At 36.0% G+C, this 72,089-nt stretch overlaps 1 protein-coding gene and 2 non-coding genes across 3 annotated transcripts; 1 reads left to right on the top strand and 2 right to left on the bottom strand.

The window, feature by feature from the left end:
* Positions 1–25,742: 25,742 nt before the first annotated feature.
* On the bottom strand, positions 25,743–27,015 carry LOC112083098. The gene is made up of 2 exons (XM_024150829.1): positions 26,113–27,015; positions 25,743–25,787 (listed from the first exon to the last, which is right to left on the bottom strand). Exons 1-2 carry the CDS (start codon positions 27,013–27,015, stop codon positions 25,743–25,745), a joined length of 948 nt encoding a protein of 315 aa, XP_024006597.1.
* Positions 27,016–52,114: 25,099 nt separating this feature from the next.
* LOC112083156 lies at positions 52,115–52,221 on the top strand. Its single transcript, XR_002897455.1, has one exon. It is a non-coding gene; the product is annotated as a small nucleolar RNA R71 (small nucleolar RNA).
* Positions 52,222–71,252: 19,031 nt separating this feature from the next.
* LOC112083208 lies at positions 71,253–71,359 on the bottom strand. The gene has a single exon (XR_002897505.1). It is a non-coding gene; the product is annotated as a small nucleolar RNA R71 (small nucleolar RNA).
* Positions 71,360–72,089: the final 730 nt, after the last annotated feature.

The following is a 72,089-nucleotide window of genomic DNA, read 5'->3' as shown; positions in this document are numbered from 1 at the left end:
CGACAAGGACATCTTCTATGAAGCTACACCACTTAAGAGCAAGAGAGGAGAGCAAATAGCCCAGGCATTTGAACCAGAAGAACTCTGGAGTGATGAAGAACCTGCTAGACAGAACAGGAGGATTTCGAAAAGGACTTGTCTTAAGACAATATCCTATTTGAACTAAGTCTTTTTCTTTGCAAAGTCTAGCTAAGGACTATAAACCAAAGCGCTTGATGGGAGGCAAGCCATTTTAGGTACTTATTTGTTTTTTTTTAAGCTTTCTTTTTCAATTAAAAGTTTTGTTTTTCTTATTTTAGACAGGCCTTAGTATGCCATAAAAAAATAAAAAAAAGGGAAGAAAAGGAGCTGACCGCAGCCAAAGGAGGTTCGGCCGTGGCCAGCAGGTGTTTTACTGCGGCCGCGACGTCCTCAACCGGGCCGGCGCGCGTCCTACCGCGGCCAGGATGTCTTCATCCGCAGCCAGCACAGCCGGCCACCTTGGCCACTTCCATCCACCATGTGAAATGGAAGCCCATCAAGTTGTTTAGCAGTCCTAAACGGGTGTGTGCTTCTGTAATGAGATTTTGAGCCACCAAAATTTGTTTTTCTAGGGTTAGGCAATGGAGATGGGGATTCTTCCCCAGATCCATTGTTCTTCCCCCTTTTTATCTTATTAACTTTTCTGTTTCATTCTTTTGCATTTTTCTATGTCTTTCATCATTCATTGCATCATGTAGATTAGTCCCAGAGAGTCAAGTTGTTTGAAGATATCGACAAGCATATATATCGATTAGGATTTCTATTATTCTTAACCATATTCTGGATCTCATCTCTTCTAAGTTATTCGTAAAGCATGAGAGTAGATTCATGACCTATTCTCTGAGCCTAGGATTGATCAAAGCCATGAGAGTGCTGTATCAGATCATCCGTACCTAGTTTCAGAAGAACATAGTCGCTATAGGAGTCGAAAGCTACCTATAGAGAAGATGTGAGCAGACGAATTCAATGTTCAATGCATGATCTTAAGTTTAGCATGAGAGCGAGAGTTAATTGCTAAATCTAAGAGATTAGTTGATTAAGGTGACGACAGTTGGTTAATCATACATGTGTCTATTCTAGTTCAATGCAGATTCCCAGAAACAGATGAAGATAAATTGCTCGGAAGCTAATTGGAAATGCCACCATACATCGATTAGAGTAAACCGGAGAAGTCTAAATCGCCACCTATGAGTTCAAGAGTCTTTAGTTTGAGTCGATATGCTTGAGATGTTCTTTTAACAATTCATCATGCATTGCATTTCTTGTGAATATTAGATTAGCTTTAGTTTAGGATCCTAACCAAAAACCCCAAATCTTTTATTGGTTTATGAGTTTGCTTACTTTGCAGTTTGTTGTTTCTTGCAGATTAGACATCCTCCCTGTGGATCGACACCCTAAGTCCTACAACATACATCTGTGCATTTGCAGACACTAGGGTTTTATAAATTTAAAACTTAAGGAGGACCAACAGGCTTGTTAAAAAACAACCCTAGGCCTGCAAGCTCATCAAGTTTTTTGGCGCCGTTGTCGGGGAGGCATGAAGTTGCTGGAGGTCTAAACCTGGGAGGCTGAAGCCGCAGACGACTATATATATGTCGAGTTTCTGCCAAAGTAATATAGGAAGTACACCAAATTCATAAACACCCTAACTTTTTCTTTTTCTGCTTATTCTTTCTTCTGTTTGCCCTAGTTTCAGAAACCTTTGAAGCATGGATCATTCAAGGAGAAACCCTAATCCCGAGCGAAGGTCCTGCGACCTGTGTGAAGGTCCTTGCGCATCTGAATCACCCTCCAGGCGTGATTTTTATCATCATCTTTGGAACCCTAATCCGAACCACCACCATGGAGACTCGCAACCTCCACACCACCGAGATGAGCCATATTCTCCACACTTGGTAAACCATCGACCATCTCATCCTCTTCCTCATCAGATTCTGCACCAAAACGCTGAAGCTGATCGATTTAGGCCCCAACTAAATCGATTAGGATCTATGCTGAATCAATACCTTGATTTTCAAGTTGTTACGGAAGCTACCCTGTACAAGAGGATCGATGACCTCACTCACCATGTGAAATCGCTAGAAGATCTGCACTCTCGAGACATTGCTGCCCTAAAAAGGAAGTTTGAGGAAGTGCAGCCAAGACAGAAGTATGATATCCTTCAAGGATCCATCGATGCCAAGGCTGCTAAGTTAGAGATCAAGGAGTCCAATGAAATCGCTTCATGGTAAAGAGGAAAGACAGATGGTGAACTTCAAGAGATTGAATTTCGCCTGAGCAAGCAGCACAAGAGCATGGCATTAAGCACATCTTTGAGACTTGGCATAAAGCACATCTCAAGTATCAGGACAAAGATTAGCTTAGCAGATGATTCAAGTGCAACACCAAGAGGGATAGCCCGAGACATTCCTCTAAGGATTGGAAATTGCATTGCACCTGTCGATTTATACATAGTGAAGACCAAAGATGACTCTTATCCAGTTATTCTTGGATGGCCTTTCTTAGCAACTGCTGGAGCCATCATGGATTGGCCCAACAGGCGAGTTTCCTTTGCCAATATCGACAAGGACATCTTCTATGAAGCTACACCACTTAAGAGCAAGAGAGGAGAGCAAATAGCCCAGGCATTTGAACCAGAAGAACTCTGGAGTGATGAAGAACCTGCCAGACAGAACAGGAGGATTTCGAAAAGGACTTGTCTTAAGACAATATCCTATTTGAACTAAGTCTTTTTCTTTGCAAAGTCTAGCTAAGGACTATAAACCAAAGCGCTTGATGGGAGGCAAGCCATTTTAGGTACTTATTTGTTTTTGTTTAAGCTTTCTTTTTCAATTAAAAGTTTTGTTTTTCTTATTTTAGACAGGCCTTAGTATGCCATAAAAAAATAAAAAAAAAGGGAAGAAAAGGAGCTGACCGCAGCCAAAGGAGGTTCGGCCGTGGCCAGCAGGTGTTTTACTGCGGCCGCGACGTCCTCAACCGGGCCGGCGCGCGTCCTACCGCGGCCAGGATGTCTTCATCCGCAGCCAGCACAGCCGGCCACCTTGGCCACTTCCATCCACCCTTGGCCACATCTGTTCCACCTTGGCCACTTCCATCTACCCTTCGCCACCTCCATTTCATCCTTGGCCACTTTCACCACCACCACCACCTTGTTCAAATCAGTTTTGGATCCCTAGCATCCAAGTTTGATCAAGCAACACCACCACAACCACATCACAATCCATCACCAACACAGGTAAGTTTTCTTTTCCTTAATCTTTTTAATCTTTAAATTCTCTATTTCTCATCTTTGCCTAATTTATTTCACACTGGCGACAGTGTGATTTAAGTCTGGGGGAGGATTTCATCCCTTTCTAACCATCTTTTCTTGCATGAGTCATTGCATTCTGCATTTTCTTTAAAAATTTTCGATTTTCTTAAACCTTTTCAAAGTCTTTTGAGTTTCAAAAAAGTGTTTTCAAGGGTCAAGAACATTTTGAGGGAATAATGACAAAATCGATGATGATAACCAACCTGTTTGCTTCTACATCAATCACTCATAAAAGCTCTTTCAAGGTTTAGTACTAGACTAGGCGGTAGCTAGAGTACTTACACTACTAAATTCCACCAGAGGAGTTCTATTCATGAAGATCTTTTCTGACAGGATATACTAGCTCATTTTACTTGGACTTAATCTTGACATCTAATTTTCTCATCAATGGTTTTTTAAAAATAAGCATCATGATATACATCTAGGACATCTTTTCCTTATTGTTACCACTCTTTGTTGTCCTAGATGGCCAGTTCATCTTTAGCTGGTACCAAACCCTTAGCCCAAACCTTCGTGTTCAAACCTCATGCATTCTCTCTTAAGTTTATATCGACAGATATGTGCAAAAACGCCGGAGAGGGAGGAACAACATAGTTTTCAGTCACTCAAGAGAAAGACTGAAAGAGACCAGAAGGGAGTGTGCCAGAAATCTTATGATGCCTCAGAAAAACTCATTCTTAAAGATAATTTTCGTGCACCCTAAGACTCCAAGTCAAAAGGCTGTTTCCCCTTTCAAAAAAAAATAAAACGAAAAAAGGAGAAAAAGAAAGAAAGGAAGGAAACTAAAAGCCTAAAGAGTCTTAGAAGCCGAAATCACTTGAGCCAAGGCAATAGGTATTTACTTAAGGAGTCATGGATTCACAATTTGGACAAAAATCTAAGTCTGGGGGAATAAGGAGAACCTGAAGAAAGGAGATCAGAAATCTTGAAGCAAGAATAATATGACTGAAACTGTGGGGGCATTTACAGTTCCATCCTCTCTTGCTGTTTTGCATAATGTCATGTCTCTCCAGAAAAAGGTAACCCTAAACACATCAGCCTTACCATTAAAAAGCCTTTTTGATACCTAACCTTGAATGCCTTGTTTAATATCCTTTTGATGAGAACCACTGAAACCTTTAATAAATGTTAAGAGCTAGTGATGTAGGCACGGAATCACACCGATGCTTAGTGATCTCTTGGTAATCAAAAGCTAACAAGCTTTGTGCGGAAGTGGATATGAAGGTGGGATGGAAGGTGGTGGATTTGATTGACTCACTCATTCTGATGATGATAGACTCTCTCGATCAGGTGATGCAACAAACTACTTGAATCACACAAATAGTTTAATCCAAGAATTCTAATGAACAATGTGAATCACACACAATATTCAAAAGAAACAACTCTTACAAAGAACTCTTTTTGAAGAAAACGAAAATGCTTTATTAATTAAGATTGAATGGTGATTTACAATGAAGACAAAGATGAGCTTATATAATGCTCTACACAGGTCTAAACCAACGTTCTAAAAAGCTAAAGCAAGAAAGAAATCACAAACTAAATGCAAAACTAGCCGTTTAAGTCATAATGACCAAATCTTGGCCAAATAAGGTAAATGGAGCTGAGCTTGAGTCTTGACAACTTGGGTGCATAAAGTGATGTCTTGGGACGTCCAGGTTCGCTGAATGTATGCTAAAGTCGTAGAAGCAGCAAGGATATAGCCGTTGGAGAGTTATGACACCAAGTGTGAACATGTTGAATGCACTTGGATCTAAATAAGGAAGGTCAGTCCATGTGCATCTCGAATTGATCCTATGCGTTTTGGTGGAAGTAAGGACGCCTAGTAGAGCCTCTGGTTGAGTTAGAATGTCTCCTGGTCGCCAAAGATATGTCTGAAGACTCCAAAACCTAGAAGGTTGCAAATAAGGCAAGTGGAGGATCCATCGGGTTAGAATTTGGATATCTCCTAAACCAGAATCGATCTCGGTCTGAATCAAATTCTCTGTGATTCTCTGATGAGTCAAGATTCCAGACCAAGTCGGTTGATAGCTTAATTCCTCCTGGTTTAGTCGGAATTCTCCAATTAAGGCGCATATGTCCAAATCGGGTAAGTAGAGGATCACCCGATTTATAAACTCAATATCTCCTTCATCTGAACTCCAATTGGACTGATTCCACTTCGAGGCGTGTTCTGGTTGAGCTAAGAATGTGATCCAAGTGGCAGTTGGGCTGGAACACTTATTATTGGACTTCATTTGACCTGGACAATGCTCGTGGATCTTTTTGGGTTGAACAGTATCTTCAATAGATTGGTTGCCTCCTCTTTGGTTTGGTCCGGTTAAGATTGAGTGATCTAATGGCTTACTGGTGATGGGATAGGAGTCTAGAGAGAACAAGTTAATGACAGTCCTCTCCCCTTCGCCATTAACTTGTTCAACAAGGGAGATCGTCTCTCCTTTACCCTTAGCTAGACTCTCATGTCCGTTGCACCTAACTCTTCCAAGTGTTGAGATCACCATGAGACGTCTTGATGGGTTGATGTCCGCATCATACCCTCCCTCTTGAAAAAGTTTCGTCCTCGAAACTAATTCATCTGCACAAAGATAGAGCAAGTTAGTATCATGGTAAAGATGTGAGTCTAGAAACTTACCTTGGATCATTTCTCCATTCCGGTTCAGGTGGGATTGGTGTGGAATGTCTGGTGGTTCTTCTTTGATCAGTAAAGAGGCAATGACTCCTCTCCAAGGTTTGTTGTTGATTTCCTTTGGCAGCAACGTAGTCGTCTTGGTGAAAACTTCATATTCACGTGGTGTGTCTCCACTAAAGCTTGGCGGTTTGGATTTTTGTAACATCTCTTCTGTACCTGCGAGATCTTTGACACTTTTGACAGAAGACAAGTGCGTTATGGCAGTCATGGTAGTACAAGAAACACAGAAACATGATCTAGTTTTAACCATTTCATTAACTTTTTGCAAAGCATCATGTTCTTCACAGTTTTGTTGTTTAAAATAAGAGATGGGTTCTTTCTCACATGTCTCTGGATATAAAATATTCATTATCACAGACTAGAATTATCAGAAATAACTGAGAGATCTGTGCTACTTACCTGAGTAGAACTATCGTTTAGTTCTGTTTCCTTTATTGCCACGACATTTGGAGTTAACATGTTATCTGGTGGCTCTGGTTGGATCAGAGTGAAGTTGGTAACAACTTCATCTTTCTCAGGAGTAGGCTGACACGTATCTATCTCTTCATAGTGCTGCTCTCCATGATTTAAACCTGCATCAAAAACCTTTGGCAAAGACAAGCAAATCATATCTGAAGTGGAAATTTTAAAATGCAACTCATCTTTTTCTATTTTTCTAGCTTCTTCTTTTTCTGGTTCAACTGATGAACTAATTTCTAATTCTCTAGATGGGCATGTCTTAGCAAAATTTCCTCTCTGATGACATCTATAACAGATTGTGGTATCTATCATAAGAGTTTTAGAAGACTTACATTGCTTTGCTTTGTCTTGTGGTTCAAGTGTCGATTTTGTGCTTCCCTTGTGAGCTATGAGTGGTGGGTTTGAATTTGGTTTAACTTCTGTAGTTACCACTGGTTTCTCAGCATTTGAATTCTTCTCCAATGTGTTTTGAAACACTTTCTTTGGCTCAGGACAGTAGGTGTGCTTGTGCTTAGGGACAAGCGGTGGTTTTGATATCCAACTTTTTGTAGTTGCTTGGAACAAAAGCTTCTTGGGAGTGTAGTTGCGGTTGTGGAACTTCTGTACGAACTCTCTGTACATACGCTGCTTTAGATCACCCCAACTGCGAACTGGATTATGGTAGTAGTTCAGAGCTTCTTCCTGTCTCTACCATGTGGTAGCTTCTCCAACAAATGAGTCAATTGCATATGATAGTCTCTCCTCCTTAGGAATGTTGTTGGACCGCATCCAGTATTCCATTTCGTTCTCCCATTGTAGGTAAGCTTCTGGTCCTTGATCATGACCTGAAAAGTAGATGTGGCGTGGCTCACAAGCTGCTTCATCATCTGTTGGCTCACCACAAGACTCATCTTCCATGGTGTAGTTGATGTTTGCTTTATTTGGTTCTTGAACCTGTTCTTCAATCTCCAATTTATCAACATAACCTTCTTTTGGATCAGCTCCCACGTTCCAAGGCTCATCATCATATGGATCACCATCTTCTGAACTGATTTGAGAATCAGTTTCTTCATACCAACGTTTTTGGTATTGTTCTATGAACTGATCATGATCTCCTGCATAAGTGAACTCTCTATGATCTTGCTCACTTTCGTGGTCCCCCTCTCCTTGACTGAGCTGGGATTCAGTCTCTCCCTTCCATGAATCTCCGTCATGGTCATCTCTTTCAGAATTCTCATATTCATCTCCATGACTGATTTGGGAAGCAGCATCTTCGATCTGTGAGTCTTCTTCTTCACATGCTGGGGCACTTCCATAACTAATATAAGAATCAGTTTCTCCATAGCATGACTGGTCTTCGTATGCTCCACCTCCCTCCCATGCGGTTCCTCACCCCAATCAATTTCGGATGTGTTGTATTTGTTGGCTTCATCTTCATACTCCATAATTTCCTGGCTTTAAAGTTGTACCTTGGAAGAGAGAGACAAGAGATAATCAGAAGCGTGACTCAGTGGTCGACAAAAATAAATATTTGCAATATTGAAGACACGACCAAGTAAATAGAAACAAAGTAATTCGACTAACAAGAAAAAAGAAAACAGATTATTTTATTTTATTTTATTTTTTTTTTTTTGGGACAAAATTCAGAAGACATAATCAACTTTTTATTTGGTTTTCTTTCTTTTAAAAACGGAAGATCTCGATAACTAAAATAAACAAAAGCAAAATTTTCTTTATGATTTTTTTTTTGTATTAAGGGAAATATTACAAAACTGAATAATAGAAAAAAAAGATCACAAGGACAACAATTTTGACTACAAAAATTACGAAAATTCAATAAAACAAAAGAGAAAATTCTAATTTATTATTATTATTTTTATTTTTGTTAAGTAAGCTATGAGAATTCAAATATCAAAAGCAAATAACAGAATAAGAAAGATATATGATTGTTTTTTTTTTTGGGAAAAGAATTCGAAAATGCAAATAACAAAAGGAAAAATTCTTATTTTTATTTTATGGTTTTTAGAATCAAAGCAAGCATAGAATATTTCAAAACAAGAGATTTTTTTTTTTTTTGTGAGTCTAGAAAAGAAATCAGATAACAAAACAATGAAAACAGAATCGAAACAAGTTTTTATGGGTTTTTAATTTTATAATGAAACAAAAACTGAAATAACAAAAAGCAAAAGATAATAACAAAAGCACCTTGGTAGGAACTTGAGCTCTGATACCAGATGATGTAGGCACGGAATCACACCGATGCTTAGGAGATCTCTTGATAATCAAAAGCTAACAAGCTTTGTGCGGAAGTGGATATGAAGGTAGGATGGAAGGTGGTGGATTTGATTGACTCACTCAATCTGATCATGATAGACTATCTCTATCAGGTGATCGAACAAACTACTTGAATCACACAAATAGTTTAATCCAAGAATTCTAATGAACAATGTGAATCACACACAATATTAAAAAAAAACAACTCTTACAAAGAACTCTCTTTGAAGAAAACGAAAATGCTTTATTAATTAAGATTGAATGGTGATTTACAATGAAGACAAAGATGAGCTTATATAATGCTCTACACAAGTCTAAACCAACGTTCTTAAAAGCTAAAGCAAGAAAGAAATCACGAACTAAATGCAAAACTAGCCGTTTAAGACCAAATCTTGGCCAAATAAGGTAAATGGAGCTGAGCTTGAGTCTTGACAACTTGGGTGCATAAAGTGATGTCTTGGGACGTCCAGGTTCGCTGAATGTATGCTAAAGTCGTAGAAGCACCAAGGATATAGCCGTTGGAGAGTTATGACACCAAGTGTGAACATGTTGAATGCACTTGGATCTAAATAAGGAAGGTCAGTCCATGTGCATCTCGAATTGATCCTATGCGTTTTGGTGGAAGTAAGGACGCCTAGTATAGCCTCTGGTTGAGTTAGAATGTCTCCTGGTCGCCAAAGATATGTCTGAAGACTCCAAAACCTAGAAGGTTGCAAATAAGGCAAGTGGAGGATCCATCGGGTTAGAATTTGGATATCTCCTAAACCAGAATCGATCTCGGTCTGAATCAAATTCTCTGTGATTTTCTGATGAGTCAAGATTCCAGACCAAGTCGGTTGATAGCCTAATTCCTCCTGGTTTAGTCGGAATTCTCCAACTTAGGCGCATATGTCCAAATCGGGTAAGTAGAGGATCACCCGATATATAAACTCAATATCTCCTTCATCTGAACTCCAATTGGACTGATTCCACTTCGAGACGTGCTCTGGTTGAGCTAAGAATGTGATCCAAGTAGCAGTTGGGCTGGAACACTTGTTATTGGACTTCATTTGACCTGGACAATGCTCGTGACTCTTTTTGGGTTGAGTAGTATCTTCAATGAATTGGTTGCCTCCTCTTTGGTTTGTTCCGGTTAAGATTGAGTGATCTAATGGCTTATTGGTGATGGGATAGGAGTCTAGGAGAACAAATTAATGACAGTCGTCTCCCCTTCGCCATTAACTTGTTCAACAAGGGAGATTGTTTCTCCTTTACCCTTAGCTAGACTCTCATGTCCGTTGCACCTAATTCTGCCAAATGTTGAGATCACCATGAGACGTCTTGATGGGTTGATGTCCGCATCAGCTAGTTGACTGAAAGTTAGTTCTAAGTGTGTAGAATTTTGCATGACGGATTAACGGACTAGTTATGTTTGTATTTTGGTGAGAATTTTCTAGACTTGATCTGATTGATGCATTTTCCATAATTATTACGGTCTAGAAGTATGGTTGCTGATATTTTTCCAGATTAGATCTTGTTTTGTTTGAGGACAAACAAAGTCTTAAATCTGAGGGAGTTGATAACACCTGATTTTGACCACTTTCCAGCATAGATTTCAAATGCTTTTTCAAAGGTTTTACTCTGTTTTAGGAACCTTTATTATGATTTCCATGTATTTGTAGTTTCAAGGTTCTTTTCAGGAAACTTAGGGAATATGATGGCAAAATGGAAGAAATCCACATTTTTAGCTCATAATCAGACCGTCAGAAGATCATCCTAAAATGAAGACTTTCTCACCGTTCGATCCAGCCCAAATTGGGAGACACTCAAGAGGAGACAACCAGCTTTCCATAGCACTTTACATCACAAAGATCCAACGGTGCAATCAAAAGATACATGGAGAACAAGTTGACCCCGTTCACCAGTCCCGGAAGACTCTCACCCGCGGGAAACACATGTTTTACCTGCCCTGGAAGACTCTCACCCCCGGTGGACCTTAGGATGAGCCACAAGGCCCAACACCAAAGCCCACTTCGCCATTCCTCTTCAGAGAAGCCCTAAATGAGACCTGGAAGACCTTAGGACCTATAAATACATTGTTTAGCAGCCCTAAACGGGTGTGTGCTCCTGTACTGAGATTTTGAGCCACCAAACTTTGTTTTTCTAGGGTTAGGCGATGGAGATGGGGATTCTTCCCCATATCCATTGTTCTTCCTCCTTTTTTATCTTATTAACTTTTCTGTTTCATTCTATTGCATTTTTCTATGTCTTTCATCATTCATTGCATCATGTAAATTAGTCCCAGAGAGTCAAGTTGTTTGAAGATATCAACAAGCATATATATCGATTAGGATTTCTATTGTTCTTAGCCATATTCTGGATGTCATCTCTTCCTAGTTATTCGGAAAGCATGAGAGTAGATTCATGACCTATTCTCTGAGCCTAGGATTGATCAGAGCCACGAGAGTGCTGTATTAGATCATCCGTATCTAGCTTCAGAAGAACATAGTCGCTATAGGAGTCGAAAGCTACCTATAGAGAAGATGTGAGCAGACGAATTCAATGTTCAATGCATGATCTTTAAGTTTAGCATGAGAGCGAGAGTTAATTGCTAGATCTAAGAGATTAGTTGATTAAGGTGACGACAGTTGGTTAATCATACATGTGTCTATTCTAGTTCAATGCAGATTCCCATAAACAGATGAAGATAAATCGCCCAGAAGCTAATTGGAAATGCCACCATACATCGATTAGAGTAAACTGGAGAAGTCTAAATCGCCACCTATGAGTTCCAGAGTCTTTAGTTTGAGTCGATATGCTTTAGATGTTCTTTTAACAATTCATCCTGCATTGCATTTCTTGTGAATATTAGATTACGTTTAGTTTATGATCCTAACTAAAAACCCCAAATCTTTTATTGGTTTATGAGTTTGCTTACTTCCCAATTTGTTGTTTCTTGCAGATTAGACATCCTCCCTGTGGATCGACACCCTAAGTCCTACAACATACATCTGTGCACTTGCAGACACTAAGGCTTTATAAATTTAAAACTTACGGAGGACCAACAGGCTTGTTAAAAAACAAACCTAAGCCCGCAAGCCCATCAATATGCTATAAAGAGATTTTTATGTTAAACGCTTTATTAAAATTTGTATATACTTGGTAAATGATAATTATATATAATACTTATAATGTAAGAATTATAAAAATAAAAAATACTTACTCTTAAAGATGCATAGATTTGTAGTATATTTCATTAGCCCTAGTACTTGACTCCCCAATTCCATTATCTTTTTCTGCATTTTCTGATTTTACCTACAATAATTTGTTTTAGATCAGAACTTCTTTTTGGGATCAATTATTGTAGGCAAGACCAGTAAATAATGGAAAACGGAGAACCAAGTAATAAAGCTAAGAATCTTGGAAATTTCTGATTATCATTAACCCAAAATTTGTAATTGGAAGAGAATGAGACATTGAAATTGAAAAGAAATGTTGTATGATTTTATAAATGCATGATGATAAAACTCTCTGAACTTCTCTCATAATCATTATATATATATATATATATATATATCTCATGGAAGACAAAGTCATCTCATCTGCAAAAAAAAATAAAAGCCACATGTGATTTTTATTTTGTTTTCCTTTTTTTCAATTGTATTTGTTTCCTACCATAATTCTATCCATATTTGTATGATATTTGTCCACTTTAGATATATTTATTATATATATATATATGTATAAGTTTTTAAATATAAAATAAAATTCTTTCTTTCAATTAATACTACATCAAATTGAGTCAATGTAACATTTTTCCAAATAATTATTTTTAAAAAAAGAAAATAGAGAGTATATGGCAAGAAAGTGATATACTGAAATTGAAAAGAAATGTTGTATGATTTTATAAATGCATGATGATAGAACTCACAGAACTTCTCTCATAATCGTTATATATATGTAGATATCTTATGGAAGACAGAGACATCTCACATGCAGAAAGAAATAAAAATCACATGTGATTTTTATTTTGTTCTCCTGTTATTTTTTATTCTTTTCCAATTGTATTTATTTCCTACAGAACTCTATCCATATTTGTATGATATTTTTCCATTTTAGATATATTTATATTATATATATATATAGGTTTTTTAATATAAAATAAAACTCCCTTTTTCAATTAATACTACATCAATCTGGGTCAATATAAAATTTATTTCCAAATAATTGTTTTTATTAAGAAACTAGAGTGTATATGGCAAAAAGACTAAAATAGCTCTCTTTTAATTGTATAGATTTTTTTTCTGTCTGGACACAGAAATATAAAGTTTGCATCTTCTTAAATGGTATAGATATCTTGCATATTTTAAAAAATTAATACATATTGGACTGCAATTCTAAAAACATAAGTCTAACATTCTCTAGCATATTCTGTATAATATAATTATAAACTAATTTTGAATGTTTGAAACTTTAGACTGGTTGATTAAGATAAACAATATTTTTTTGTTAAAGGGTCTTCATATTGAAATTTTTTGGATTTTTCTGTTACATAATAGCAGATTTTAAGAAACTAAGAAGTCCAGAAGGGAAAAAAAACAAATAAAAGCCCAAACAGACTCCCATATTAGGCCCGGTTAGGAGATTAAACCAAAGTAATCAAAACCGCATAAAATCGGTTTAATCGGAGAAAACCAAAAACCCTAATTTAAGAAAAAGCAGCCATGGAAGCAGCCGCCAACCGGAGATAAAGCTTGTCAACAAGCTGAACCACCCAGACGTCAAGACTTTGATAACACACCTGAGGGATCCTGAAACGGGATTTAGAGAAAAACAAAGAAGCAGAATCCGACCCGCCGAAGCTTTCACGACCCACCATCTCCCCGAACAGCTAGCTTACTCAACAATTGACGACGTTTCCTGCATGGTTCTACATCCTAAGTCACCTCCTCGAGATTCCTTTCAAGACCCGATGCTAGTCCTCAGAGCGACGAGCTTACTCAACAATCTTTGACACTCCATGACACCACTCAGGAGAAACCTCCACCTCAAACATGGGCAGAATCGAGACAGAACCAAATGGAGGAGCCCCCGAGAGCCTTTGGCTTTAACCCTTGAAAAAGCATCACCAGACTGGATCTGCAAAGGGCATCCGTCTTTGAACCACCGTCGAATCACTGTCTCTTTGCCGGAGAAACTAAGACACCACCAGTCAGCTCTGAAGAAAAACCTAACCACAAAGAAAAAAAAAAAAAAGATAAGAACAAAGAAAAGAGAAGCCCTCTCGCGGTTCCGGCGAGACACGCCAAAAACAGGAGAGGGAAAGAGAGAATTTTCTTTGACGGCGCTAGGGCAACTTGTTTGGGAGAGAATGCCGTGCAAAGGCTTATTTTTCATGTTCATAATGAAATGCGAATATACTAAGTTACTGATAAACAGTTTTTTGAAAATATATATATTCAGTGTTTAGCAACAAAGATTAAAAGTGCTTCCCTTTTAATAGTATAGAAGTGAGACACAACAAGAATGCAAAAAGTAAAGTGAAGCATAGACAAATGAAAGCGCTTGGTTCTTAAACAGATAACCAACTCAGTTAGCCTTGATCATAGTGAAAACGTCAGCCAGAAACAGCTGAAATAATCTCTTAGATCTAAGCAATGTGTGACATTCGTTTATTCTCTTAGATCTCATGCTTATATACTCTCGTTTCTTCTTCTTCTTACCGACATTCTGAAATGATTTCTCAATGCGAATATGGAAAGCTTCCTCTCCATAAGGATAAATAAGAGGCTACTGTAGTGCAAGATATGAGGGATGAATTTCATTTATTCTCAAAAGCATGCCATTTTGCTTTTGCAACACGATATCTGATAACAACGTATTTTGACCATTTTCACTTCGTATTTTCCTATGATGAGTCGAGGTATTCAGTGACCGTCGTTTATATGGATCATTTTTATATGCTTTTCTAATGCTTTTCGTTTCTTTTAAGTGTTTTTATTATGGTTTTTTAGTATTTGTAGTTTCAAGACTCTTTTCAGGAAACTTAGGTGAAAGCTTAGCAAGATGGATAAAAGACCAGATTTTCAGTTCAGAGTCAAACCGTCAGAAGTTCACCCTCAAATGAAGATCTTCTCACATGGAGACCTTAAAGATGGAGCAGCTAGCTTTCCAGCACACTTAACATCAAGATATAAAAATGTAAATATACGAATAGATTTACTATAGTTTAGCATTGGATAAATATTAAATAGATTCATGTTGCGAATATCTCCGATTTCGAATGAGCTAAGCGTACTTTGAATCGATTACGAGTGATGAAATGCGAATCGGAATCAAACACGAATCGAGAACGAAAGTAAACGACACGCGAGAATTTATCCAGTTCAGGCGCAAAACCGCGACCCTACGTCTGGCCGAGACTTGCTCGGAATCCACTAAGAGATTGATTACAACGTCGCCGTACAATCTCACCGGAAAATCTCCCCTAGAACTCTCTCTCTCTCACCCAAGAAAGAAACTCTCCTATTTCCTCACCGTTACAAGACTCTCTCTCTCTAGACTCTGTTACTGAATCTATATGCTTGCAACTACTCTCTCAACAACTTGTAACAGAAGATTTTAACCGATTTGACTCGCGTTGACCTCACGCTCTAACGGTCACAAACCTTGTGTTCTTCAGCTTTGAGACGAAGCTTCAAACGACGACGTATCAGGTGAAGTTTGATTAAACCCGCGGTTATCACAAACTAATCCGGTTCCTTCTCAATCAGCTCCTAAACCGGAACCCGCCGATTGACTCAGATGGTTTAATGACCAAAACACATCCGACAAACTCCACCTTGGTTATGAAACCATTCCTTCAATCCTTAGTGAACTCCATCTCGGATCCTCTCTGCTTCAAGCTTCAGAGACGCCTAGTAAGCTAAGCAATTGCTTAAACCTACCAACCGGCAATACCTTGGTGAATATATCCGCAGGATTCTCAACCGCATTCACCTTTGAAACCTGCACTTCATCTTCTTCCACTCTTTCCCTTATGAAACTCAGCTTCACCGCCATGTGCTTGGTTCGCTCATGGTGAACATTGTTCTTTGCAAGAGCTAAAGCACTCTGAGAATCACAAAAGATTTCTACCCTCTGCTGTGTATAACCAAACTCTCTGCATAAGCCTCTTAACCAAACAGCTTCTTTTGCAGCCTCAGTCATTGACACATACTCAGACTCGGTAGTGGAAAGAGCAACGACTTTCTGCAGACTCGACTTCCAACTGATTACACCTCCACCAGACATAAACGCATACCCTGAGATAGATCTTCTACGATCTAAATCTGCAGCATAGTCAGAGTCACAGAAACCATAGATTTTGAAATCTGAACCTCTCTTATATGTCAAGCTCAAGCCCTTTGACCCCTTGATATATCTTAGTATCCACTTAACAGCACTCCAGTGTGACTTAGCTGGACTACTCATAAACCGGCTAACTAAGCCTACAGGGTAAGCCAAATCGGGTCTAGTTCCTATCATTCCATACATAATGCTACCAACCGCATTACAGTAAGGAACTGACCTCATATACTCCTCGTCTGAATCCAGCTCTTCTTTTGTTGCAGACGAGAGTTTAAAATGAGCTCCCATAGGCGTGTTCACAGCCTTTGCTTGATCCATGTTATAGCTCTTAAGCACCTTCTCCATATAACTTTCTTGAGACAGTTTGAGAGTTCCTGCCTCGCGATCTCGAATGATATCTATACCCAGAATCTTTCTTGCAGCTCCTAGATCCTTCATTTCGAACTTGGAGCTATGGTCCTTAAGAGCCCTGATGATTGCCATGTCCTTACAAGCAACTAACATGTCGTCTACATACAGCAGCAAATAGACGAATGTACCTGCAACACGCTTAATATATACACATTGGTCATGGTCACTCCGTTTAAAACCAATTTCAAGCATAAATGCATTGAACTTCTGGTTCCACTGCCTTGGACTCTGTTTAAGTCCATACAGAGATTTCTTCAACAAACACACATAACCCTCCTTTCCCTTTTCTTCGTATCCTTCAGGTTGAGCCATGAATATTTCTTCTTCTAAATCACCATGCAAGAAGGCCGTTTTTACATCCAGTTGCTCAAGCTCCATATCCTCATTAACCACTATCGACATCAAATACCGTATAGAGACATGCTTAACAACTGGTGAAAATATCTCATTGTAATCCACTCCCTCCTTTTGTGCATAGCCCTTGGCAACAAGCCTCGCCTTGTATCTCTGTTCCTCAACACCTGGTATACCCGGCTTCCGTTTAAAGATCCATCTACAGCCAATGATCTTTCTCTTCTTAGGTCTTGGAACCAAGATCCAAGTACGGTTTTTATCCAACGACTCCATTTCCTCATCTGATGCAACTTTCCACAATTTACTATGTGGATCTCTCATTGCAGACTTGAAGTCTGATGGCTCAACTGGATCACCATCTTCTGATGCGAGTAAAGCAAAGTGTACAAACTCATCATCATACCTTTGCGGAGGTCTTATGTCTCTTCTTTGTCTGTCTCGAGCCAACCGATATCCATCTGTCTCCGGCTCAAGTTCGGTATCACTCCCGGATACCTCTTCTTCACGTCAAGGTTTGTAACGTCTTCAACTGACTCGATGTTACCACCTGCAGCTCTAGCCTGACCATCTCCACCTGAACTTACATCCCTCTGTTCACTAATACCAAGTTCCATATCTAGAAAAGCAACATTCCTCTCCTTAGTGACATCCTTCTTCTTTAGTAAATCCTTGTAGCACTCAGACTCTTTGAATGTCACATTCCGACTGATGATGCACCGCTTATCGTCTAAAGACCACACCTTGTAACCTTTCACACCAGTGGGATAACCAACGAAAATACCCTTCTTGGCCCTCGGTTGTAGCTTACCATCATCTGAGTGAAAATAGCATACACACCCAAATACCCGTAGGTGATGAAACTTTGGTGTTGCTTTAGACCAAACCTCTTCTGGAATGCGACCCTGTATGGCTGTGGATGGAGTTCTGTTGATCACATAAACAACCGTGTTCACTGCTTTTGCCCAGAAGACCTTTGGTAGACCGGACTCACTTAGAACACTTCTCACCCTTTCCAAGATAGTCTGATTCATCCTCTCAACAACTCCATTTTGTTGAGGAGTGTGAGGAATCGTCTTGTGTCTAGCTATACCATTCTCTGCACAGTACGCATCAAACTCTTTATTACAGAACTCTAAGCCATTATCAGTTCTCAACTTCTTGACCTTGAGTCCTGACTGATTTTCAACCAATACTTTCCACTCCATAAACTTTTCAAGCGCTTGATCCTTAGTCTTCAAGAAGAATACCCATACCTTTCTAGAACAATCGTCAATTAAACTCAGGAAGTAATGACAGCTTCCTAAAGACTGTGGAACTGATGGAGACCCCCACAGATCCGCATGAACGTATTCCAGACATTCCTTACTTATGTGTTGACCTGTGGAGTAGCTTTGACGATGAGCCTTGCCAAAGATGCAATTCTCACAGAACTGCAGACTTGTCACATTTCCCTTGTCCAAATAGCCTTTTCTGACCAAAATATCCAAGCCCTTTTGGCTCACCTGTCCCAGTCTACTGTGCCACAGACTTGTGTCATCCTTGGTACTCACCGAATTAACCTCACCAACAAACGTTCTTCCTTGAAGGAAATACAACTTGTGTGTTCTCTTCGCTGATAGAACCGACCTGTCATCTTTCTGAACTTGCATAAGTCCTTTTTCCGAGGTGAATGTACATCCTTGTTCCTCAAAGGATCCTAGAGATAATAGATTCCTTGAGAAATCAGGAACATACCGAACCTCTTTGATCATAACCAGTCGACCATCTGACGTTTTTATCCTGATAGAGCCAATTCCTTTTACCTCTGAGACTGTTTCATTTGCCATCCTGACCGATCCTGCAGTGAATTCATTTAGTTCAACAAACCAGTCCTTCCTTGGTGTCATGTGAAATGTGCATCCCGTGTCCAAAATCCAAAGTTCTTTGAAGTCACAACCCTCTACAACTTTCACTTCTGAAACCACCAAGGACTCAACGAACTCAACGCCTGTGACTGCAGACGATTCGCCTGTTACCTGCTTCTTGTCTTTGCCCTGATGACTTGATTTCTTGGGACAATCCTTCTTAAATTGCCCCTCACTACCACAAATCCAACAGGTGTTTCCACCTCCTTTCGCTTTATTCCTTTTGGACTTGTTGGTTTGTTTACCAGAACCTGAGTCTTTTGAACCTTTACCCTTGTTGGTGTTCGAGTATAGCACCTCACCTTGAGCCTTAGTCACCTTCCCACTAGATAACTCCAACTGCTTCGAATGAATGAAAGTGATAACTCCATCCAGCGTCATCTCAGCCTTAGAGTACCTCAGGGTATCTCGAAGTTGATCAAACTGTTTTGGCAGCGACATCAACAATAAGATAGCCTGATCCTCGTCTGGTATCTCAACCATGACATTACCTAGATCCGTGATAATCCTCAAGAATTCGTCAATGTTATTCTCAATAGAAACCGACTCATTCATCCTGAAACTATATAGTTTCTGCTTCAAATACATCCTGTTTGGCAATGACTTAGACATATACTGTTCATCAAGAATCTTCAACATGCCAACTGCAGTTTTTTCTTTGATGATTTTCCTTAGAATTTTATCCGTAACACTCGTGACAATAGTGCTACGTACCTTTCTTTGCTTCTGAACAAATTCCTGATCCGTCTCCGACTTGATAGATGCTTCGACATCTTTCCCTTTCAGATCGGATTTCGCCTTTGGCTCTGATAGCTCCTGTTCTTGAGCCTGATAAGCCTCCACTAGACCAAGGAGATCTAGATTTGCGAACAACCTCTCTTTCCACATATTGTAATCGATCACACCGTCGAATTTCTCGATCTCGATCTTAGCGGAAGGCATCGTGACCGAGATTCAACACACCAGAACAATCAACGAGATACTCGAGCTAGATCTTTCCCAGTATTCCCAACCTGGCTCTGATACCACTTGTTGCGAATATCTCCGATTTCGATTGAGCTAAGCGTACTTTGAATCGATTACGAGTGATGAAATGCGAATCGGAATCAAACACGAATCGAGAACGAAAGTAAACGACACGCGAGAATTTATCCAGTTCAGGCGCAAAACCGCGACCCTACGTCTGGCCGAGACTTGCTCGGAATCCACTAAGAGATTGATTACAACGTCGCCGTACAATCTCACCGGAAAATCTCCCCGAGAACTCTCTCTCTCTCACCCAAGAAAGAAACTCTCCTATTTCCTCACCGTTACAAGACTCTCTCTCTCTAGACTCTGTTACTGAATCTATATGCTTGCAACTACTCTCTCAACAACTTGTAACAGAAGATTTTAACCGATTTGACTCGCGTTGACCTCACGCTCTAACAGTCACAAACCTTGTGTTCTTCAGCTTTGAGACGAAGCTTCAAACGACGACGTATCAGGTGAAGTTTGATTAAACCCGCGGTTATCACAAACTAATCCGGTTCCTTCTCAATCAGCTCCTAAACTGGAACCCGCCGATTGACTCAGATGATTTAATGACCAAAACACATCCGACAATTCAAATAAACTATAATGTCATTTAGTAGTAACAGTAGGATAGTATTCGTGTTGTGCATGGGCTATTGTTATGATATAGATTATTGTTAGGAATTTTTTTAAAAATATAGTAAATAGTTGGAAGTTTATTTATTTGTGATTTTTGAATTTAAGATAGAATCCTTCATTCTTAGGTTTTGTTTTTTTTTTCTAAAATGATGAAATGTTACATTTGATATTTATTTATTTATAAGAAGTTTATGAAATATTTTTTTAATTGACCATTCTTTTTCTTTGCGAGGAAATATATATAAAGAGGCAATAATTTTTTGGAGTACGATATGTTTAAAATGAAATAGGTATCTATATCATGGTAAGTATACTAAACAATTGTAAAAGTGATTTTCAATTTAATAATGTAAGCAGAAAATGTTAAATTTAAAAACATAAAGAATCAGATAAAAAAAATATGAGAAGAATGTCTAATTACAAAATTGTCAACATACTTTTATTTGCTTAGACTTCATTAAGTATTCATCTATAGAATATTACAAAAAACAAATTTACGATGGAATCGATGAAATATAAGAAACAATTGATTTAAAGAATTAGGAAAATCATGTTGAAGATGAAGGAAATCTATGGTTTTCATAGCCATCCGATGTAAGTATATGTTTTTTATAATATTTTTAGATTGATTCGTATATAATTTCATCTGGTTCAACATGTTTGTTTCATTTGGAGTTAATTCATTTTGCTCTGGGCAAAAGTGGAAGAAAATGAGATTGATGATACTGTCTCTGTTTAATTTGGTATTTTTACAGGTAATTGATTAAGTTTGATGTTCGAGCATCAAATATAAACTCCCACATTGAGGAATTGAAAGGAGGATAAGGAATGGTTGACGACATATTCTACATATCGGTAGCTAGTAATCAGGTTCAGTTCTGAATCCTAAATAACCCCTTAGGACAATTCTTATATAATTTATTACAAGTAGAGAAAGTAATATAGAATTAGATTGTGTTTGCTACAACAAAATAGGAAAGGAAGAATTAAAAATATAAGACAAAAAAACACTACTATTGTCCCCTTAATATTTTAATTAGAAAATTGTCCTATTAATACTTCTACAACTTATTTATCCTCTTCTACCCTTAAAATTGAAATTACCCAATATAATAAAAAACTGTAGTATTTATTTTAATCAGATTAAATTATTAACAAAAAAGTTTAATAAAAAATTACATTTACTTTTGTAGAATCCGCCTCCTACCAATTTCTTCTTCGACGAAGAAAAAAAAAATTTCGACGCTGATTTCTTCTCCTCCGGTGTAGTCTCCGGTGGACCTTCACTCCGGTAAGTCATATCCACCGGCGTCGTCCTCTTATCTCATCTGCCTACTCCATCTTAGCTATTTTGTTTCAATCTTTCAACTGTTAGGGTTTGTGTAATTCCAAATTGATTGTGTTTTCTGGGTTTTGGGAGAATGATTTGTTGATTTGGGATTGTGTAGAGTTGATGATTTCTGGGTTTTGCGAACTATTCTAATGTTCTCAAAATATCGACCGACCCATCTAATTGATTAACGAAATTCATTGCGTATGAGATTCATTGTAGTTTTCATTACTTAATTTCTTAACAGCTGCAGGAAAAATAATTTAAATAGACTTATAATGGCAGAGTAAAGAAAAGAAACATAATTTGTTTTGAGACATGAGAAAATACGACTTCATGCTGTTTGTTTTGAGGCTTATGAGAGATCTTTACTTAGATATATGATTCTCCCACATTTTTCCTCTCATCAAATCGTGCACTCTGCATCTTTGTTTTGTCCTTCCGTAATTGGAGTTATTTGTGTATACCTGTATGTATTGAGTTTAAGAGTGGTCAAACTTTGAATCCAATTCACAAATGCTTATTCCAATTACGTAGAGACTCTTTTAAAATCTTGTTTTTTTCGACTTCTTCTACTTTTTATTTGTTTTTGGTCGTTTTCCCCAGGATAATGGCACTTAGACTTTAGAATTGAATAAGCGATAATCAAATTGTATGTCTTTGAAAGACTTGAGCATTTTTTTTTGTTTTGTTTTTTGTTTGCTTTTGTTTTCCCCTCAGAATAATAATGCTGTTTCACTGTATTTTTTTCATTCTAAAGCATGAATCGACATCTCTTATTGTTTTATTTTCAGTCTACGGTAGTGTAGCTGAAGTAAGACCTGTGACTGTGAGACAGCGCCGCTTTGGAATTGTCCTGGAAGGTTCTTGTAAGTTGCTTTTGTTTTTTACATCATAGAAAAACAATATCGACTTTTTTTTGAAAAAATCCTATCTCTTCACATGACTGATACTCTATACACGTTAGCTTTTTAGCAATGTCCTAGCAACACCATTCAAAACAAGATATCACTTGTTTGGTATCTCATAGTGTTTTTTTTTTCTTTTTTTCTACAAGGATCATCGTTGGATTTGTTGTTGCTGTTGTTGATATTACTTGAGTTTCATTTGTTTCTGAGTACTGTGTTACTATGAAGTTGTTTATTAGCTTTTTACCAGTCTCTATACATAGGTGGTTTCTCAGGTTCTTAGCTGTTATATTGTGTTTGTTGATCAATGCAGAATCTTGGTGCTTTGTAAACTGTTTATCAGCCCCAACTAAGAATCTGCATTAGGAATCTAATTTTCTTTTATGTCGTCATGGTGGTCTATGGTTGGTTTGAACTTCTTTGTTTTCTTAAAACAGCTTTAAAAATACAAGGGAACTTCTTTGTTAACTCGTGATGAAAGTTTTTTTTGGCTGTTACCATCTTTTTCGTTTTCATCATTGTCTTTGATTGCTATTCATTAATCTCGTTTATGTGATGTTGTATGTATGAAGATAGCTACTCATTTCCGTAATCTTGTATTTCTTATTCGCAGGATTGGATATGACTTGCCTAAACGATTTTTTACGCCAGGAAGTGTACCGGATACGAAAGACAAGAAACTCTAAGCGATGATTTACTAGTCTACCAAATATAATTCTGGTTTTGGGATTTCCTTCGTATTGTTATATCTATAACTGAACAATTACTTAAAATGTAATATCTATGTTGTTTGAAATGTAATATCTATGTTGTCTTGTAAAAGTTGTATGTGACATATTGTATCGGATTATCAGTTTTAGGAGTTGGCTACATACACCGGTACGTAATTACTCAAATACAAATCGAAAGTTCTACAAATGCTTGGTCGCAAAACAAGGAGACTACAGTCATGTTTTCAAATGGGCTGACGAAGCACATTTGGAAGAATTAAATATTCTTTCGGAGAATCAGTTGATGTTATTTGAGGACATGAAAAGAATCTTCAGTACAGAGAAGATCATAATGGAGAAGGTTCAGAAGATTGTGGAGAAAAATCAGAATTTGGAGCATCAGTTAGAATGTATGAAGGCATCAGCGAGAAAACAACTTTTCATCTCTGCGATTTTTTTGTTTGTGGTTTTGTTTGGTACTTTGCCTACTAGGTGAATGCTGTCATCTTTTTGGAATTTTGGTGTCCATTACGGAATAATTGATGATGAATAATGTTGCACTTTTGAGCCAAGTTTAGTTTACGTCTTTAAATCTACATGAGTACTTTTTTCAACGTAAATGCACTTGATGGTTTTAAAATGGAAATGGTAAACTGTATTGCAAATAGAATTATAAAAAAAACAATGTCAACCAGTTCAAACAACTAGAGAAAAGAAATGCAAACACGTCCAAAAACTAAAAAGAGATGCCTAGATAGGCATGTCACATGTCCCTCTCTTGTGTCTTTCCAAACCACAACGACTACACTTATGTTTTTTAGTCCGCTGTGATCCCTGTGAATTACGTATTACGTCTTCCACCGTCTCATATCTTCGCTTGAGTCGTCTACCAGCTGCTCTCCGTGTTTCTGGTGCAAAAACTTTGAAATTTTCAATGTCCAATGGGACGACCCATGCATCCTCGGGAACGGCTATTGGATTAATGCTTTCTTCGTAAGCTATTCTCTATACGGCAGTGGTATACCTAGAATGCAATGTATTTTCAATGTAAGAGAAAAAAATCGAATATTGTAAAAGGAGATTAAGATTGCTATAGTAAACCTTGCATCAGTAAGTGTGTGTGGTTCTTTGTTCACCGAAAAACCAGCTTTGATGGCATGTCTGCAAGGGATTTTTAACAGTGTGTACTTCCCACAAGTACACGTCCTTAGCTTCAAGTCAACTACTGATGTGCTCAGGTTTTAACCCTAGTTTTCTGCAAGCGCACAGATGTACGTAGTAATACTTAGGGGTCGATGCACTGAAGACCAAGTAACTGCAATACGAGTTTACTTGAGATGAGAACTGAGCTAAGATGAAAATATGGGTGTTTGTTTGGGGGTTGTGAACAGTGACGAAAATAGCAAATAATAAACTTAAAAACAAGTAAACAATAAGATCAAATCAATACGAGAAGGTGTGGGGCGTTAGGGAATTCGCCGGGAATCATAGAATAGCTAACAAGAGAATCAAACATAGAGTTTTCTATAGATGTGTTCCTGAAATCAAACTCAGACTAACCTACTCACGTAGTATTAATCACAAATCAATTCACTCAGATTTACTAAACTCCCATTCAGTTCTCTAAGTTTCTAGATAAATTAGTTTGATAATTTCACAAAACGCTTTAGATCGAATCACGCCGTCTAAGAAAATTTGTTCATCTAAATAGGGTTAATCGATTCAACAACACTTTCGATGAGTAAATCAACCTAATCGCAGTACCTAGATGATCGATCCAAGCCACATAAACGAAACGCAAATTTAGATGAAGAACTCTAAAGATAAACCCTAATCTAACAAACCAGAAATCAATCCATGAATCCCTTTGAAAAATCCCTTAAAACCCAACAAGGGAATTACTCAATCATAGTGTATAAAAACATCACAGAAGTATTGTAGTTTGCTGGAAATAAAATAAGAGAAAGGTAAAGAACGAAAAACAAGGATGAAGATGGAGATCGATGGTGGCTCCTTCGGCGACTCCTTCTTCTCCCGAAGATGGCAACTCCGAGGCGTGCGGCTCTTCTCTCCTCTCTCTCCAAGACTTGGTCATTAGAATGACCTAAAACGAGTATATATAGCCTTCTAATTCGTTGGAAACGTCTAGGGTTTGAAGAATGAGTAGTGGGCTGGACTTGGGCTTCAATTAGGTCACTTTCGGACGTCAACGTTGTCTGGCCGCGGTCGCGGTGGTCCTGACCGCGGGGAATCATGGTCTGGCCGCGGTCGCGGCCTATGCTCTCCTTCGAGACTGCATTTTCTGTCTTGAGTGCATCGGGAATATCTGAAGATCTAACCGTTGGATTGTCTCCAAACCAATTGCATTAGAACGCTGGTTGTCTCCTCTATGTTGTCTCAAATTTCGGAGATGATCAGACGGTGAGAAGGTCTCCATCGAGTACCATACTTCTAACGGTCTGCATTTATCCAAAATTGCTCATTTGTTCCAAATTACACATCTTTAGTCCAAGTTTCCTGAAAAGTCTTTTAAAAACTCTAAAACATAGAAATCACTTAAAAACCATTGAAAAACAGAGTTAAAACACCTGCATAAGATATTAAAACGATCCATAAAAATAGTAAAAATCCGGTGTTATCAACTACACAATCGAATTTGTCTCCTCTAACCAAAAATCGATTCAAGCTAACTGGATGAACCCGAAGTGATTTACCCTTCTCAATCCTCCTGTCAATTTTTTTTCCGATCTCAATAGTTAATGGGGCATTATGCTTTGAGCTTACTCTTCTTCGATCATAAAACCATTTGGTTAACATTTTTCTGATGCTGTCCAACAAAGGAATGACAGGAAACTCTCTGGGTGCTAACAGAACAGAATTCAGCGACTCAGCTGGGTTAGTGGTTCGAATGTCATATCTTAATCCAGAAAACCTACATCGCGCCCACTTTTCCACACCAGCCTCCATCAAGTATTTTGCAACGAGCGGACTAATGTTGCGAATATCATTGAATCGCCTCTCAAATTCAGAAACCCTATATTCTTTAGACGTTTTTACAATTAAACCAACCAAACCCTTTGTCTTGAAATGGGATGCCACATTACTCAACAAATGATGTATGCAAATTCCATGTGAAGAGTGCGGATAAACTCTAGCAAGTGCTTTAGTAACAGACAAATTTCTATCTAACACAAAAGCTACACCTTGCCCATCAGCTATAATGACCAATAGCTGCCTGAAAAACCACTCCCAAGAACGATCATTCTCAGAATCAACAACCCCAAATGCTATTGGATACAAGCTGGAGACACCATCTAAAGCTGTAGCAACAAGCAGCACACCTTTGCATTTGCTTTTCAAAAACGTGCCATCAACAACAATAACCCTACGCATGGCTCTATAGAAACCTCTAATCGACTGGCCGAAAGCAATAAATATATATTTGAATCTATTATCGGAATCAGTTTCGAAATGAGTATGCATACCCGGATTAGCTTGTTTCAACATGTGCAAATATTTGGGAATTTTGCCATAACCTTTTTCTGGAATTCCTCTAGCAACACTAACTGCATATTCACACACATCCCAAGCATGTTGGTAGGAGATCTCGCATCCATACTCACTTCGCATAAATTCCATGATTTCCCGAGGTATTGGCCCTTCTTTAACACCTTCAAACCTATGCATAATCTGTAGTCCAATTGTTTTCGTTGAAGCTGTTCTACTGATTTTTGTTTTTTTTCGATGGAGCACATGTATGTTCAGCAACATACTTGTTTATTTTGAAATAGGTTGAGCTTTCTAAACATTCTGCACGAACGCTCCAGTTGCACACTCTATCTTTGTAGCGTATTGACCAGAATTTTTTTGTAGATTTCTTCACATCGTAATCAAAGTTGTGCTGCATTGCACATATTTCCAATGTCGCTTTCAAATAGTTTTTGCTTTTGAAAAGTTGCCCCTTCTTGACAACGTCTACCAACCAACACCGAGATTCTGAGTGAATTTTTTCTTCCTCCTCACCAAACAAAATATCTTCACCATCCTCGTCAAGACCTTCTAACTTACGAGCACCTGTTGTGCAGCCATCATTTTGCCGTTGTAAGACTAAAGCTTCAGTTTTTTCCTGCCGTTTCTCATCGCTGCCTGAGTCAGATGGCTCTTTATTCAAATCAATGTTGACAAGTTCGCTTCTAATTGCAGATGGACCTGTCAGTGTCACACAGAGCCGAACAGAAAGGGTTTTTTTTGCATATCCAACAAAATTTTTAACTTGATGGTCATTTGTGATAATGACTGGGGGAAACCCTGATTTATCAGTCAAATCACTAGGTAGATAACTGATTTGAACATGCTGATCGACGATACCATAGTCCTCCTGCACCATCATTTTTAACTCCCTCAAAACTTGTACTCGATTCCAGAGTTATCAATCTTCCTCCTTTCTCTTCATCGACAATAAAATCCCACTCTCTCTTCAAACTAGAAGTCCATAATCCACATGTTACGTAGGTTTGTAACATAGTTTAAGGTAGTTGGTACGAAAAAACAAGGAGAAGACGTAAAAATTATGCCCCCCCCCGTAAAAGTTTGTAGGTTGCCCCCCCCCGAAAAAAACGCTAGGTGAGGAGGAGAAGAAAAAAATTGGCGACAGAATTCTGTAAATTGAAAAAAAAGTTTTAAAAAATTAATTAGAAAATTAAATATTATGAAAAGGAAAGTAATATATTCTCTAGATCTGCTCCTAGATTTTCGGAAATTCATTTGACCGAATTGTAGAATAGGTATTCTATAATTGTAGAACAAAGAGTTTCCGTAGAAATGCAATTCTACTAAGTTGTAGAACAAAGAGTTTCCGTAGAAATGCAATTCTACTAAGATGTAGAGCAAAGAGTGAACTATAGAAATATAATTCTACAAACTGTAGAACAATGGTAAATTTATAGAATACGGTTTCATATCTTTGTAGAACATAGAAGAAATGTAGAAAACTAATTCTATATTTTTAGTAGAAAACTAATGAAATAGTAGAAAGCCTATTCTATAATTTATAGATTTATAGAATGCACTTTCTACTAATTCGGAAAATATTTGTAAAACAAATGTTTTAAATTTTTTAAAAAAATATTATGTTACGGAATGTCTTTGTAATTCCCTTTTTGATTTTTCCAAAAATTTTTAGACTGTAAAACTATTTTTTTTTTAATTTTCGTAATTCTAAAAAGGGGTACTTATGTCCAAAAGTGGCCAAATTTTAAAAAGTCTTAAAGAGACAATACTACAGTTTTTTTGTCCTATAAATAAAATTGCCAAATAGGAAAACATGTAAAAATTTAGAATTTGAGAAATTATTAATCATTACTAATAGATCGGGTAATATAAGTCCCATGGAAACCAACATATTAGAAAAGTAAAGCGTTAAAGAAGATATACAACATTGTTGTATACCAATTATTTGGAAACAGGAAACGTATAAACTATTTGGGTAATTGGATATGAATCCAACTTTAAACTTCAACATATTCCCATTATTAGAAGAATGGTTTGAACAGAGTTTTAATCTGAAATCTGTCTAATTTTATTGAATTATAAAAAGCAAATGTTGATATTAATCCATTAGGTTAAAATAAAGCATAGCAGAAATTAAAATAAGTTTCAAGACATCGAAAATAGGAGGACATCACTCCTTAAACTTGATTACTAAAATATGAAATCCTTAACAATGTTAGATTCATCTTTATCCATCCCTCATAGTCGAAGGTCCAAAAGTTTCAGACGAATTCATGACCCTTTTCAGAATTTTGCAAATTAGAAACTGCAATATATCAGTGAGCATCAAAAGATTAAGCATTATGATTAGAAAATATATAATAAATTTATGGCTTACTAACTTGTTCTGCAACTTTGCAACATCATCAATTGGTGGAGCAATGAGAAAGCGGGAAAAACCAACATTTTCATGTTCATGGATTGACAATTTCTCTACACATAGTTAAAATAAACAATTAGAAATTGATATTAACAATGAATCATTAAGAATGAGTACAAAGAAAAATTAATTTGGTTAACATACCTAGATTTTCTTTACCGTCCAGTCAGTTAAAATGCATATAGCTAATAGACCTTTTAGTCCTTTACATCTTTCTTTGATGCCAACAGCAAAGAACCCATGAAAAGCAGTTGAAGGTATATGTTTAAATTACATATGAGTAAGATATAGTAAAACTTCGTATTAGACACAAACAAATAAGTATATACGGACACTGAATCTTGAATGGTAAACTTGAGAGCTCGCACAGTTTATCCATCGGGATAGCACATTGTGTAGAGATTGCCAGCAGTTTCAAGAACACCCATCAAATCTGTTTACATAGTTAAAGATTATATATACTAAAACTAAGTACATAGATATGAATATGTATTGTATTTCTAAACAAAGTTATATTAAAACAACACATATGACTATCAATTTATATATGTTATAAGTAGAATATTACCAACAAGATAGTACTGCGCATATGGTTTTCTATAAATGTTAGTGAATTCTACGAAGTATATGAATGGATCTTCTGTCAGTGGTCTGAGAGGTCCAACCATTGTTTTTTCTTTAAAGATGATTTGATCTGCGTGTCTGGTAGTGATTCCTAAGACTTCTCAATCTGAATTAATCAAACAGAAATTAGACATCTCCACCCATTTTCCTTCTAGACAGACCAGTCAAAGTAGGATAGGGTCATGTTTGAAGCAAAGCCGTTGATCCTGCAACCCTACAGAAATAATGTGACGAAGGAAAGAAACATATATAATGCAGAAAACATACATTTTCGTCAACAAATATGAAGTTCAGGCCAGGTAATCCTTGGGAGTCTTTTTTTCTGCCAATGTTTGTAACCTTTGACCTTGATATCCCAATCATTTCTCCATGCATAAAGTTGATTAAAGAAAGAATAGTCGCCCAGTTCTAGAACGGTTTCTTATGTTTTTGAGGTATATAGTGTTCATCTCTGCTTTGTTTTTGAAATTCGGTTTATAAAATAAGTTTTGGGGCCATATAAGATAAAAAATATGGTACTTGGCAACTAAATAGTAAGGTAAAATTAAATGAAAATAATATTTATTCTATATAATCATCTAATTGGCAACTACATTGTTATGCTACTCTGTAAATTTAACTTAACATAAGTCGATGGTAAAAAGATTACTTTATAAGTTGATAAAGAAAAAGTACATCTAAAAATATTCGTAGAAAGATTAAATGAAATAATTAGATCTTAAATAACAAATAAATCCTATGTCAAAGAAGTAGATAATTCTTTATGACAAAAGACATATGATAATATGTAAATTATTTCTTCATGATGCTTAAGTCTTCTAATTGATAATCATGCATAGTATAACAAATATACTGTTAAGAACAAATAATTTTAAATTTCCTTAATTTATTTTATATATCTATGTAATCAAAAAAATATAAAAGAATAAGACGTACCTTGAAAGGCTAATAATATAAGCTGCACCTCCTGCCATTGAAACACATTCTTCTAACTACATATAAGTAATATATCATTGACATAATTATTAGTTATTTATATCTTATGAAAATAAAACTTTATTCAACAATTAAGATACATACCCTCAACATTGTTAAGTGGTTTAATTGTTGTAGAGACAATGAATTGAATCATTTTGTTGTATGATTGAATGGTATCTCTAAATTATGTTTGAATGACTGTTAAATCTTCAGTTTCAAACCATGATCCCTTGGTATGTTCTCATCATTCCGGATGAATTTCCTTGTTACTCTGACCTGGATTGTATGACCTTGTAAGGTAAAAAATAAATATAAAAAAATTAGTTGAAATTCAAATTTCTGGTATTAACAAAATTTAGAGATATCACTATACTTTTATGTCTACCAGATTCATATCAAGAATAATCCTATGATGTCTGGTGTACTGCTTCCACTTCTTAAGTAGCTTAAACCTAACAGTCCATTCTGTTGTAAAACGATTTTAATCAGAAACTTTGTCTATAAGAAGCGTCATTTCTTTGTTAACAGAGATTTTTTTGTTATGAATAAGCGTGTCTAAGGGAAGGAAAACCATATACATATGTAGAATGAAATATTGAATGTGTTAAGGTTTTCTTTGTAATGTGTACAGATATGATAGATATTAGGAAACTGAAAGATTGGGAATCAAAGAATATTCAAAATCTTGTATATCATTCGAATTAATTATTTAATAAAAATTAAGATACTAACAGAAATAATTATGGTAACAGAGATCTTTTATACGTATGGAATTTTTCCTATAATGAAATAGACTTTTATTAATGGTATATATGTATTCTGGTTGAGATTGTGTACATATATACATAATTACTTTTATCCGCATATATTTTCTATATAAAATTATATAAATCAATATATGATACATATGGATCAAAACATTAGAAGTACTTAAATTGTTCATTAATATTTTGATGCAGTATTGACAGAATTAATACGTCGTTACAAATGACAAATTTCATACTATCAAAACATTGCTACAATGACACACATGTCCATGTGAAGACATACCCATGGGAAGACATACAACAAAGTAAAATAAGAGAGAAATATCAGTGTGATAAAATTGTTGCTGCAACTTCTTCATTTATAGAGTTATAATTAGGGTTTTCATAAAATGTCAATTCAAAACATAATGGCGGTGAAGAGCGCAGCATATATTCCCTTAAATGTTAATAATAATATATTACAGTGATTTATTGACTGAACAGGTAAAGTAGTTTATTTTTTGTCGACTACTCATCTACTTAAGTCAAGTCTTGATAGGTAAGATGATGGTTCCGTGGAGTCACCTCTACCGATTCTGTCTGACTTATATGGGAGAACAAGATACCATGCGATAACACCTCTTTATGATGTAAGAACCGGTGGTGGCTATCACACTGAGGATACGGGTGGGAACTAAGACAGGCGGTCGCCCTCTCCTTAGCTCGGTTAATGGTCGATGATGGAATGATCTGACACGCACGCGGTCGCCCCCTCGTGTGGGATCTAAACGGGGTGTGATGGCGGCGTGAGTTCAAAACACAGAATGATGGTGAGTCTCTGATACGGTGAAGGCTCAAAGCTTGCTTGAATCGCACAAACAAACCAAGAACAAAGAGAAATCGCTTCTTGGGTAAACTTTGAAGAAAGTTCGATATTTTATTGATATGGGAAAAAGTCTGCGGACTACAATGCTGCAAAGGAACCTTATAAACTGGTGCGTCAGCTTGAGCCTTCTAGGGTTCGACTCTGGACTCAAAACGACAGGACTAAGTAAATAAAACTCAAAGAAAACAAACCTAGTCTAAGAAACAAAGCTCATCGTTTCATTTATTACAGAAATGGAAAGTTTGAAATAAAAGACTTAAACTACATGACTTGAGTCGTTTAACTCTGACACTTAGTCGCTGGAGATTTTGGCTCCTCCTGTAAGCACAATGAAATAATTGAAATACTTACTTTGGGTGGCGCGGCTCGTTGGTGTCGTGTGCGGCCTCGTCGTTCATTGAAGTGTCCTGCCTTGGCCTGCTGTGGCTTGGGTCGCTTGAGGCGTCTTCTAGTCCCGGAGAATCTTGATCTTCATGTCCCTTAAGCTCTATGACCGTCGCTTCTTGTATGCCTAGTCGCTCGGCCTCGGTTAGCTCGTTATCGCGTCCACTTGGTGTGTTGTGAAGCAACTCCAATTCTGCTCGTTCGCCTGCGAGAATTCCACATGCATTAGTCTTATAATATGCACTTGGTTGAGAGAAATTACCTTTGTTGGTCATTTCTAGGTCGTCTGGTGGCTCGGCCTGTGTTGCATGGCATTTCTCGGCTAAAACGAGTGTGGCATCGGTAATCTCCTGTTCTGCTCGTTGAAATTCAATTCTTTCTCGAGTGTTGGCTTCAGGGGATGATTTTGGTCGAGGAATGTCAGCTCCAAGACGGTCGATTTTGTCGTCAGGGTGGTCTAGCCGTTAAGGCTCCATTTTCTCGGATAAAAGTTCTCGTCTATCGGCTAAAAATTCTTGCGCATCGGCTATTTTTGGGCTATCTCCGATTTCTTCAAGTTTTAAGCCTGTAAAAGGAATTCTGCTCGAACTGTTAGCTTTTAAATGAAAAGTTGGTCGAGAGATGTTACATTGGCCTTGTGGGAATCGATGGTCTGGTGTGACTTCTCCTTGAGTCATGTTCTCGGGCCCGATTTGGCCGCAAAGGTCGTTTAAACCGTGTATGACTTGTAGATCTGGTAACAGGGGGTTGTTTGGGTCCAGTGAGTTTATAAAGACGTGTAGCGCCTTCTTGTATTTATTCCTCATTTGTTTGATCTTGGACCGAGTCATGGCCCCGTCTTGGACCTCCGGCATGTGTCTCTCGATGTTTGATGGGTCGGTAGGGTCGATGTCCACATCATTCCCTCCCTCTTCAAAAGGTTTTGACCCCAAAACTTCTTCACCTGCATCAAAATAAGACAGATCAGCAACGTTGAAAGTGTGAGAAATGTTAAACTCACCTGGCAAATCAAGACGGTAGGCATTGTCATTGATTTTGCTTAAGACTTTGAACGGTTCGTTCCTCTTGGTGCGAGCTTGGAGGCACGTTGATTAGGGAATCTTTCAGGCCTCATGTGCAACCACACCCAATCTCCTGGTTCAAAGGTGACTTCCTTTTGTCCTTTGTCTGCGGCTTTCTTGTAGCCATCGGTCTTTTTCTCAATGTTGTCGCGAGCCGTCTCATAAAGCTTCTTGAACAACTCGCCTCTTCGTAGGCCGTCTAAGTTTTTTGGTTCTACCTGTGCTATAGGTCTTAAATCTACTGGAGACAAAGGGTTAGTACCATAAACAACCTCGAAATGTGACAGCTTAGTAGCTGAGCGCCTCACGCGGTTATAAGCAAATTCTACAAAGGGTATACAATCTAGCCAAGTTTTCATATTACGCCCAAGGGCTGCTCAAAGTAAAGTGGAAAGAGTACGGTTTACCACTTCAGTTTGTCCATCCGTTTGAGGATGACAAGTAGTGGAGAAAAGGAGCTTTGTACCTAGCTTCCTCCACAAAGTTCTCCAAAAATGGAAGTATATCTTTTTATTTATTGACGTTGGATTCCCATTAAACTATAGAGGTGGGAATTTCAAAATTTTGAATGATTTTAAAGATTTAAGAGGATATTTAGAATGGTAGATTTATTCTAAATCAATTTAAAATATAAACATAAAAAAAAAATTGACGGAAGCATATTCTACCATGATTATTTTTGTAAGATAGTTAAATTAGTTCCTATATCTAATATATCATATCTGAATTACTATAACAAAAATAGATAGATTTCCACTTTATACGTGAATATTATAATTTGAATTCGCCGTCACTCCAAATGAAATATTTTGAATTAGTTCTCAAAATTAGTGTAATGTCCATGTCATACCTTACTGACATAAATAGATGCAACTTGAAATTATATTGTGGCATATACTCTCAAGTTTTATATATTTCAGGTAAGGAGAATATTATTTTAAACATATTCCGGTCCTATTACTATTATACGTAATTTGTGTGTTTAATATAATCAGATAATAGTATGTCAAATAATGTCAGAAATGTTTTTAAAAAAAGTGTCAACGAAAGTCAATGATATATATGGTATTGTTGTAGTTCAGAAAACGGGAAAAAATCAGGAAAAACCAAAATAGATCCAATTAGAAGTTGAATTGAGATGCGGACCTTGTAAAGAGTAAAATGACAAATAAAACAGGTTGCGTTTATTTTAAGTCAGGTAATAATTAAGTTCCGAGTGTTTTTACTAAAGAATTCAGAAAAACCAAATGGATCCAATTAGCAATCCGATAAACACATAGATCTTCATAAAATACCAAAGAAAATGTATAAATGGGTTGTGTTTTTAAAAGTCTGGTAAAATATAAGATCCACTGGTTTTGATTATAATAAACCTCTTCTCCTTTTAACCTTGGTTTTAATTTTTTTTTGGGTCATGATTTAATATTATCCTAATGGCATATTTTGTAATATGCCACATAAAGTTAAGGATAACTGATAAATGTACTTTTCTTTTAATAGTACTAGGTGAATACCTGCGCATACGCGGATTTTTATATATACTGGGTTTTTTAGAGATTAAATGTGGTTGTGTTTAAGCTTATATATTGTTAATTTGATTGTTCTGTCTTCTTTTGTGGAAATTGCCTAATTGTTTTTCCACTAATTTCATTTTGCTCACCAATCAAGTGGCTGAGCCATCAAGTTAGTTGTGAGTTGTGACTTTTCTTTAAATAACTTGTTGGTTTTGTTTATCCTAGTTAGTTGTAATTCTTTATCATCCAAATAGGCTTCCAAATCTCTTTTATGTATTTTTCAAAATAAATATGTTAGAAGATGGATGAGATCGACTAAAATATGAATTAAGATAGAGATTTTATAATGGAAATGTCTTAGGACTTTATGAGATTGAACATGGAAGTTTAAGATAGATATTTATTAATAATTCAGCTTATGAAGTTTATATTTTTTAAATGTATTAATTTTTTTTAACTTAAGTAAATGTAAATGTCTTATTTTCATTTGTATTTATTTTAATTCAAAATGCTTTTTATCTATATATAACTCACTTGTAACTTTATTTCTCATGAGAATCAATAATTAAACATACGAGTACAAATAAGTACATTGACTTGTTTCAACATGTAGAGAATTGGAAGGGCTAATTTTACTCCTCGACTCGTTTTAAGACTTTGAAAAGGAGAGCTACCTTTTTCCAAGGTTGAGAATCTTTACATTCCTCATATTGTGTTTAAATATATTTTTTTAAAAATAAGTTTATGCAAATCAAGTTATTGAACTTTTCTGTAAGACGCATGATTGACGAGAAAAACATTTTTCCGAGGTCACCTTTGTTCTCTACTTTTCAAAAGACTTTATATCTGATCCAAGTTTTCATAGACGCTTTCTGACCCTTGAAGATGTTTTAAGATATTAGAAAATCTCCACACAGTTTTGCAGCTTTGTTATAACGTTAGCTTCAGTTTAACAGTTTCTTGTGTAGATAATGATGAGTACATAAACGGTTTGTGATGGATTGGAAGGAGTTTTAGTTAATGGACGATGCCAAGAAGAGATTTGAGAAAAGAAAACTGACTTTGCTTGTCTGTTCTTGTTGGTTGTCTCAGCCAATTGATGTATCATGCAGAGATATTTTACCAATAAGTAATGCCGTGCCTAGCTTTAGAGAGGCCTAAGACAAATTATATAATATATTATTATTTTATATGTTCAAATTTAAAAATTTTATATATAATTGAATTATTGTTAATACTACATTATAGTTTTTATTAAACAAAATGTAATTTTAAATATCATAACATATTTGTTATAGTTGTCCCTCATATATATATATATACATAATATTTTTTTACTATACATAACAAAACAAAATCATTTAATTTATATATTTGGATAAACTTATAAGAACATATGCGCTTAAAATAAGAAATAAATTTGGTGGCCTAAGGCAAATGCCCTTTTTGACATATATAAAGCACGGCTCTGCCGATAAGGCAAACTACTGCATGCATTTTGATGATTAGATTTATAAGCATTTGAAACTATGGATAAACTAAAGTGAAAATCTGGAGAGGTTACCGTGGTAAGAATTGGTTGATACCGAGTCCATGACAAGTGAATATTATTCCCTCAATAAGTTGGGTCGTGGGATCTTTCTTTTTCCATTGTGCTAGAAATAAAGGTACTTTAGTTTCAAATCATATTTAAGACATGGTTTCCTATCTTTTTTCTTTTTTGTCGACTACCCATCTGCTTAAGTCAAGTCTTGATCGATAAGATGATGGTTCTGTGGAGTCCTCCCTATCGATTCTGTATGACTTATATGGGAGAACAAGATACCACGCGACTGCGCCTCTTTAAGAAGAGAATCAGCTCGAACGGTTAAAGCTCAGGGGATATGGATGATGTTGAAGGCCTCAAAAGTCTCTCGAATATGCTGAAAAGCGTATAATTCTGATGTGAATGTCGGCCAGTCTATCGGGTTCTCAGTCATTGTTACTAAGTTGGAGCAATATGTCTTGATAAGAATCGAAGAAAAGAGTTTGTTTCTTAGGCATAGCATAGCCCAAAGAAGAGCATCCATCTTTGCATGAAGTGCTGAGAGACTTCTTCGACAGCCTCGGAGTCCGAAAATCCCTTGTCCCATGGTATCCGTATGGCTCTACCCTAGTCCACTCACTGGTTCATGATCGATCCAAGAGGCATAGATTTGACAAGTTGGGATTCAAAGTACCAAGGGCTGGGTACTAGAGGTGTCATGATACTGTGGAACCTCGATCTCATCTTCGCATTCTTTTTGATTTGCTATCCTCCAACTTTCTGCCTCAAATAAAGCTAATTGTAGTATCTTCACCGCTGGAGTATCTTTCTGGTAAAGTAGTTATTGAAGTTGCTATATTCAATGTTAATATCTATTGAAATATGTTTTTTTAAGATTACTATGGAGATACTTTTGAGCACTACATGGAAGTATATATTTTTATTTATTGACGTTAGATTCCCATTAAACTATAGAGGTATGAACTTCAAAATTTCGAACGATTTTAAAGATTTAAGAGGATATTTAGAATGGTAGGTTTAGTATAAATCAATTTAAAATATAAACATATCAAAAAATTGATGGAAGCATATTCTACCATGATTATTTTTGTAAGATAGTTAAATTAGTTCCTATAATTAATATATCATATCTGAAATTATAACAAAAATAAATAGATTCCCTATTTATACGTGAATATTATGTTTTGAATTCGCTGTCACTCGAAATGAAATATTTTGAATTAGTTCTCAAAATCAGTGTAATATACACAGAGCCGTTTCAAATTATTTTTAGACCTTGTTCAAAATTTTTATTCAAGATATATTTAGTATGATACAAATATTTTTTTTTAAAAATTAGACCCTAATTTTTATATTTTACTGAAATTTCTTAAAGAAATTTTTTTTTTTGAATCAGGACCCTGTTCGAATGCTCCACTCGCACATGGTGTTAGATGGCCCTGAATATACATCTCATACCTTACTGGCATAAATAGATGCAACTTAAAAATATATTGTGGCATATTACTCTCAAGTTTTATATATTTCCGGTAAAGAATAAATTATTTTAAACATATTCTGGTCCCATTATTATTATAAGTAATATGTGTGTTTAATATAATCAGTCGTTAATGAACAAGTGCAGTGCTTAACAACATCACTCAATAGAAAGACAAAAACAACTCCTTGATGGTAAATTTCCTCTTTGTGACTTGATGGTAAAGGAGAAATTTATCATCAAGGGCGATGTGATTGGCTTCTCGACTTCAAGAACAACTCCTTCTTTTGTCTTTACGTCAACTGCAGTAGAACCAAGCTGCAACAATTCAAAAGCGTCGAGAATCAATGAATACAAAAGTGCACACACCCAATCAACATATGTCCCAGATATAGCTAAGAAACAAAAAATTTTAAAAACTCTAAGTTTGATTCTCGCTCTTCCTCCACAAAGGAAAACCCCTGAAATAGACAGCCTAAATGGCTTCAGTGGCTACAACAATTGAGAAGTTACCTTAATGGCCTCACTGGCATAATCAACCTGAAATCGACGGCCTTCAAGATAAATGTTAGATTCTCTGTCATACTCAGTCCTTGGGAACAAAAATACTCGAAATTGATCAATAAAATCACCATAATCGGTGCATTCGTTGTGAACCCAGAATGGATGATACAAGGTTTCGTTGAAATGGAGAATGAATGTAAGAAATACTTTAGCAGTTGGTTGATTGATCGAATCGAAGAAACAAGCTATTTCTATAGACTAAGCAGATTGCCTTGCTAGTGGTTTCCATGGAAGAGAGGCAAAGCCAAGAAGACCCAATCTCGCACTCATTTGTGTTGATCTTTCTCCTGGTAGATTTTCTAGTAAGAATGCTAGGATGACAAAAGTAAAGCGAACTGATTTTCGTATGATTGAGGGAAGGGATGAAGAAGCGATGGAGAATAAATGTCGAAGTAATTTCAAAACTTTAACGAAGAATACTAGAAGGCATGAGTTGATAACAAAGTGCGCGAGCATCAAATTTTTGAAGAGACGTGTGGTACTCTCTCCAGCGCTGACGTGGCAGACTGCTGGAGAGAGTTGGCTTACTTTTATATAGTTACTATGAATAATTATGTGAATGCCCACTATTAGAGGAGGTTTAAAATATTCTTTATTTCCTCTCCAAATCTTTGTAATACTATATATACCTCTCATTATTCATGGTTTCTCTCTTTTCTTTTCTCTCTTTCTTTCACAACATGTTATCAGCATGATAGTCTCTCTTCGTTCTTCCATTGAAAAGGTGATATTTAATTTTTGTTTATGTTTATATTATTTCGGGATGATAAATATTACCTTTTTCCCCAATCAATCGTTATGGTAGGCTATGGCTCCACGATTATATAATCATATGGTAAATTATGTGTCCTCCGATTATATTTATAAAAGGGATGGTAATCAGTATTTATTTTTAGGATAATGATTATTGATTGTCTGATCTTTGTATCTCTGATTAAAAGTTTTTTCAAAAGTCATTAGATATCTTAGATTTTGCCATATAAAAAAATGATTTTGAACTGGTAATTTAAATCAATTAGGGTTTTTATGATCGCTAATTATCTTTCTGAAAAAACCATACTTTGCTGATCATGTTTTTCTGCCATAGATTTATTTATAGCTTGATTAAAAAAAATACTTAAATTAATCACAATAATTAAACATGACTTATGCTTATCAAATTATAGTCGTTTCTTTATTGTTTTGTTCATTGGCCATGGTTTCTCATTTATATCACTTTGTTAATACCCATAATAATTTCTCGCCTAGAAGCTGGTGGTTTATAAAAGAAATTTTAATCCTGATAAAATAATCATTGGCCTTATGGCATAGTTATTGAATCATATTTAATTCATTGAGTTTATTGTCTTTTATCGAATAAGTGCCATGTCAAATAATCAATTATTATATTTCAGCACTTAAGATTCAAGTTTTCTTATAATTCATGATATCGTAAATGCCAATTGCTAAAAACTGAAAATTGAATATTTTACCTTGATCTGAATTTCTAAATGAATTTTACCTTCATATCTTAATTGATTAAAAACCTTTTTTTGACATCTAAACGTATTAAGGATAGTGATACAACTTGAGACAAATCAAAAAAAAAAATGATAAACAGAGTAAAACGTAGAAGATATCCTACAAAATTTAGCACCACATAAAAACAAAAACAAAAAGCTTATGTGATTTGATTCTAAATGCAAACTATAGAAACAAATCAACTAATGCTGAGAATTTACCGTCAGAGCATCAACCCCACCAGCTTGCTCTATAGAAATTATAGAACTCAAGATAGATTTAAGAACTCAATATAAAGAATAAATCTCTTTATTAGCTTAAGAATCTCAAAACTTAAGCTCTCAAAACCTTAAACTCATAAGTTATGCAACACTTTTGCATCTCCTTATATATAGAATAAAACCTCTTCCTAATAGGATTATATATTTCCTTTTTCTATAGATAACTCCTAAAGATATTTAGATAACTCCTAAAGATGTTTAGATAACTCCTAAACATAATTCTAATCCTAATAGGAAATACTAACTTCTAGAATGTTAACTTCAAGCTTAAGTCAACATTCTCCCCTTTAAGCTTGAAGTTACCTTAGACACATCTTCAACTCCAATGAGATCTCTCATCTCTTTGAATTTAATCCTTCCAAGAGCCTTTGTCAAAATGTCTGCCTTCTGTTCATTCCCGGGAATATGTTCAACCTCTATTTGTCCACTTTCGACGAATTCTCTTATAAAATGATAGCGAGTATAAATATACAAATACATGGGGAGAAAATTAATCTTGAAAAATAAGAAAAATGAAAATATTATAAACTTACTATAATATGAGTCTTATAATGAACAACCATAATAACTAATTCATAATTTTGTTTTTGATTTTGGGAAATATAAAATAGGGTGGCGATCTTTCAAACCACTTTATTTATGCGGTTAAACAACTTGTTAAATATGTTGTAAGTGAATTTTTTATCTTAAATATTTTGTAAAACATCATCATACTTTATTTGAATTCTTGGATCAGAAATATTAGTGGGATAATATGTTTCACAAAATAACCAGAATTATATTTTTATATCTAGATTTACAAGTTAAACATCCTTCTATTTGAATTTAAATTCAATTTGTATTAATTATCGTGAACCTATAGAAACAACTCATAGGAGGATTTTGGAGTTACTGAATATTGGAGAACTCACAAGTGTCTTTAATAAAAACAAATTAACTTTCTATAAGTGCTCCATTTAAGATAAAAAAAATTAAAAAATTCGGTATGTGTGTAGAGTGTAGACCGTATGCTGAAATTTTCGTAAAAAACAATTACGCATAAATATTATATGGAAAATAAAAATAAATACACAGTTGTCTTATGGTAGAAGAGTGACGACCAAGTCGACTCGATAGAGTAACAAAGGAAATGATATTGTGGCAAACTCAACAACACTTTTTGAATATGAACATCTTGAAGTATTTGTCAACTCTGTGCCAAAATGTTTATATATCATTTAGTTATGATTCATAAAACTTGATATATTTGTATATAATTGGTAAACGATAATTATGTATAACGCTTATAATGTAAGAATTATAAAAATAAAGCATACTTACTCTTAAAGAAGCATAGATTTATAGTATATTTCATTAGCCCTATTACTTGACTCTCCATTTCCATTATCTTTTTCTGCATTTTCTGTTTTTGACTACAATAATTTTTTTTCGATTGGAACTTTTTTTTAATCAATTATTGTAGGCAAGACCAGTAAATAATGGAAAATGGAGAATCAAGTAATAGAGCTAACAAAATATCTTGGAAGTTTCTGATTATCATTTCCCCAAAATTTGTAATTGGAAGAGTGATATACTGAAATTGAAAAGAAATGTTGTATGATTTTATAAATGCATGATGATAAAACTCACAGAACTTCTCTCATAATATATATAATAATCAGGAACTTCTAGATATATATATATATATATATATATATATTCCATGGAAGACAGAAACATCTCACCTGCAAAAAGAAATAAAAGCCACATGTGATTTTATTTTGTTTTTCTTTTATTTTTTTAATTCTTTTCCAATTGTATTTGTTCCCTACCAGAACTCCATCAATATTTGTATGATATTTGTCTATTTTAAATATATTTATTTTACATATAATTTTTAATATAAAATTAAATTATCTTTTTCAATTAATACTACATCAATCTGGGTCAATGTAATATTTTTTTCCAAATAATTGTTTTTTTTTAAAGAAAATAGAGAGTATATGGCAAGAAAGACTAAAATAACTCCCTTTTAATTGTATAGATTTGTTTCTTTTGGACACAGAAAAATAAAGTTTGTATCTTCTTAAATGGTATAGATATCTTGCATGTTTTAAAAAAGTAATACACGTAGGACTGCAATTCTAAAAACATAAGTCTAACACTCTCCAGCATATTCTGTATAATATAATTATAAACAAATTTTGAATATTTGAAACTTTAGATTGGTTGTTTAAGATAAACAATTTTTTTTTTTAAATAAAATATGAGTGTTTGGCAACAAAGATTAAAAGTTCTTTCCTTTTAATAGTATATAAGTGATACACAACAAGAATGCAAAAAAGTAAAGTAAAACAAAGACAGATGAAAGCTCTTGGATTTATAAATTAATTAAAAACTTAAAAGTTAAGCAAACAATGTAAGCTTGATGGATGGAAATGGTAAGTCTTGGGTTAGTTTTAACGAAACATAAATTTCAAATCAGATAATCAGGCAGGCAGATGGTTAAGTTTAGTTCTCGAACTTAAATCACTAAACTAGATAAAGCTTCACCTAGAGTATTGAATAGTTATGTTACAGATGTATGAATAATGTTGATAGGCAGCTAAGAATGCTTTGATAACTTTTGAATAGTTCACTGTATCGTCTGCATGTCATATATGTTTCTCACATCAAGTAAATCAATAAGGACAAACAACTTTCAATAAATAGACCCAAATAGCCAAAGTAGGTGCATGGGTGAATCCACCTGATCCACATACTATTTGATCCGGCAGTTGTATGAAGTTTCGAAAACCTCTAAGTGAAGTGGATATTCTTTTGGAAACTAGCTAAAGCTTAAATAAGAAATAAGACGGTTCAAAATCTTCTATGGAGATACAACCGCAAGATTTTCTCCCGAGATAGATGATATGTTAGGGATTTAAGTAAAAACCATCTTGAATACAAAACATGAATTTATAGTCTTTCCACTTTCGTGGCTTTGACCACTATGTTTTGCAACAAATAAACTTTGCTAATTTGGTTATTGTAGAATGAAACCATGCATTAAACAGAGCAAGTAATGGTAAAGTTCATTAGACTTACAAAAGATTTTCTCCCGAGAAGCTCTTGAATTAACAAAAAATTATGAAAGTATAATTGTGGTTGTTATAAATTATGGCTGTGTTCATTTTTGGGAAGTAGCTAAGTAGGTATCAATAGCTTTAGGGTCAACTAGGGTTTTAGTTGCGTTAAAAAAGGAATTTGCATTCAAAGATGTTTGATCTCGACTAAGAACACGGGGTGATGCACTTGAACAATAGTGGTGTATCTGATGGATGTAGAAGCTCTACAATGCATTATTGGCTGGTGGCAAATATTGTTCAGTGCTTGCTTCATTTACAAGCCATACAGACATGTTTTCAGTAGTTTGGGATCGTATTCCTAAGAACATCTCCAAATGACTCCAAACAAATTTCATATGAATGCTAACTGAATATATATATATATATATTATATCAAATATATATATATATATATATCTCAACATCAATTATCATCCCAATTCATCAGAGGAAAGGCCTCTAACTAGTGGAGCCGTTGATCTTGAGAGCAGTCATATTTCAAAAAATCCACTTTTCTTGATTTTTTGGTATTTGATCATTATTTATGACTTGAAAACATGATGGCTCCTGTTTTTTTGTTGTTAGGATATCAATCCAAGTTTTACATCAGAAATCTAGATAGTAATGGTTTAATATATATAAGTTAAGTCCAATGATATACTGAGTAATAAGTCTTTTGGGATGGATCACAAACGGAGAGCTTGGGTATCATATGATTCTGTGCGATCTTGAGCACTTGAATTGAAAGCAGACAATATCATACTAAAAGAGAGTCTTCCGGATGCCCACATGTTAGGTTTTAGATTAATATTTGATTTCTTTTTATTCAAATCTATATTATTTTATACTTTCATATATATCTAACTTACAATGTTCTACCATATTTTTTCTTCATCACTCTTACCTCCACCACTCTTTTTTACTCTTACCACCATCATTATATATATAAGACACAAAGATTTGCTATATTGTTTACCTGGTTTAAACTTCCAATCATATTCCATCCTAATAACAGTGTAAGCTTCTATGTATGTCTAGCATAATATGATAAACGATAATTATGTATAACGCTTATAATATAAGAATTATAAAAATAAAGCATACTATAAGGATTATAAAAATAAAGCATACTTACTCTTAAAAAGATGCATAGATTTGTAGTATATTTCATTAGCCGTATTACTTGACTCTACATTTCCATTATATTTTTCTGCATTTTCTGTTTTCGACTACAATAAATTTTTTAGATTGGAACTTTTTTTTCATCAATTATTGTAGGCAAGACCAGTAAATAATGGAAAATGGATAATCAAGTAATAAAGCTAGCAAAATATCTTGGAAGTTTCTGATTATCATTTCCCCAAAATTTGTAATTGGAAGAGTGATATATTGAAATTGAAAAGAAATGTTGTCTGATTTTATAAATGCATGATGATAAAACTCACAGAACTTCTCTCATAATATATATATATATATATATATATATATATATATATATATATATATCCAATGGAAGACAGAAACATCTCACCTGCAGAAAAAAATAGAAGCCACATGTGATTTTATTTTTTTTTCTTTTATTTTTTGATTCTTTTCCAATTGTATTTGTTCCCTACCAGAACTCCATCCATATTTATATAATATTTGTCTATTTTAAATATATTTATTTTACATATAATTTTAAATATAAAATTAAATTATCTTTTTCAATTAATACTACATCAATCTGGGTCAATGTAATATTTTTTTCCAAATAATTGTTTTTTTTTAAAGAAAATAGAGAGTATATGGCAAGAAAGACTAAAATAACTCCCTTTTAATTGTATAGATTTGTTTCTTTTTGGACACAGAAATATAAAGTTTGTATCTTCTTAAATGGTATATATATCTTGCATTTAAAAAATTAATACACATAGGACTGCAATTCTAAAAACATAAGCCTAACACTCTCCAGTATATTCTGTATAATATAATTATAAACTAATTTTGAATATTTGAAACTTTAGATTGGTTGATTAAGATAAATAATTTTTTTTTAAAATATATATATATGAGTGTTTGGCAACAAAGATTAAAAGTTCTTCCCTTTTAATAGTATAGAAGTGATATACAACAAGAATGCAAAAAAGTAAAGTAAAACAAAGACAGATGAAAGCTCTTGGATTTATAAATTAATTAAAAACTTAAAAGTTAAGCAAACAATGTAATGGATGGAAATGGTAAGCCTTGGGTTAGTTTTAACGAAACATAAATTGCAAATCAGATAATCAGTCAGACAGATGGTTAAGTTTAGTTCTCGAACTTAAATCACTAAACTAGATAAAACTCCACCTATAGTATTGAATAGTTATGTTACAGATGTATGGATAATGTTTGATGGGCAGCTAAGAATGCCTGTAATAACTTTTGAATAGTTCACTGTATCGTCTGCATGTCATATATGTTTCTCACTAATGTGACTGTGCTGAGTGTGTCAACTACGTGAGGGAACAAGTTTTACCCTTAACAAAACAAAAGAAAGCCGCAAGTGCACAGCTAATCTGTTGTAGTATTTAGGGATCGAATCCACAGAGATTTGTGTGCCTGGTATTCTTCTACGGTTTTTAACTTAATGTCTAGACTAAATTGGTTTTAAAGGTTGGTTGTTTTTCTCTAATTTAAACTAAGGCAAAAGAAAGTAAATAAATCTATCCTAAAAAGCAAGTAAAGAAATCGAATGAAAGGCAATAGAATAAGTAAAATATCGAACTAAACAAGATAAGGCAAGTAAATATCGCATGAAATGTAAATAAAGCGAGTAAATAACGAACTAAGGAAATTGAAATGCAGGTCTAAGAGAGCAAGTAAAAATCGATGGAAATTGTAAACTATGGCTAAAAACGCTGAGCTTTCGGGAACTCTAAGGGATCATAATCGGTTTTAACATTAGGGGAAATAGATTGGGATTGACGGATAACAATATATGGGTTCTAGAGCTAGAGTACGGCGGTATGACTACGTCACTGTCGTGATCATAACCAACTGTTTCTCGCAACCCTGACCAGTAGGTTTCCACTCTGGCCCTGGAAGGGAGAGAACGCAAGAGCTGCACAAGACTCGTCAATACTCACGATCTCGCCGCTGGTAGGTTTCCACTCCTACGGAAAAATTGCCTGTTTCATTCTAGGGCTGATACTTAATGAAAACTTTCGCAACACTAACTATCTAGATCAGATACTAGGTGATCAATCAAGCATACATGCAATAAGAACAAGAATAAACAGAGAACAGGTCGAAATCCCAGATCTATAAACCTAGATGTCTTAATCGATTATGAGAGCCCCTTTCGGGAACCCTAAGCCCAACTCGGGATCTACTCAGACATGGCTGAGTTCGACATCATCATTGGTTTTAATAAAAGTAATGAAAAACAGTAAAGAAAAGAGATAAAGAAAGCTTCTCTATTGAAGAACTCGGACTTGAACAATCTTCTACAAAAATCTCATAAAAACGGCTAAAGGAAAAGGGTTTCCGTAAAGTGTGTCCAAGCTCTCTAAAAACGACCTAAATGACATGTATTTATAGTCTTCAATGCTCTATGGTCTCTAGGGTTCCGGAATTGAGGCTGGGAATGACTTTGGGCTTCAGATAAGTGGGCTTTAAGTCGGACCTTGAATGCCGCGGTCGGGAGTGCTGTGACCGCGGCAATTGGCTTGTTTCCCGCGGTCGGGAAGGTTCTGACCGCGGCAAATAGGTTGCTGGCCGCGGTCGCGTGAGCTGCTGGCCGACTCCGCGTGGCTTCGGGGCTAATGGATTATCTTGAGATCCAACCGTTGGAATGTCTCCAAACCAAGTGCATTTGAAAGCTGGTTGATTCTTCTATAAGTTGTCCAATTTTGAGGGTGATCAGACGGTGAGAAGGTCTTCGTCTCTCCATGAGAGTTCTGACGGTCTGCATTTATCCAAAAGAGTCTTTTTGTTCCATTTTGTGCCTCTTTATCCCAAATTACCTGAAAAGTCTTTTAAAATCCGGAAACATAGAAATCCTTTGAAAACCTTTGAAAATGGAGTAAAAACACCTGTAAAAGATATTAAAGTGATCCATAAAAATGGTTAAAATCCGGTGTTATCAACTCCCCCAGACTTAGTCTTTTGTTTGTCCTCAAACAAAACAAGGGCTAATCTCGGCGAGAGGTTTGAAAACGCAGGAACTAAACAAAATCTCAGAGGCCAAACTTCTAGACCAATATCAATTAGTATGCATCAATCGGGAATAGCCTAGAATATTCTCACTAGCAATACAAGCATAACTAGTCCGTTAATCCGTCATGCAGAAATCTATGCACTAAGATCTAACTTCCAGTCAACTAGCTCTTAACATTTATTAAAAATTTCGGTGGTTCTCATCAAAGAAAATCTAGGCAAGGCAATCTAGGCTAGGTGTAAGGAAGGATTATTTAGGGGGTGTGGCTTAAAGTGTTTAAGGGTTACCTGAAGATCTGGAGGGTGCAGGACATTATGCAAAACCGCAAGAGAGAGTGAAGCTGTTGGTATCCACAGTTTTGAGTCACTTTTTCTTGACATAGATTCATGATCTTCTTCCTCAGGTTCTCTCCAAACTCCCCCAGACTTAGATTTTTGCAAATCTTTCAAAACAATAGCTCCTTAAACGAATAGTGGTCGCTCATTGCTCCACAAATTTCGACAATCTAAGACTCATTAGGCTTTATGTTTCCCTTCCTCTTTTCACGTTTTGTTTTTTTTTTTTTTTTTTTTTTTTGAACAGAAAGGGAATACCTTTAGATATAGAGTCTTAGAGAGCACGGATTTACCATTTAATATCTGTCTTGTAAAGCTTTATTATGTTTCTGATACTCTTCCTTCCCATTTCCATTCAGTCTCCTTTGTGAGTGACTGAAAACTGCGTCGCTCCTCTTCTCTCCGACGTTTTTGCACATATCTGCTGATATAAATTAAAGAGAGAATGCATGAGAATTGAAAACAAAGGTTTTGGGTTTAGGATAAGGTACCAGATAAAGATAAACTGGTCATCTAGGACGACAAAGAGTGGTAAAAGTGATGGTAAAAGACGTCCTAGATGTGTATGTCGATGCCTGCCTAAAATCAATGATGAGAAAATTAGATATCAATATTAAGTTCAAATAAAATGAGCTAGTATATCCTGTCAGAAAGAATCTCCATGAATAGAAGTCCTCTGGTGGGAGTTCGTAGTGCAAGTACTCTAGCTACCGCCTAGTCTAGTGCTAACCACAAATGAGCTATCATGCATAGTGTAGAAGTGTGCAGGTCTAAATCATCATAGTTTTGCGTCAAACATTCCTGAAAAATACTTAATGTCGAATAGGTTACATATTAAAATTTAAAAAGTACTTGAAATTTAAAAGCAAAGCAGGAAAATGATTAGTACGGATAGACATCCTCCCCCAGACTTAAATCACACTGTCCTCAGTGTGAAAAAGTTGGTGAGAAGATGGTGAATAAAAGCGAAATAAGATAAAATAAAAGAAAAGAAAATGATGATAGAACCGTGATGGTAGTGAAGTGCTGATCAATCACTCATCCTCCGAAGTGTCGTCTCGAACTGGTGCTGCTCCTGTAGGAAGGTGACAACGCGCTCAAAGCGTCGTCCCTGTCTCTCAACTCTGCGCTCCAGGTCGGAATGAGTGTGGGATGATGAGGTGTGGCCGGTCGGAATGGATGGCTGAAAATGAGCACGGGCCGCAGCTGCATCACGCCTCGCCTTGGCCACTATGTACTGGCCAATGGTGAATGGTAGACGAGGTACGGATGGCAGAATTGAAATCAGCTTCGAAAAAGAGTGAGGTTTGAACCAAAAATCTCTTAAAAAGCTTAAGAATTGAAAAATGTGTTCTTTCTCCTAAATCTCTAAGTCTTTTGGAGAAGAAGAGAAGAAAGAGTTTTGATCCAAAAAGTTTGTTTCTTTTCTTTAAAAAGCGTTTTTGAAACAAAAACGGAAAATTTCTGGAAATTTTTAAGTTTACGGGAACTTACCTTTTCTTGTTTACACATTAGGAAAGTTTAAAACTTACGGAGGATCTTTTCGGGATTTACCGGGAACATTTTGGGAAACACCGGGAATCACCGAAAAACGTCAGAAATCCGCGACTTCACCTCAACGACCAACGGCCGCGGTCAGGAGACGCGCGACCGCGGTGGATGAAGGCTCGGCCGCGGTCGCGTTCACGGTGCCGTGGTCGATCCACCGTTTGCCGCGGTCCCGTCAGTTGCGACCGCGGGTCTTCCTCCTGCGTCCTATCGTCCAATTTTCGCATCTTTGCCGGGCCGAGCAGCTAAAGACCTACCTTTTTCTCTTTGGTTTTTCTAATTTTCTGATTTTTTTGTGTTTTTGTTTTATAAAATACCTAAAACTTAAAAAGAGAAAGAAAGCATAAATTCTAAAAAGAAAAAGAAAGATAAAAGAAAGAGTACCTAAATGGGTTGCCTCCCATTAAGCGCTTTTGTTTTAAGTCGTTTAGCTCGACGTAAGCATGAGGAATCAGGCTGATTTGAATGGCACTCCACTTGTTGTGCCTTTATCACTTCCGGTTGGTGGAAGTTTTACTTCTTCTCCTTGAAAAGAAGTCTTCTTATCTTTAATCTTCTTTCGCACTTTAATGTTGTTCAGAACTCTCTTTGTGTTTTCAATAAGCTCCTGGATTTGGTCCTCACTAGTTTCCGTTGCATCTGGTGGAATGATGATCTTGATCTTTGCAAAGGCTTTCGGCTTTTCCTTTTCTTTCTCTTTCGGCCTGTTTCCTTTGCTTGGAAATTCATCTAAGATAGTAGGATAGTACCTTTTTCTGTCCACATTGAGGAAAACAGCACGCCGGTTTGCATGATCGATTATCGCTCCTACCGTAGCTAGGAATGGCCTCCCGAAAATGAGTAGCCTCTCCTTGTCTTTATCCATCTCCAGGACTTGGAAATCTGCTGGAACAATCTTATCTCCCACTAGAACTTGTAGATCATGAATCGCCCCTTCAGTATCTTTTTGAGATGAATCTCCAAAGATAACCTTAACCGTCGATGTCCTTAAGGTTTTTATGCCCAATTTTTCGGCAAATGTCTTAGACATGATGTTGACATTGGCTCCGGAATCGCACAAGCAGTCTGTAAACTTGATTCCTGAAATGAAACATTGGAAAACAAAACGTCCCGGATCATCGGCTTTAGTAAGCCTTTGAAACGGTGATCGTTCAGGTACCTTGAACGGTGGCTGCTTGAGATCGATATCCTTGTACAGAGGTACAAAGATTGGGGTTTCTTCTTTCTTTCCGTCATTTTCGGACTCTTCTTCGGGCAATGTGGTCACAGCGTTGCAAAACTTCTTAGGGTTATCTTCAACTCTTCCTGGAAGAACTCCACTTTGCCTCTTCATAGAGTCGGCTGTCTGGGCGACTTGCACATCTAACTTTTTAACGTGCGAGGATAAGGATTCAAACTTACCATTCAGATCATTGTACATGCAGTCCACTTTCACGTTCACGTCTTTAGATGCCTTTTCGTTGGTCATAACGAGTTGCTGGATTGACTGTTCAAGTCTACCGATTTGTGAAGCTAGCTGATTCGTCGTGACTCCCTGCTGTTGTACAAATTGATTATTAAAATTCGTACCTTGGTAGTTATATGGCTGTCGCGGTTGATATGGTACTATCCCTCCAAAGTTTCCGCCTTGAAACTTGTTTTGGAATGATTTTTGCTGAGGTGGATAGTACTGATCTTGAGGATTCTCCACATTTGGATTGCGGTAAGAGAGATTGTTGTAATTTGCATTCCGGAAGTTGTTGTTGAAGTTGTTGTTGGAGCGATTTTGGTATGGCACCAGTGCTCCTACGTAGTTCACATCTTCTTCTTGAAATGCTTGATTAATGTGATCGATATCACTAGTTCCTTCATCTTCTGCGCCATTGTTGGTCTCACAAGCATGGATCGGGCGATTGTTGCTCTTCAGAAGCTGGCTCACCATGTTCTTCAACTCGGTTATCTCCTTGTTGTCTGCTCCGGCTTGCTTCATTGATCGATCATATTCAGGACAATCATTGCTATTGGCTTGAGCCAAATTTTTGATGAGAGCTCTTCCTTGGGTTATCGTCTTTTGCCCAAAATCTCCATTGCTAGCTGTATCAAGTGAAAGTTTGTATTTTGGTTGCAAACCTCGATAAAATGTGCTCAGCAGGCTTGATCCATGAAATCCATGATGAGGGCAATTACGTTCATACTCCTTAAAACGTTCCCAAGCTTCATAGAAAGATTCAGTTGACCCTTGTTGAAAGGTTGAGATCTTCGTTCTCAAATTGTTCGACCTTGACTTAGTGTAGAAGTGGTTTAGGAAAGCAGTTCTACATTCTTCCCAATTAGTAATCGATCCTGCAGGCAAAGACTTCAACCAACGGTGAGCTTTATCTGCTAATGAAAAAGGGAACAACTTACACTTTAAGTAGTCAGGTGGAATTTGGTTTGTTCTCATCATGCTGCAAATTTCTTCAAAGAGCTCGATATGGTCCATTGGATGCTCAGAAGGAACTCCATGGAACTGGTTTTGTTTCACCAATGAGATGATTTGAGGCTTGACTTCAAACTCATTCCGGTTTGGAAATGGTACTTGAATCGCAGATCGATTCCGAAAATTTTGAGTAGGTGCATCAAAATCAGCTATGCGATGGTTCCTGGCTTGTCTTCGGTATTCATGCAATTCAGAGAAAGACAAAAGAAGGGAAAGATAGTTCAGAAAAAACTTTAAGAAAGAACTAGAGATCAGGTGTCTAGAACAGAAGTTAAAACAAGAAAAATAGCAAAAGGCAGCGAAACAAATCCCCAGCAACGGCGCCAAAAACTTGATGTGACTGTGCTGAGTGTGTCAACTACGTGAGGGAACAAGTTTTACCCTTAACAAAACAAAAGAAAGCCGCAAGTGCACAGCTAATCTGTTGTAGTATTTAGGGATCGAATCCACAGAGATTTGTGTGCCTGGTATTCTTCTATGGTTTTTAACTTAATGTCTAGACTAAATTGGTTTTAAAGGTTGGTTGTTTTTCTCTAATTTAAACTAAGGCAAAAGAAAGTAAATAAATCTATCCTAAAAAGCAAGTAAAGAAATCGAATGAAAGGAAATAGAATAAGTAAAATATCGAACTAAACAAGATAAGGCAAGTAAATATCGCATGAAATGTAAATAAAGCGAGTAAATAACGAACTAAGGAAATTGAAATGCAGGTCTAAGAGAGCAAGTAAAAATCGATGGAAATTGTAAACTATGGCTAAAAACGCTGAGCTTTCGGGAACTCTAAGGGATCATAATCGGTTTTAACATTAGGGGAAATAGATTGGGATTGACGGATAACAATATATGGGTTCTAGAGCTAGAGTACGGCGGTATGACTACGTCACTGTCGTGATCATAACCAACTGTTTCTCGCAACCCTGACCAGTAGGTTTCCACTCTGGCCCTGGAAGGGAGAGAACGCAAGAGCTGCACAAGACTCGTCAATACTCACGATCTCGCCGCTGGTAGGTTTCCACTCCTACGGAAAAATTGCCTGTTTCATTCTAGGGCTGATACTTAATGAAAACTTTCGCAACACTAACTATCTAGATCAGATACTAGGTGATCAATCAAGCATACATGCAATAAGAACAAGAATAAACAGAGAACAGGTCGAAATCCCAGATCTATAAACCTAGATGTCTTAATCGATTATGAGAGCCCCTTTCGGGAACCCTAAGCCCAACTCGGGATCTACTCAGACATGGCTGAGTTCGACATCATCATTGGTTTTAATAAAAGTAATGAAAAACAGTAAAGAAAAGAGATAAAGAAAGCTTCTCTATTGAAGAACTCGGACTTGAACAATCTTCCACAAAAATCTCATAAAAACGGCTAAAGGAAAAGGGTTTCTGTAAAGTGTGTCCAAGCTCTCTAAAAACGACCCTAAATGACATGTATTTATAGTCTTCAATGCTCCATGGTCTCTAGGGTTCCGGAATTGAGGCTGGGAATGACTTTGGGCTTCAGATAAGTGGGCTTTAAGTCGGACCTTGAATGCCGCGGTCGGGAGTGCTGTGACCGTGGCAATTGGCTTGTTTCCCGCGGTCGGGAAGCTTCTGACCGCGGCAAATAGGTTGCTGGCCGCGGTCGCGTGAGCTGCTGGCCGACTCCGCGTGGCTTCGGGGCTAATGGATTATCTTGAGATCCAACCGTTGGAATGTCTCCAAACCAAGTGCATTTGAAAGCTGGTTGATTCTTCTATAAGTTGTCCAATTTTGATGGTGATCAGACGGTGAGAAGGTCTTCATCTCTCCATGAGAGTTCTGACGGTCTGCATTTATCCAAAAGAGTCTTTTTGTTCCATTTTGTGCCTCTTTATCCCAAATTACCTGAAAAGTCTTTTAAAATCCGGAAACATAGAAATCCTTTGAAAACCTTTGAAAATGGAGTAAAAACACCTGTAAAAGATATTAAAGTGATTCATAAAAATGGTCAAAATCCGGTGTTATCACTCACATCAAGTAAATCAAGAAGGACAAACAACTTTCAATAAATAGACCCAGATAGCCAAAGTAGGTGCATGGGTGAATCCGCCTGATCCACAAACTATTTGATCAGACAATTTTATAAGGTTTCAAAAATCTCTAAGTGAAGTGAATATTCTTTTGGACACTAGGTAAAGCTTAAATAAGAAATAAGACAGTTCAAAAATCTTCTTTGGAGATAGAAAAGCAAGTTATTGTTGGTTATTGTAGAATGAAACCATGCATTAAAGCGAGCAAGTAATGATAAAGTTCATTAGATATACAAAAGATTTTCTCCTGAGAAGCTCTTGAACTAACCCAAATTATAAAAAGTATAATTGGGGTTGCTATAAATTATGGCTGTGTTCATTTCTGGGAAGTAGCTAAGTAGGTATCTATAGGTTTAGGGTCAACTAGGGTTTAGTTTGAGTTAAAAAAAAAAAAGAATTTGCATTCAAAGGTGTTTGATGTCGACCAAGAACTCGGGTTGATGCACTTGAAAAATGGTGGTGTATCTGATGGATGTCGAAGATCTGGTCCAATGCATTATCGGCTGGTGGCTAATATTGTTCTGTGCTTGCTTCATTTGCAAGCCATACAGACATGTCTTCAGTAGTTTGGGATCATACTCCTAAGAACATCTCCAAATGACTCCAAACCAATTTCATATGAGTGCTAACTGAAAATATATATATATATCAACATCAATTATCATCCCAATTCATCAGAGGGAAAGCCTCTAACTAGTGGAGCAGTTGATCTTGAGAGCAGTCATATTTCAAAAAATCCACTTTTCTTGATTTTTTTGTATTTGTTCATTATTTATGACTTGAAAATATGATGACTCCTGTTCTTTTGTTGTTTTGCGCAATGTTATGATTCAAATCTGATATTATGTTGTTATGGTATCATATGATTTGAGTTTGGTGTTAAGGTGTTGTGTTAGGATATCAATCCAAGTTTTACATCAGAAATCTAGATAGTAATGGTTTAATATATAAGTTAAGTCCAGTGATATACTGAGTAATAAGCCTTTTGGGATGGATCACAAACGGAGAGCTTGGGTATCATATGATTCTGTGCGAGCTTGAGCACTTGAACTGAAAGCAGACAATATCATACTAAAAGAGATTCTTCCGGATGCCCACATGCTAGGTTTTAGATTAATGTTTGATTTTTTTTTATTCAAATCTAATATTATTTTATACTTTCATATATATCTAGCTTACAATGTTCTACCATATTTTTCTTCATCACTTTTACCTCCACCACTCTTTTTTACTCTTACCACCATCATTATATATATAAACACAAAGATTTGCTATATTGTATACCTGGTTTAAACTTCCAATCATATTCCATCCTAGTAATAGTGTAAGCTTCTATGTATGTTTAGCATAATATGACTATATTTCAATGGTGATTTTAAGGCATTTGGTGTGCCTCATTTTATGTATAGTTCCATAAATCGTTTAATAAAGTACCAGAGATTTGTCAATTTAAAAATAGTATTTCTACATCCAATTATGATACACCTCAGAAGAAGATAATTATTTTCTATGTGTGAATAGTACATCTATTTTTTTCAATTTTAGTGTTTGTTTTGTTCCACCCAAAAATTGATTAAAGCGAATCTACAATAAAATCATGATCGCGAAGGCATAGCCTAACATTACCATCATTTTCAAAAATGGCATTTATCATCATAGAATAATATATCCATAAACATAAATTAAATATTTATATTTTTGGTGTAAGAATAAATAGATTGAGAGACTATCATGTGGATAAAGTGTAGCGAATAAAAGAGAGAGCTAAGAAAAGGAGAATAATGTATAAATATACAAATACTTGGGGAGCAAACTAAACTTGAAAAATAAGAAAAATGAAAATATTATAAACTTACTATAATATGAGTCTTATAATGAACAACCATAATAACTAATTCATAATTTTGTTTTGATTTTGGGAATTTTAAAATGGGGTGGCGATCTTTCCAACCACTTTATTTATGCGGTTGAACAACTTATTAAATATGTTGTAAGTGAATTTTTTGATCTTAAATATTTTGTAAAATATCATCATACTTCATTTGAATTCTTCGATCAGAAATATTAGTGGGATAATATGTTTCACAAAATAACCAAATTAAATTTTTATATCTAGATTTACAAGTTAAACATCCTTCTATTTGAACTTAAATTTAATCTGTATTAATTATCGTGAAACTATAGAAACAACTCATATGAGGATTTTGGAGTTAATGAATATTGTAGAACTCACAAGTGTCTTTAACAAAAACAAATTAATTTTCTATAAGTGTATATTTAAGATAAAAAAAATATTTGATATTTATATTTTTGGTGTAAGAATATTTTTGGAGTAAGAATAAATAGATTGAGGGACTATCATGTGGATAACGTGTAGCGAATAAAAGAGAGAGCTAAAAAAGGAGGAAATTGATGTCCTATTCCACGAATAATGTATAAATATAGAAATACTTGGGAGCAAACTAAACTTGAAAATATAAGAAAAATGAAAATATTATAAACTTACTATAATATGAGTCTTATAATGAATAACCATAATAACTAATTCATAATTTTATTTTATTTTTATTTTGGAAATTTTAAAATAGGGTGGCGATCTTTCTAACCACTTTATTTATGCGGTTGAACAACTTGTTAAATATGTTGTAAGTAAATTTTTATAATCTTAAATATTTTGTAAAACATCATCATACTTTAATTAAATTCTTGGATCAGAAATATTAGTGGGATAATATATTTCACAAAATAACCAGAATTATATTTTTATATCTAGATTTACAAGTTAAATATCCTTCTATTTGAATTTAAATTCAATTTTTATTAATTATCGTAAAACTATAGAAACAACTCATAGGAGGATTTTGGAGTTACTGAATATTGGAGAACTCACAAGTGTCTTTAATAAAAACAAATTAATTTTCTATAAGTGCTCCATTTAAGATAATAAAAAATTAAAAAATTCGGTATGTGTTTAGACCGTATGCTGAAATTTTCGTAAAAAACAATTACGCATAAATATTATATGGAAAATAAAAATAAACACACACTTGTCTTATGGTAGAAGAGTGACGACCAAGTCGACTCGATATAGTAACAAAGGAAATGATATTGTGGCAAACTCAAAAACACTTTTTGAATATGAACATCTTGAAGAATTTGTCAACTCTGTGCCAAAATATTTGTATATCATTTAGTTATGATTCATAAAACTTGATATATTTTATAATATAAGTTTTTTAAAATATGAAGACTTTTTGATCAATTATATAAATCTTTTATTGGTCCTACAGTGCAATTTCTCAAATTTAATTAAATATGATATAAATATAGTTTTATAACAAACATTTTATTAAAATTTGTATATAATTGTAAACGATAATTATGTATAACGCTTATAATGTAAGAATTATAAAAATAAAGCATACTTACTCTTAAAGATGCATAGATTTATAGTATATTTCATTAGCCCTATTACTTAGACTCTCCATTTCCATTATCTTTTTCTGCATTTTCTTTTTTTGACTACAAGAAATTTTTTTAGATTGGAACTTTTTTTTGATCAATTATTGTAGGCAAGATCAGTAAATAATGGAAAATAGAGAATCAAGTAATAAAGCTAACAAAATATCTTGGAAGTTTATTATCATTTCCCCAAAATTTGTAATTGGAAGAGTGATATACTGAAATTGAAAAGAAATGTTGTATGATTTTATAAAGGCATGATGATAAAACTCACAGAACTTCTCTCATAATATATATATGATAATCAGGAACTTCTAGATATATATATATATATATATATATCCCATGGAAGACAGAAACATCTCACCTACAAAAAGAAATAAAAGCCACATGTGATTTTATTTTGTTTTCCTTTTATTTTTTTATTCTTTTCCAATTGTATTTGTTCCCTACCAGAACTTCATCCATATTTGTATGATATTTGTCTATTTTAGATATATTTATTTTACAATTAATACTACCTCAATATGGGTCAATGTAATATTTTTTTCCAAATAATTTTTTTTTTTTAAGAAAATAGAGAGTTTATGGCAAGAAAGACTAAAATAACTCCCTTTTAATTGTATAGATTTGTTTCTTTTGGACACAGAAATATAAAGTTTGTATCTTCTTAAATGGTATAGATATCTTGCTTGTTTTAAAAAAGTAATACACATAGGACTGCAATTCTAAAAACATAAGTCTAACATTCTCCAGCATATTCTGTATAATATATTTATAAACTAATTTTGAATATTTGAAACTTTAGGTTGATTGAGTAAGATTAACAATTTTTTTTTTAAATAAAATATGAGTGTTTGGCAACAAAGATTAAAAGTTCTTCCCTTTTAATAGTATAGAAGTGATACACAACAAGAATGCAAAAAAGTAAAGTAAAGCAAAGACAGATGAAAGCTCTTGGATTTATAAATTAATTAAAAACTTAAAAGTTAAGCAAACAATGTAAGCTTGATGGATGGTAATGGTAAGCCTTGGGTTAGTTTAACGAAACATAAATTGCAAATCAGATAATCAGGCAGGCAGATGGTTAAGTTTAGTTCTCGAACTTAAATCACTAAACTAGATAAAGCTTCACCTAGAGTATTGAATAGTTATGTTACAGATGTATGAATAATGTTTGATAGGCAGCTAAGAATGCTTTGATAACTTTTGAATAGTTCACTGTATCGTCTGCATGTCATATATGTTTCTCACATCAAGTAAATCAATAAGGACAAACACCTTTTAATAAATAGACCCAGATAGCCAAAGTAGGTGAATCCGCCTGATCCACATACTATTTAATCCGGCAGTTGTATGAGGTTTCGAAAACCTCTAAGTTAAGTGGACATTCTTTTGGACACTAGCTAAAGCTTAAATAAGAAATAAGACGGTTCAAAATCTTCTATGGAGATACAACAGCAAGATTTTCTCCCGAGATAGATGATATGTTAGGGATTTAAGTAAAAACCATCTTGAATACAAAACATGAATTTATAGTCTTTCCACTTTCGTGGCTTCGACCACTATGTTTTGCAACAAATAAACTTTGCTAATTTGGTTATTATAGAATGAAACCATGCATTAAACTGAGCAAGTAATGGTAAAGTTCATTAGACTTACAAAAGATTTTCTCCCGAGAAGCTCTTGAATGAACAAAAAATTTATGAAAGTATAATTGTGGTTGTTATAAATTATGGCTGTGTTCATTTCTAGGAAGTAGCTAAGTAGGTATCAATAGCTTTAGGGTCAACTAGGGTTTAGTTTGAGTTAAAAAAAGGAATTTGCATTCAAAGATGTTTGATCTCGACTAAGAACGCGGGTTGATGCACTTGAACAATGGTGGTGTATCTGATGGATGTAGAAGCTCTGGTCCAATGAATTATTAGCTGGTGGCAAATATTGTTCAGTGCTTGCTTCATTTACAAGCCATACAGACATGTTTTCAGTAGTTTGGGATCATATTCCTAAGAACATCTCCAAATGACTCCAAACAAATTTCATATCAAATATATATCAACATCAATTATCATCCCAATTCATTAGAGGGAAGGCCTCTAACTAGTGGAGCCGTTGATCTTGAGAGCAGTCATATTTCAAAAAATCCACTTTTCTTGATTTTTTGGTATTTGATCATTATTTATGACTTGAAAACATGATGGCTCCTGTTTTTTTGTTGTTTTGTGCAATGTTATGATTCAAACCTGATATTATGTTTTTATGGTATCATATGATTTGAGTTTGGTGTTAAGGTGTTGTGTTAGGATATCAATCCAAGTTTTACATCAGAAATCTAGATAGTAATGGTTTAATATATATAAGTTAAGTCCAGTGATATACTGAGTAATAAGCTTTTTGGGATGGATCACAAACGGAGAGCTTGAGTATCATATGATTCTGTGCGAGCTTGAGCACTTGAATTGAAAGCAGACAATATCATACTAAAAGAGAGTCTTCTAGATGCCCACATGCTAGGTTTTAGATTAATGTTTGATTTCTTTTTATTCAAATCTGATATTATTTTATACTTTTATATATATCTAACTTACAATGTTCTACCATATTTTTCTTCATCACACTTACCTCCACCACTCTTTTTCACTCTTACCACCATCATTATATATATAAGACACAAAGATTTGCTATATTGTATACCTGGTTTAAACTTCCAATCATATTCCATCCTAATAATAGTGTAAGCTTCTATGTATGTCTAGCATAATATGACTATATTTCAACGGTGATTTTAAGGCATTTGGTGTGCCTCATTTTTTGTATAGTTCCATAAATTGTTTAATAAAATGCAGGGATTTGTTAATTTAAAAATAGTCTTCTTACATCCAATTATGATACACCTTGGAAGAAGATAATTATTTTCTATGTGTGAATAGTATATCTATTTTTTTTTAATTGTAGTGTTTGTTTTGTTCCACGCATAAATTGATTAAAGCGAGTTAGAGTTAACGTTTGTGTTGAATCAAATCTAATTTAGGTGGATGGTTCTACAAACCATAAAATGTATTGATGGTGGTCTGTATTATAAAAACAATATGAGATCAATTTAAATTTGAAAAATATTTAGCTCTTACACTACATAAATTTTTCCTTTTTTTTACTTCTGCAAATTCCATTAGCTTCATAGTGATTGTAATCCTTATTCAGGAACTGTACAAGATAAATAAGAACATAAAACTGAAGACTAAGGTTAATACAAAAAAATAAAAAGACTAATAAAAGGAATACTTGGATCAAATAGGCTCTTTTTGCTATTCTATCTACCATCTTATTAAAATTCCTTGAGAATCAAGAAAATTGTGTATAATCAAACATTGTGCTCTAGTATTTGATGTCATGTACCTAGTTATACCTTGTAATTCTCTGCATCTCCATGCTAAGGAGAACACTCTGGAACAACAAAATGATTCTTTAATTCTTATAGTATTTCTATGGGAAAATATATATGCTCTTCTGGAGCTTTTAATATTCTTTGTACTACCTCATATTGTACTCACACTAGCTTATTTTGTCGCAACATGGGGGATATATCTTTTGCATATTACCTTCTTTATCTTTTCACTTCTAGTGGTAATCCAAGTTCTTGAAAGAAACTTTAAGCAATGAGCTTTTAGTGATATCACATTCTAGTGATCATGTCTTTTTTAATCGCTCTAAATAACTTGTGAATACTTTATGGTTAAATATTGGAACTAAAACTAAACCGAATAATATTAATTTGCGTACCTTAAATCAAGTGGTGGACGATCAAGTTGGTAAATCAAACTGGTGGTAGTGTTCTCCTTTCTCAAAATTATGAGGAGAGAATAAATCTTCCATAGTCACAAATCTTTTCACGTAATCAACATTTATTAACGATGATAGAGAATGGAAAAATAAAGCTACAAGACTTTTTTAACCAATGATAACACTGCATATTTGATAACAGAATAATCTGTGCAACTTATAAGCAAATCGGTTTTCAAAAGTCTATTCATTTATATCGGTCATCTAGTTTTTAATCTGCTTTATTTTACATTCACAAATGCTTTCGGTGATCTTAACACACATCAGTTGCAATGGACAGTTGCTGAACAGATCAAAGTAAGACATGCATCTCCATATCTTATATATTATATGAAAAAAGCAATCAAATCCTAATTATGCATGCCTGAACGATGAGGCAATAATTGCTTGGCTTCACAAGCTATATCATAATAATTATGCAATAATCAAATATAGGATGAGTTAACTCAATCAACCAACACCAAACCCGATGAATACGAAATCAGTATAAAGGAACGTTTTACCTAGCAACTCTAATAATTTTATATTCGACTAGCACCATGACTGGCCCAAAGCAAAAGTAAGGCAGGCGACGAATAATGACATCTAAATTTTGGAGGCATAACTTAGTTGAATCTTTTTTATTGGGTTTAGGTTTTTAACAGTTTTAGGTTTTTTTTACAAGATAATGATATTTTTAAGGGTTTTTGGTAGTGTTATGGATTTTTCTCTAAAAAATATTGGTTAAGGTATATTTTAAAATAAAATATTTTATTAAGAAAATTATATTTTTGAAAGAAAAGAAATAACTGTCAACACCACATTTACATTTTTGTTTCCACTGCTGAATGAAGTTTTTCGAAGTAAACCTGATCAAAATATATATATATATATATATATATATATATATATATATATATATATTTGGTCTACCATGTCACAAGACTGATTGAATGGATAACTTTGTTATAGATTGAGACATCTATGGTTGAAAAAAATCGAATATAAAAGTTTAATCAACAATTTTGCATGAAAAAAATGCAAGAAGGACCATATTTTAACAACAAAATATTTGTTTTATTAGTTTTTTGTTTTCATATAAACTATTTATGAAATTAGATTGTTTTTTGAAAATTTTATTTTGTTTAACTATTACTTATTATTATTTTTAAAATATATATATATATATAATGCATAATTAAATATTTGAGTAAATTTTTATAACATCAAAACCCTAATAACTTATATCACAAAATAAAAGTTATATAATCGCTTCTCATATATGATTAACAATCAACTAAACAATCATAGATTTTTCAAAAATAGTTAGGTCGAACATAGATACCACAAAAACCTTAATTGATTATATTAAAATCATTTTTGTTTTATATAAACAAATCTTCATATCTAAAGAATTTTAACATAACTATAATCAATAAGATACAAAAATTAAACCATCGTTAAACGTTATTCTAGATAAGCATTGATAACTATCTTTCTATATTTATGTTCCGCGGAGACTGAATCTACAATAAAATCATGATCGCGAAGGCATAGCCTACCATAACCATAATTTTGGAAAAAAGAAATTATCATCGTAGAATAATATAACATAAACACAAATTAAATATTATATTTTTGTGTAACAATAAATAGATAGAGGGACTATCATGTGGATAACGTGTAGTGAATAAAAGAGATAGCTAAAAAAGGAGGAAATTGACCCAAATAGCCAAAGTAGGTGCATGGATGGATCCGCCTGATCCACATACTATTTGATCAGGCAGTTGTATGAGGTCTCGAAAACCTCTAAATGAAGTGGATATTCTTTTGGACACTAGGTAAAGCTTAAATAAGAAATAGTGAATCTACAATAAAATCATGATAGCGAAGGCATAGTGTAGCACCCTAACCCGGATTTCCATTTTAACTTATACTTAGTCAAAATTGTCATCCGAATTTTTACTTAACATTTTTGCATTAGGTTTGTTTAGACAACTTTAGCCGTACATAAGTAGATTAAAAACAGAATACTTGAATTAAATCGAGGTTCTCAGTACAATGATCGTTCGAATATAAGCTATTACATCGACTAAGACCTTAACTACCAGATCCTACCATCCATCCCGATCCAGCCTTAGTCCGCGCGCTGATCAGACCTCTTTACCTGTATCCACAAAGGAGGCATAAGCAAACAGAATGCTTCGTGAGAGCGGTCATCCCGTCTCAACGAGCCAGAGTAAAATCGTATCAAACAAAGATCGAGCCCAATGCTCATCAGAAACAGAAAACTACCCGCGATGAACATACGCGCTTACCCGGCCGATCATCCAGCGACCAGACAAGCCTCGGCGGGCATCACAGCCGCGAGCGCCTTGCCTGATCTAGATCGCCGGTAAGGCGGATCGATCACACGGCATATCCAGCAGAAATGTCATGACAAGCACAGAATAACACGCAACCGACCAGAATCTAAGCAAGAATACGACCAACAAGCCACGGTCACGCACTCACCTTAGCTTTTATCGGACATAATTCGGTAAGGACAGAGATCGCGATTGATCAGACTCGTTCCCACAATCGCTCGACAGAATCCGGACCACACTCTACAGAAATGCTCTCGCTTTCGGCCAGAATCCGATCGCTCTCGGCTAAACAGACTTTCTCTCGGCTAACTTCTCTTAAGAATACTTCTCTCAATCTTTCTGAGTTCTTTTGGGTCGCGCGAAGAGAATAAATGATCCGGAAGCCTTTATTATATAGGCTTTCCCACGATTTTCTGCAGAAAACCGCCCAGAAACCGTTCCTGCGTCATTCTGCACGTTCCCCACGATCCGCACGATCCGCTAAGATTCCGCGTGCTTTCGCACGACTGATAACCGTTCCCGTGCAACGCCAGCTCGGCTAAAATCCATAACCGTTCCCGCGCTCGCGCCTTAGCGCGTCTTTACCCGCTAACCGCTCCCGTGCACATCCGATCTCGATAAAGGTTGTCTGTTCCGGACCAACCCTGTACGAATTCCGACCAAGTCCCGAAAACTCGGCTTGTCGGAATTTCCCAGCTAAATTTCCCGAAATCCGCGGCGAGCTGATTTTAGTTCGGCAACACTTCGACTCAGCTCGGCCAAACTTGATTCAGCCCGGCAAAACCTGATTTAGCTCGTGATGTGGTGTGACTTGATGTGTCGTGTGTTGAGTGTTGTCAAGTTTTACCCTAATTGAAATCGATAGCCGCAAGTGCACAGCTGATCAATTGTAGTACTTAGGGATCGAATCCACAGGGAAGGATGATCTTTTGCTGCAAAAAGCCTTTGAAAATAAGTTAAGTAAGGAAGTCTAGAACTAAAACGGTTTAAAGGGGGTTTGGTGGTGTCTTTAAAAGTTAAAAACGAAATATTAAAAGAGAATACGAGAATTAAATGACGTAATAACTAAACTTAACGAAAATAACTAAAAATGCTAAAAATGAATATTCTAATGTTTAAATGAAAATGAACTAAAAAGGAAAGAAAATATTGAACTAAAGCTTAAAGAAAAATCGCAGGAAATCAATGGAAAGAAAGCGTTGGGCTTCAGGGAAGTTTTCTCAGGGGTACGAACGATTCAAAACATTGCTAGAGAGGAAATTTGATAAGATCTTAGCTTAAACTTTTCGAACTGGAGTCACGGACGTATGAATACGCCACTGTCGTGATCATAGACAACTATCTCTCTCAACCCTGACCAGTAGGTTTCCACTCTGACCCTGGAAGAGAAGAGATGCATTATGTTTAAGACTCGTCCTAATTCACAAATCGCCCATAGGTAGGTTTCCACTCCTATGTTTGTTTTGCTCTTCTAAACTAGATCTGACACCGGATGAACACTTTCGCGTCACCAAGCATCTGGATCAGATTGTAGTTCATGACGCTACCTCATGCAGTAAAAACGAATTCAGAAGAAAAAGTTCTAAGATTCGGCTCAAAAGCTCATGGAATCCTCATCGAACATATAAATCCCCATCGAAAATCCCTTAATCCCAACAATAAAACTACTCAGACATAATAAACGAAATCAAAGACATAATATTAAGAAGTAGAATAGAAACCGAAATTGAAAAAGAAAGAACAAGGGTTCAAGAGAACAAATCTCTCTCTCCCTAAAAACTAAGCTAAAAAGTATTCTAAAACAATAAGAAAGATAGATGATGATTACACACGATTTCTAGGGCTCCTAAGGCATGTATTTATAGTCCTCAAGACCTCTCTGGACGTCACTTAGGGTTTCTCCAATTGTGGGCTTCAGAAATGGGCTTTATGGGCTCGGAGTTGGCTTGCCGCAGTCGGGAGTGCTCTGACCGCGGGGATTGGGTGGTTTGCCGCGGTCGGGAAGCTCCTGACCGCGGGAAATAGGTGTTTGGCCGCGGGTGGAAGTGCTGGCCAGCTGGTTTACGGGACATCTTGCTCTTCGCGTATCTTTTGATTGAACCGTTGGATTGCCAAGCTGTAAAGTGCACTGGAAAGCTGATACTTCCATCTTTAAGGTCTCCAAATTTGAGCTGGATCAGACGGTGAGAAGGCCTTCAATCAGGGGTGAACTTCTGACGGTTTGACTCTGAGCTGAAATCTGGTTTTCTGTCCATTTTGTTAAGCTTTTCTCTAAATTACCTGAAAAGAGTCTTGGAACTACAAATACTAGAAAAACGTGATAAAAGTACTTAAAAGCAATTAAAAACATAGAAAAATCATTTCAAAACGATCCATAAAAGTGGTCAAAATACGGTGTTATCAACTCCCCCAGACTTAAACCTTTGTTTGTCCTCAAACAAAGCAAAAGCCTAAACTGGTTAAGTGAAAACAAAAATAGGGAATGCACAAATCTCATAGACATGAACTATAAACTAGGACCAAAGATTAGTGCATCAATCCACAACTTAGTCTAGAAAATTCTCACTAAAGCACAAGAGATACTAGTCCACTTTTTCCGTCATGCAAAACTTAAACAATCTAAATCTTGATATCAGTCAACTAGCTCTTTACATTCATTAAGTTCAATAGTGAGTTCTCATTAAAGACATCATCCAGGGTAGACGGCGTTTGGCATTAAAGGGCTATTTAAGTGGTGGAGTTAAAGTGTTTCGGGTTACCTGAAGATCTGGAGGATGCAAGATAATATGCAAAACCGCAAGAGAGATAAGGACCTGTTGATGACCACAGTTTTCAATCACTTCTTCTTGCCAAATGTTGTTGCATAATCCTTCCTCCTTTGTTGTAAACAGCTGTTCCCCCAGACTTAGATTCTTTCCGGGAATCAGAAAAACAATCTCCAAAACTCCACAAAATCGAACTCCAATTGCCTTGGGACTTAAAATTCGACCTCTCTAGACTCTCTAAGGCTTTTATTTCCTTTCTTTTCTTATTTTCGGATTTTTTTTTTTTGTTTTTGGAAAGGAAATGCCTTTTAAAGAGAGAGAGACTAGAGGACGAGATTGTACCAAAATTTGAGGCAAACTGAGCTTCGTCTTGTGTTGGATCCTTCCGGGAACTTTTCTGGCAAATCGCAGGTCTCTGTCCTTGGTGACTGAAAACTGCGTCGTTCGTCTTTCTCTCCAACGTTTTTGCACTTCTGCATATAAGACAATAGAAAACAAGAGTGCATGTGGTTTGAAAGAGGATTGGTTAAGGTGGGGAACTAGCTAAAGATGAACTAGCCATTCAGGATCAACAGAGGGTGGTAAAAGGATAAAGGAGTCCTGAATGTATGATTCGTTTCCCTGGTCTAATGCTTCAATGAGAAAATTAAGTCCAAATTAAGTCCAAATTAAGTCCAAATAAAACAGAGCTAGTGTATCCCTTCATCTAAATCGAAATCATTCAAATTCCTCTAGGGTACTTCGTTTCAAATGTGCTTAGCTACCGCCTAGTCTAGTCCTAAATCATGAATGAGCAAGTCACTAGGAACAGTCTAAAGCACACAGTCAACTATCATTGATTCTTGTTCACCATTCCCTTTAAAACGTATTTTGTTTTGAAAACCGATTTTGAAAAACTTTAAGGAAAATGCAAAAAATGTAGATAATGCAAGACTCATGAAAGAAAGGTGGTTAGTGATATGTCTATATTTTACATCATTTAGAGTGCATTTTAGAGTCCTCATCATGTGTTTTCCCATGTAAATTGAGTCTTTAGGCATGAAAATAGGATTTAGGGCTTGCATTAGGTCCCAAAGAGTTTTGCATGTTTTGAAGTCTTTATCAGGTGCTTTGGGAGTCGTTTGGAGCTTAAGAAGAGGAGCAGAGAAGAAGACGGTGAAGAAAACGGTCAAAAATGGTGAAAACCGCTTGGAGGAATTTCTCGGCCAAATCGCGTACCGAACGGACAGAAACCTCGGTCAAAATCTTTACCGATCGCTCATTACCGGCCAAAATCCTTACCGATCGTCCAACCTCGACCAAAAAGCTTACCGATCGTTCAGCACTGACCAAAGTCCGTACCGATCGACCAAAGTCAGCCTGGGTCGAAGATCAGGCGTTAATACCGCGGGTTGAGTTTTGGCCGAGGCGAAAGAATTTTTACGACCAAAAAGCTCACCGCGGTACACAGCCCTCGGTCATTTTTCTTACCGCGGGAAGCTTTTCTCGACCAAAATCTGTCCTTGTCTGCGCAATTCAAAGATATGAAATCCGGGGAACCTTCCGGTCCGAATCAGTTGGCGGGGTCTTCAGCAAAGTTGGCGATAATCAAACAAAGATCCCAGAAAAGTTGGAATCATCCAATTCGGACCAGTAGGGAGAAAGATACAGCTTCCGGAAGATGCACCAACATTACGCGCATCCGAGAACTGAACGGCGAAGCACAAAGATCACGGCGGACGGAGCCTTTCCGGACCAAATCAGCTTGCCCGGTCTTCATCAAAGTTTGAGATCTGTGAAAGACCTTTTCAGAACAGTTTGGATCGCTAAATTCGGAGCAGTGGTTTGAAAGATAAAGTCTCCGGAGTTCACATCGGTCTAAAAAGCTTATTTTCTGGTGATTCCAATACGGTTCAAAGATGTGAAATCCAGGAAGCCCTCCACTTCCCAAGCTCCGACGGTTTCTTCACCAAAGTTCGAGCTTATTGAGTCATCTTGACTATGGAACTGGTCTCAGAGCATTTGGAGTCGTGGGATGAAAGTTACTGCTTCCGGAAGGTGACATGGTCAATACGAGCCCAAATATGTTGCGATACACGCTAAGTGTTTTCTCAGGGCTCGGCATCATTACCTCGACATCGGCCAAGTCAAGGCTCATATTTTGGGAGTATTCTGAACTAGGCCTCGTGCTGACACCTCGGCACGTTGGAATCAAGGCATGCACACGTAAGAAATGAAGCTGGAAACGACTAAGTGTTGAACGTGCACCTCGGTGCAATGACCTCGGCGTGCATGCCGGACCCTGTTCGCTCAAACCCCTCGACTACCAAGCGCCTCGGCATTTCATGCCGAGGTCCATTGTCACAAACCCAGAATCAAGAACAAAGCCGCCCAAGAACACACACGTGAAGATGGATCAAAGACTAGGATTCATGCATGTTCTTGACGTGTTCTTCACGAGATCTTCATTTGGATCTGGACTCACGTGCACTCCTCGACATGAAGACCTCGGCTTCACTCTCCGACACACCGTGGCACTCACCCATCAACCCAAGAACGCGGTTCAGTACCCGGTTTGTTCCGGGCTGACCCGCGACACTTTACCTTTGCTATATATACATTTTGAGACTAAAAACCTAATCATCTGATCTCTTATCTGTTTTTAGCTTTAAGAACTTGCCTTTTTGGTGAAACTTGATGATTTGAATCCGATATCTTGTTGTTGCATGAGAAATCTTGTTCTTTATTTATTTCTTTTATCATCTAACATTAAACTCCTCATCATGACCAGCTACACGTCTTGCAAAGGACTGAGTGAGCTCGTTATGATTAGTGAGTAGTCGTTTAAGCGGCTTTAGATGAGTAGATTAGGGTGCTTTCAAGGTAGATTAATGGGTTTAGGTGTCTAGTCTTGCATGTTTCATTCTTTAACCGACGAGATCTCTAGGCTGGATCCAAGCACATCACTTGAGGTTCAGATCTGAGACATATCTCGCATCAAAAGTGTTTGTAGAAATGTCTGAACCACTCGGTTAAAGGGTTTAAGCGTCTTTCATCGCGAGAGTGATAGTTTGTTCTCTTAAATGGCATTTTTGAACTGATTCTTATTGCTGATTGATTCGATGCTTCTCAAAAGACATTTTTGGTATGAAGGAGGATCAATTTAGATGCTTAATACTTTCATGAGAAGATTAACATGCCTTGAGTTCAAAGTTAAATGAAACCGCTTGATGTTTTGATTCATTAACCCACTAGTTGAACTTGGAAGCACCCGAGTCAAGTATCTCGTCTAAAGTCTCTTGCTTTATTACATATTATCACCATCTGAATCGCTTAGTTATCATTTGCATCTTTAATTGTTTGATTCTCATCATTTACTTTACTTACATGCTTAATCGTTGTTATTTAGCTTAGTAAAACCTTCATGCCATTTTTATCTTGACTTAAATGAACAAACAACATAAACTAGTGTCTCGTTGACAAGTCTGGATTGACACCTCTTAGTACTACTTCGACAAAGGGGATTGATAGCCCTGAGACCTAAAAACTCCTATCTATCAATTGGCGCCGTTGCCAACTTGTCGGAGCATTAGTCTTTTGTTTGTTCTTGAGCTCAAGATTTTAACTTTCTTTGTTTTACTAACTTTCTTTGCAAGTTCTTGTGTTGCTTTCAGGTGCATGAAAACCAGGTCTCGGAGCACAGAACCGCCTCTACCGTACGACGACAACATCAACCGGATTGAGAGGCGAGCTCGCGAGAGGGAACGGCATTTTGAACGACTTGGAATGGCAGAACAGCAAAGGATCGAGCAACAGGCTCAAGAAGCCGAACACCAGGCTCATGCTAATCAGGCGCAGGCAGGCAGGAATGAACAACAGGCCTATGTTAACCAACAACAAGCTCAAAGGAACGAGAGGCTTGCTCAGCAAAACCAACAACAAGCTAATAGGAACGAGCAACAAGCCCACCATGTTCATCCGCCACCGCCACAAGCTCAGAGACAACCTCATCCGGTCTTTGTTGGAGAGAACGACCGAGCTAATGCGCACCAATACCGAGCTGGGATTCAAGCTCCACCGGTTCAAAACAACAACTTTGAGGTTAAAGCTTCCCTGCTCAATATGGTGCAGAATTCAAAGTTCCACGGTCTAGCCGGAGAAGACCCACTTGAGCATCTAGATCAGTTTGATCGGGTTTGCGACCTAACTAAGATCAATGGTGTCTCGGAAGATAGCTTCAAGCTACGCTTGTTCCCATTCAGCCTCGGTGATAAAGCTCACCAGTGGGAAAAGAACCTCCCGAGGGGTTCTATACAAACCTGGGAGCAATGTAAACTGGCGTTCCTATCAAAGTTCTTTTCCACATCACGCACGGCTAAGCTCAGAAACCAGATCTCCAGCTTCACGCAGCACAACAATGAGAGCTTTAGCGAAGCTTGGGAACGGTTTAGAAGCTACACTAACCAATGCCCCCACCACGGCTTCTCAGAGGCATCCCTCTTGAGTACTTTATACCGAGGTGCACTCCCCAAGATCAGAAACCAACTCGATACAGCTTCAAATGGAAATTTTCTTGGGAAAGAGATCAATGCGGCAATGGAACTAGTCGAGAACCTATCCATGTCTAATGATACTTTTGGCGAAGACTTTGATAGAGTAAACCGTACAGAGAGCTCCAATGAAGAACAGCGTATGAAAAAGGATATCAGAGAGCTTCAGAGCAAGCTTGACAAGGTTCTGATGGCGACACAAAAGCCAATCCACTTTGTAGGCGAGTTTGATGAGCAAGGGCCAAGTTTTGACAATGTTAATGAAGATGGTCTAACTCAAGAGGAGCTGAACTACATAGGGAATCAGCAGAGGTATCAGCGGTTTAACAACTACAACAGTAACCCAAACCTCTCATACCGAAACCCGAATGTAGCTAACCCTCAAGACCAAGTGTACCCTGCTCAGCAACAACAACAAAGCTATGCTCCAAAAGCTCCTTTTCGGAATACCTTCCAGCCCAAACAACAGTTCAGTGGGCAACAGCACGGCTACACTCATCAGAATCAAGCGGCTCAGGGTAACAACTTCACCAGCCAACCGCAACATCACAAGTTTCCACCAGGGTTCAATCCGCAACCGATGGGTAATCAGCAACAGAATCAGGGAACGGGTCCGAATCAGATGGGAAACGATGTCTGTGGGATCCTACAGCAACTGTTACAG

This window comes from Eutrema salsugineum, unplaced genomic scaffold (genome assembly GCF_000478725.1).
Source record: "Eutrema salsugineum unplaced genomic scaffold, Eutsalg1_0 scaffold_7, whole genome shotgun sequence".
Lineage (NCBI taxonomy): Eukaryota > Viridiplantae > Streptophyta > Magnoliopsida > Brassicales > Brassicaceae > Eutrema > Eutrema salsugineum.
Note: the sequence above shows the minus strand (reverse complement) of the source record. Positions and strands in the feature narration are given on the sequence as shown.

Coding starts and splice junctions, on each gene's coding strand:
- LOC112083098 (XM_024150829.1), bottom strand. CDS start 27,015: ATGCATAGGTTTGAAGGTGTTAAAGAAGGGCCAATACCTCGGGAAATC. Junction 25,788..26,112: donor GGTTTTATGATCGAAGAAGA/GTAAGCTCAAAG, acceptor GGATAAATGCAG/ACCGTTAGAAGTATGGTACT.